This window comes from Miscanthus floridulus, chromosome 14, assembly GCF_019320115.1.
Source record: "Miscanthus floridulus cultivar M001 chromosome 14, ASM1932011v1, whole genome shotgun sequence".
Taxonomy (NCBI): domain Eukaryota; kingdom Viridiplantae; phylum Streptophyta; class Magnoliopsida; order Poales; family Poaceae; genus Miscanthus; species Miscanthus floridulus.
This window is the reverse complement of record NC_089593.1, coordinates 32408358-32478308: the sequence shown is the minus strand read 5'-3', so window position 1 is coordinate 32478308 and position 69951 is coordinate 32408358. Positions and strand designations below refer to the sequence as shown.

Here is a 69951-nt window from a genome sequence, read left to right as displayed (position 1 = left end):
CAGATCAGAGTACGACCATGTCCTCGCTTTACCATTCCTTGTTAAGAAGGATGAACCTAGCGTACCCACAATTGAGTGTACAATTGGACAAAGAATATTCCACAAGACCTTCTGTGACATTGGGTCGGGTGTCAACATAATGTCCAAGGTGACATATGAATACTTATTTGGTGACGAACCTTTGTTCCCTACATATATGCAATTGCAGATGACGAATGAATCAATCCAATTTCTGGAGGGAATAGCAAAAGATGTCATGGTAAGAATACATGATCACTATCCCCTGCTGACTTCATGGTTCTGGACATGGGTGAAGAAGAAGATGATACACCCATCATCGTTGGAAGACTATTCCTTAACACTACCAATGCGATCATCTGCGTCGTATCTGGACAAGTCCACTTCCAATTCCCTAGAGAGAAGGTATGCTCCTATTTCAATAGTTATATCACTTATGAATAGCCAAAGAAGTCCCACTTCAGGAGTAGACATCGATCATCCCAACACCAAAGGAATCAACTCCCTAAGAGTGAATGGGAGGAAAATGAAGAACCTATGAAAGATGAACCTACTCGACCTAATACTAGTCTACAGATGAACTAGGTGTGGAAGGAAAAGGTGACATCATCCAAGTCACCATCACTAGAGGTGCAACCATCAAGGTCTCCATCCCTGAGATTGATAGATGCACCTAGAGAATAAAAGACTATCTCTAGTCATGTCCTGTCTGGAGGACTTAAATTCCAAACCCTCGCCAAGAGGTAACATAGGTAGTCATCCATATTTACTTTTCTGCATTGCATGAGTTATTTTTCACGTTAACATATTTACTTTTATGCATTTACATTGTGCTAATAAAATAAAGATAAAAAGTTTCATGACTACATTTCATCATTGCATTACAAATCCTAAGCCCCATGTGAATAAATCTACGGTGTAAATACCCATGGGAATATTCATTGTGGAGGCATAAAAATTAAAAATACCATGCATACATATTTTTCTGTTCTGCATATCATAAATAAGAAAACCCAAAAAAGTATATATTAGGTAAACATCCTGCTAAAATTCTACCAATAAAAAAATATTTCTAAACTACAAGAATGACTAATCTCAGAATGGCTGACTACTAACCCTTTTATCCTAATTCGTTCCATGAGTTTTGGTATTCATGTTAGTATTTTGTAGGATGATATGATCAAAAGCAAGTTCACCTGGTCCACTGCATCTCACTCCATCCATGGATGAAGAGAAGGGCATCCACTAGCAAATTTGCTTTGAGAAGGATCACTCAACTTCAATATTCGACCACAACAACATCCAACTTGGAGGAAAAGCATCCCCCATGTATCTAGCTAAGTATTTCTTTTCCTTTTTGAGTTTGCTATATACTAGTTAAAAAAAGATGCATAACTAAAAGCAAAATAAAAATTTATCTTTATCTTATATATTTTAGTAAGGTGTGATCTAAAAAAATGAAATAAAAACTAAATAAAAAGTGTGTGTCTAGTTTTCTATTTTAGAGCTAAATAAATGGACTCTGAGGATAATCTCTAGCAATGGAAATGATGAATAGTTGCTCTATCATAATTTCTTTCAAGTACCTAGTTTTTAGCCTTGAATTCTCCTGAGTTTTGGATAAGACTATTTTGATATAATAATTTACTTTGAACTTGAAACTCGTGGGTACCATATGCTTGACCGAAGTCTATGTAATTGACGGATATGATATGAGAAGGTCTGAACTATTGTTTATCATGTTCCAAGTGATACTAAAGTTCTAGAGATTTTTTATGAAAAACATGAAAATGCTACATGATGAGTTCTTGTATGACAGCTTGAATTCCCACTAGAGCCATATATGTTATTTAGAATAGAAAAACCTCCACATATATGCTGATTGTTTTGCATTGAGTTTAGTCAAGCTTTGCTGACCCTTATGAGAGGTTTGTCATGCTCTTAAAATCAAGATCACATACACACCACCCACATATGTACTACTCCTACACTGGGGGTAGGTGCAACAACATGCCATTTTATGTAGATCCACCCAAAAATGTTTTATTCCTATATTTGGAGTGAACACAAAAATATTCTTGATAGGATATCCACCAAATAAATGCTTCAAGTTCTTATTGCTATCTCTCAAAAGTTTTTTTTGCAGAAAAGAAGCATTGGGCTATGCAAAAGTTATTCATAAAAAAAAGAAGAGAGAGATGAAAAAATGGACAAGTGTCCAAGATATTAAAAACAAAGGGTACTCAGATGCCTGCCTGAAAAAAGAGAAAGAGAGATGAATAAGATAGCCCATGTTTTCTTGCAAATTGTTCCAAGTTTTAAAAGAGAGATATGTTTTTAAAGAGCATAGTAGAATCAGGTTGCCACCATATATGTTCACCATACATCCACACACATGCACATCTTGATTTGATTGTATGACTCAACTCACTTTGGATCTAAGGTTTGACTTTACAATATATGTATTACAAGTATGCTCTTTTATGTTTTTCTCACTTCTATGAGCCCCACATAAGACTTAGTTATAGGAAGAGAAAGTCATAACATCACTATTGCCTTAGTAAGGATCCACAAATACCACATATATTGAGAGAGTTGAGAGTGTCATACAAAGGAAGCTCTGAGTTTTATTTTTAAAAACCTATAAAAACTCTAGAATAATGGTTGAACAAAAGAACTTGAGACATTGTGGTTGACTTGATTATTCTATCTTTCAATTACTCAAGACCCAAGTGAAGGCTAAGAAGCCCCATGGTTGAAGGTAATATGGGTAAGTTTAAAAGTCAGATCGGTTCATTCTAATCAAGAGGAGAATTCTTGTTTGAACGCATGTGTACTTTTGAGGAGTGAAAGCATCGATGCAACTCCTGATCCATTTACTGAGTTTAGCTTTGCTAAGGGACTAGCAAAGGTTAAGCTTGGGGGAGTTTGTTGATAGTAGTTAATAACCATTATAAACCATCAATATAACATGTATAAGGGCATAAATATAATCACCAACGAAGGTCTAGGGGTTTAAACTAATAAATTCTATGAGTTTTGGTGTATCTATATTTTCTGTAGGGTTTATCTAGAAAACCATCAAGGTGGACCTAGATGTCAGACTTAATCGTGTTTATCCAAAGCGAAAACAACCCTAGAAGTTTCCAAAAGACTCAAGAGGATACCACACTAAAGCGGAGGGTGAGACACCGCCAGGTAGAGCCGGTCGGCTCCACCTATAGGCCGACCGGCCCTTGGGGCCCACCTGTCTACCCCCATTGGTATGTCGGTTCTTCACTACCTCATAGATTGCATCTACGTCGTTTATTCAAGTCAGTTTGATCCAAAGGCTCAGAATTGATGCCCCGGCCTATATATACCAGCCCCTACCACCCCCTAGAGGCATTCAAGTCAATTGAGAAGATAGAAACCCTAATCATCCTAGGAGCTCCACCATATTCTAGGACATAGCTAGTTATGCTAGGTATAGAGGGAGGCAAGCAGGTTTCACTTGGATTCCTAATCGTGTCAAAAGCGTGGTTTGGTATAATCCTTGTACCTCCTCTCTTCTATATCTCTCATTACTTTTATATGTTTGCTATAATTGTTATGACAACATTATTCATATCGTTTATGTTCCTAGTTATCATGTTGATGGTTTACTTTGATTATATACTTAGTATAGCTAGATTATCCTTATATTTATGCATAAATTCGTATAGCGCTCACTCTAAGGTACCATGGGTGAGTGGTCAACATTATGTAAGTATGGTGCTTATACGTTGTTTACCTGTGGATACACCCTATATTCTTGGTCATGTGGTAGATCGTGGATGTGAAACTCCCTTTGAGTCCTTTATAGTTCACTCCCCAAATATAGGTATACAAGTAGGATCTAGTTACGAAGGAAGACAAGCTCTGTTCTTAATCTTCCTTAGTAATATCCCTTATGTGTAGATATGAAGTTGATCTTAGCCATGACTCAAGGTGGGCATTTGGTTCTCATTTTGGTTCTCTCGGTTATTGATGAAATTCAGTTCCTAGAAAATAGGAACCGATCAGTTCCAAAAAATTTTAGCAACCAAGCATTTTGGTTCTTGGTTATTTCAGTTCGGTTTCGGTTCTAACTGAACTAACCAAATTTTTCAGGAGACCTCAAGACAACAAAAAATATATATGTTCTAAGGCAGATTTATGCAACACAATATTCATTTTTAATAATAATAATCTATAAGAAAACAATAGCAATATAGTAACACAAATATATAGCAGTTTAAATATAAAACACTACACATAAACAAAAACATAATCTTATAAAATACAAGTAAGTGAAGTATAATTCATGTAATTCGGTTCTTTCGGTTAATTTGGTTAACCGAGAGTAGGAACTGATTTTTAATCGGTTATTTCGGTTCCTCAATATCAGGAACCGAATAAGGAACCAAACTTTTCGGTTATGATTCTTTTGGTTTCAGTTCTGGTTCTTTCGGTTCGGTTTTTGGTTCTCGGTTAAATTTGCCCAAGGCTAACCATGACTATTAGGTGTAATTGCACTAATAAATGTATGCTTTGACTTATAATTAAGAAAGACTTAGAAATTGTTCCTCTAATATTCTACTTAACCATGTTAATGCCATAGCAAGGAGTACTCTGAGTGATCAATGATTAGTTACTATGCACTATTCATATGTACATTTACCTCTTGACTCACCCCTGTTATGAGTAGAATATTGGTTATGGTTTACTTCTCCATCAATACCATAAGTTATCAATACATGTCCTTGCTAGACCTTCCCTATGGTAAAAAAATAAATAAATAACGATACCTAGAATACTCCCAAGTGAAGTGCTACAATGGTATATTATCTGTGTGCTTGCAGATCCCTTTCATATATATATATATATTCTTCCTAGTCACATAAAATAATAAAGAGCTACTTAGTATTATTCTAGTAGTAATGCTAAGTAGTACCAACAAGCATCTCTGGCATCATCACTAGGGATGACAACATGGTAAAGTAATGTTAAGATATGTCGACATACATTAGGTGGCTACTAAAACAAGTGACAAGTTAATAAATACCAACAAGGATGATGTGGTCTCTACTTGCTCTTGGACTTGCTTGATTGCTTTTGCTTACTTGTTGAAGTTTGCTTGTTGATCTTGGACTTGCTTGTAGAGCTTTGCTTGCTTGATTTATTAGCTTTGTGATCTTCATGCCATCTAGCTTTGCTTGCAACTCACCAAGCTTCTTCCTCTCATTTGCTTCTTCTCTTTGCATGTCAAAGGTCAAGATCCTCCCAAGTACATCATTTGGTATGAAGTACTCAAACTTCTTCTTGTCTCTAATTAGAGTCACCACGGTCTCATTTCTAGGTGAGTAAGCTTCCACCATAGCCTCTAATCTTGCCAACAATCACCATCAACCTATCAAACATCTCTTGTGGCCCTTCTCCATCTAAGATCACAAACCGGTTAAGCTTGGCCATCAACAACTCAATTCTTGCCTTCCTCACTTTGTCAACCACTTTATGTGCAAGGTGCAAGGTGTCTCATATTTTCTTGGCAACATCAACAACCCATCACTCTATTGTACTCATCACTATCCAAAGCACTAAGCAACACACTTGTGGCTTGACCATTGAGATGAATAATTCACATTTCGTCTAGAGTTGGATTCTTGGGATGAACTGGTGGCTCAAATCCATTACAAACAACCTCCCTAATGTCGTGGTAAAGACCTATAAGATAGGCTCTCATCAACTGCTTCCACTTGCAAAGTTAGTCCCATCGAAATAAGCATAGTTAGTTCCACGAGCACATTGATGAAAGACCTTGATCATGGTTAGTCATAAGCATAGAAGAATAGTTAAAGGATATGGTGGCATATTTGTTGTTGGAGTTGGCTTTGCCCTTTCCTTTCTTCTCCTTCTTGCCCCCCTTGGTCACTTGGTAGGACTCATCATCATCTCTATCTTCGGAACTACTTGATATGTCACTTGATGATGCATTGGTTGCCTTTTCTTCTTCTTCCTTCTTCTTCCTAGCTTCTCTTCTTTTTCTTCTTGCTTCTCTCTTTAGCTTTCTTTCTTCTTTTCTTTGTTTCTTGTCTTCAAGCCTTTGTTGCTCCTTCTTCTTCTTTTCTCTTGCTTCTCTTTTTGCTTTTCTTGCTGCCTTTCTTTTCTCTTTCTTCTTTGTTTTGACCTTTCTCGGCATCGGTCACTTCTAGCTATAGGAGCGTGGTGTTGCTTGCTGTAGATGCGCTGAGCATGCTACTGTTAGTCTTGTGCAAGCCCATGTCCTCTAGATCGACATCCATGGGCTTCACACCACTGGATCCTCCTTCGGGCTCCATACCTCACGCGGTGAAGCGCATACGAGATAACTTGCTCTGATACCACTTGTAGGATCTCTGGTTAACCTATAGAAGGGTAAATAGGTCTGTTAAAACAAAACTTGAGCAAACGTCAAATTCAACCTACGGCACTGCCGCTCTGAGCTCGCAGCACTATCGCCCTGCGGCACTGTCAGGCCAGAACAGCGGCATTGCCACACCTATAGACAATTTTGTGATATAGGCCCCATTTGGCTTACCTTATAATCTGTACTATTTAGCTTATTTTTTCAGCCAGAACAATATTTTTCTCTCACAACAATTCAGCCAGAACAGTGTTTTTAGCCAATTCAGCCAAGTTTCAGCAAGCCGAATGGGGCCATAGTTCAAAATCTAAGAATGGAAACTTAGATCGGAGAAATTACTGAACTTCCTGTAGGGTAGTAGATCATAGATTGATAGCACAAAGTGGTAGCACAAGTGTAAGCAAGTAGATTGACCTCAAACCCTAGAAATCACCTCAACAACAAAAGTGAAATGCAATGGAAGTAAATCAAGCACAAGATGACACAAGTATTTATCCCGTAGTTCAGCTCACCACCAAGGCTTGCCTAAGTCTATGTTGTTGAGGTTAGCCACTAAGGCTTAGGGCTTTGCAACCCTTCCTCGATCTCAAGTCAAGAGAGTTAACTCTTGAGATGAGGGGTGAGTTTACTATCTTCAAGAGATGGTTACAAACCTCCTAGGACTACCACACAAGTTGGCAAGCTCCACGGGCGATGCTCTAGCTAGATAGGAGCAAGCTCCAAGAGTAATAAATGTAACACCTCTGGTGTTTTGACCTAATACTAAAATTTGACATGTCATCATGTGCATTGCAAAGCATTCATTTAGTATAAAGTTTTGAATGCATTCACTAAATAAGGGTTATTTCATAATGTTGTTATTCATGTGATGTGTTTCAAAAACCCCAAATACAGATCATGACCACAGGGGTTAAATTTCATGTGATCATGTGAGGTCATATGTTCTTTGACTCAAATAACCCTAATGGGCCATGTTACTGGTCAAAAATCAAAATCTAAGTAAAAGGAAGCCAAATCAAATTTGAATTCACATTCAAATTATAAAAGTCCTTTTTGCCCCTTTTTACTAATTCAAAATACATGAGGAATTTGGGGTTGAGGTAAAAAGCAAAGTTGGAGATTATTTTATAAGGATCAACTTTGGTATTCAAAGTTTTTCAAGTTTACATACAAAATTTGGAGTAATTTTGGAATGATTCAAATCTTTAAATGTACCCCAAATGTGAAATTCAAAATGGAGGCAGAATTTGAAAATGTTTCTTAAACCAAAGTTGTAGTACTTGAAAAGTTGAGCAACTTTCATTTTTGGAGATTTTCAACTTCTTTAGAAAATTCCTGAGTAATTTGAGATATGAATGCAGTGGCAGTTCTGTAATTATTTCAAAATTTCATCTCCACCTCACTGCTTGCCGCCGGCGCCACGCGGAGTTCACCGCCGTTCGGTTTTCACCGCTTTCACGCACAGTGACACGCCGATGTCACCGTGGCAAGTCCGCCCGTGCGTTGGCGACACCGGACGCCTCCATCCGGGCTATAAATAGCCACCGTCGCCGCCGTCGCTTCCATTTCTTCCCTCTGCTCTGCTCCGCCACCGCGTAGCTCCGCCGCTCGCCGTTGGTCTCGTCAAGCCGCGTCTGTCGTTCTTAGCTACGTCAACACGATCGCATTGTTCTTGCGCTCCTCCTCGACTAGCTCTCGTCGCTGGTGTTGGCCGGAATCGCCCGGCGCAATCCGTCTTCTCCGTGACCGGTCGGAGCCCCGCCGCGACTGCCTTCACCGTGGCCAGGCTACTCCAGGCCATCTCCGACTGCGCCAAGCACATCAGCGTGATCACTGTGAGCTGCTGATCCTTTCTAAGCTTTTTGATTGATCTCAACCGCCCTTGTTTCGCCGGCGTAACATCGCCGTGCCACCGCGTCCGCCATGGACGGCGTAAGCCTAGCTCCGTGTTGTAATTTACCTCCGAAATCCCACTGGTCGACGCGGCTAGTCCTTGTGATTGTTTTGGTACCATGGTCGTCACAGTTGAGCTCACCATCGGTGAGCTAGCGCCGGTCAGCGCCGTCGCAGCCACGGTCAAATCCCGAGGTTAGGGATGACAGGTGGGGGCCGGCTGTCAGTGAGAGCGTGAGTGAGAATAGTGACTTTTATTAATTTCTGATTTTGAATAGTGCAGCAGTTTTGCAATTTTGTAGGAATTTATTTACACATCCAAAAATTCTGAAAATTTTTGTGTAGCTTCTGTACATGTTCTAGTATGATTTAAAATTTTGAAATTTGAAATTTAGTTAAATTTTGAATGTTCAAATATTCAGTCCTTTAATTGAAAAATGCAATTTCCATGATTTTTGTAGGTCACTATATAACTCCAAAAATTATGAAATTTATTTTGGTACACTAATTTATCATGAGGAAGCTTACATAAAAATTTGAACTTAATTGGACAAAGTTTATTTTATACCTAATATAGACTTAAGTATTTAATTAATTATTCATTTAATCAATGTTTAATCAATTAAGATTTGTTTGACTTTAGAATTGATTGTTGACCTTGGGTCATTAACTTATAATGATCCTTAGTACCTTAATTAGTTTTTGAACTAATATCTATTTTGTGATTAGTAAGTCTTAATGACATTTCATGTGATAACCAAGGTCATTAACAAGTTAACTCGTCGAAACCCTAAGTGTTGATTAGTGTTGGATCTTGTTTTGGTCATGTTTTGTGACCAGTAGGGTTTCAAGATCAGTGTGGTCGGAGAGTTCACCATAGTGGTCGGAGAGTTCACCATAGTGGTCGGAGAGTTCACCATAGTGGTCGGAGAGTTCACCATAGTGGTCGGAGAGTTCACCATAGTGGTCGGAGAGTTCACCGAAGTGGTCGGAGAGCTCGCCGAAGTGGTCGGTGCTGGAGTGGTCACATCCGTTACGAATATGGGTTGGTTAGTTTGGCTTGTAACTGTTCCATGGAGGAAAGTTGTATTCAAGGTGTTGTTATGTTTCATGCACCATGAAAGCATCATGTTTACATTATCATCATGTTAAAGCATATGTTATTATTTCGTGTAGAACCCGAGAACGAAACGATTCTAGTTGAGCAAGTTCTGGAAGAATCCCCGGTTGTCACGGGATTTGATAATTGTGGTACTAATCCGGAACCGGAAATCGTCAACGAAGGCAAGCCCCGGTTTATGCATTAAGCCATTACCTTGTTACTTTGAAAAGTTTATCACCTATGTTATTTATTGCATTAAGTTGTTCAATTCAAATATTACCTATTTGATGCATTGCCTACCTTGTTACTTGTTTACCATCCTTGAAGATGTTTTTATTTACAAAGGCGTAGAATGCTTAAGTATGCTTTATGATAGGCTTTCAAAACAAAAGTTTTGATACAATCAAAGATGGCATACTGGCCAAAGAAAGAAAGAAGGTAGAATGAACTAGAGACTAGTCGGGTGACTTATCTTGAACGTTGGGTAATGTTGCCGACTATGTCGCTTAAAGGCCACTCATTGTGGATCTTCTGAACGAGACACTTTGTAGTACTAGTCACATACTCCGGTAAGCCTACTTCGGCTAATCCGATGCTAAGACGAATGCCCGCGCACTGGGAGTGGAGAGATGGCGGGAGTAGCGTGTACCCTCGTGGCTGGAATGTGGCCGGATTTGAGGTGTGCTGTGCTCTCGGGTGGCGTGGAGACGGCTTAGTATAGGAGGATCCGGTGGCGAGGTTGATATATGCAAGATTAAGTTCTACATATGTCGTGTGATAAGGAATCCCCAGCTGGGACTTGAATCAATTCGAATTGCCGGTGCTCCACGGATATGGAGACTCGATTCATTACAGAAGCAATGTAGTACTGGTGAATTACTAAAATATGAGAAAAAGAATGGAATGAGAAGGAATGGAATATGAGAAATGTATAATTAGTTCAGATAATGAACTAAGAGAACTTAGTGGTAAACTTGAAAATAGAATGAAGGATAGTAAGCTTTTGGCAAAGAACTTTTGAATCTTGCTACACCCTTACCTTGTCCCAAACCCCTGCATTTCTACAGTCTTACACCCCGTTACGTCGGGTTAGTCTTGTTGAGTACCTTTGTACTCAGGGTTTGTTAACCCTTGTTGCAGGTGAGTCGCATGCGCAGGCTTGTTTTGGTCCCTGCTGCATGTCAGTGTTTGAAGTCAACAATGATGATGAGGAGTAATGAATGGCCTTTGGACAAGGCACTAGTTTGTTTGATAAATAAAGTTAATGTAATATTATCCCGCTACTATGGTTGTATAACACTTATGGTATTGTAAGTTTGAAAACAACTGGTTTGTAATTATGTTATCTTAAGACTTCCGCTATCTTTTACTCTGGTATATATTTGAATAAACTGTTGTAATCTGCAATGATTGTGATTGGGATCCTGTTTGAAAAGAGAAACGTGGATGATTCGGGTTTCCCGAGGACACCCGACAGACCTGTTGAGTTGTTGGGAACTCGTGTACGCTATCTGAGGTCTGTTAAGACAACGATAGGTGCATGTGGGCCCGATTTCTTAGGAGGTTCTGCCACAATAAACACAAACCATGGGCTCAAACGCGAACCAAGTGCTCTTAGGCTTTGGAAATCAGTGGATCTGCTCTCTAATCGAGTTTTGGAGCCTTTTCTCTCAAGGATTGATGGGGAAATCACAAAAGAATGCTTGGGAGCTCAAGGTCACCAATGGAGAAGAGAGAGAGTGAGCGCTTTTCTGTTCTAATCGGTCTGAATCACTAGAGGTGGAAGAAGAGTCGTTTGAGGGGAGTGTGAGAGGTATAAATACCCCCAACCCCCAACCATCAGTTAAGTCATGGTAGTGCCGCGGCTCAACTGTGATAGTGCCACACTACGACAGTGCCTCTCTTCAAGTGCGGTACTGCCGCACCAGGCAAGACAACAAGGATGAAAATAGTGAAAGTTAGGCTATCTTGGGTGAGCAACTGAGGATGTGTGTGTATAAGATTGGGCACTTGGTTGCACACTTTAGCAAGTTTATTATGTCCCCCTTTATAGTACGGCATTCCTATACTCAAATTTAAAATATAAAAGAATTTAAACCTCCTTTGAGTTTGTTGTCATCACCATTTATAAATTCGGGGCTCTTCCATTTTGTATAACATCCTCGATTGTAAATTCCCTGCTTGTCATCTTGATAAATCTCATTAGTCCTCTAATTGCATGGTCATTATCACCAAAACCCACAATTAGGGCTTGATTGAACTTTCACTAGTTGGATGGAGCCAACAATAGGGGAATTAGGGATGACAATAGGTCAAGTAAGGTGCAGGTAGAGTAAAAAACCCGCCCTTGACAATGCTCACAATACTTGGCTACACCCGCCCTCAATGAGACCCAAGGGTGCAATGTCATACCCGCACCTTGTATCAATTTATCATCACAAGTATCAATTTATCATCACTGTTGAATCATGAAGTTTTCACAACAACTTAAATCTAGTCTCATCCATATTGTATAGACAATATAGTCCGTACAAATCATCGTAAGTTATACATAGGTTTGCGCCAAACACTAGTTATTTACTTGTTCATATCTTGTACTAGTGTTGTTGCTTGCTAGCTTGTTTAGCTCTAGTGCTAGTGCTTACTAGTGCACGTAGCTTGTGCATAGTGTTTGTTTTGCTCACTAGTATGTGCAGGAGCTCCTAGTTGCATGTTTGAGTATAGTTGCATAGGTTTGTGTGACCTTGCTTATTACTAGACTTGTGTAGGTCAGCTCTCACTTAGCTCGGCATGTTAGATATATATACCTTGTGTAGGATCTTACAAAGGCGTTTGTGTTATTATTGGTGTAGTCATGGGTATATAATTAGTTTCATCGGCTAGCCGTAGCGACTAGGTTTAGAAACAACTGTTCACCCCCTCTAGTCGGTCATCTCAACCTTACATCATCAAACTTTAAAACTGGACATCTCAATCTTCAACTCTCAAAAGTATTTAAGTTACCTTCCTGCCATGTATGAAATGTTTCTGAAGGCAATTTCATCAATTTTTATACACCATTTGTCATAAAATCTAAGGTATCCAAGCGATTTAAGACCAAATAAAGACTCTGATCAAAGACTAAATTGTCCATCTCCAATTAGTTAGTTTTGCTCTCAACTTGTTTAGTTTCCTAGTAAGGTATAGTTTAAAAAGACATGCATGCATGCCATTAATTTTGATTACCAAATATAGGCGCCATTTTGGGAAAGATGGTGTTCAAAAGGCATACAAGTTTAGAAGGCAGGCATATATGGATTGGGTTGAGTAATTTAGAATACCTTGTAATTTAGGACAAAATTTAAACCTGCGATACCTTGTATTTCTGGATGGAGGGAGTAGTTAAAAATGAAGTAAATACATGATAAAAATTTTAAACCATGAAAATGTTTCTAAACTTCTAAGAATGTCAAGAAAAATACTAATGATAGACTGGGACATGACAAACCCAAATAAGGTATTTAGAGCTCATGAAAGTATATCTGAAGGCTTTCAAAAATTAGAATTGGCTCTAGAAGTATGAAAAATCGCAAAAAAAAAAGGACATATGTTTTGGATTTTTTTCGTAACAAAAACAACAGATGCAATGAGGATGTTTAAAAATTTTCCACAACAAAAACGTGAGATGCAATTAGCATGAAAGCATAGCATAAATGCATTCAACATTATATGTATCTTTTATGTTGCTGGTTGCATCCCATTTATTATGGACATTTTTTAAAAATGCATTTGGGCATCAGTTAGAATGTTTTGGAAATTTCCAAAAATTTTCAGGATTTTTTAGCATCTTCTTAGAGATAAAACTAATTATTGGAAGCTTCTAGAGATATTGAACAAGGTCGAGATATTTTATTTGGGTTTTCATGTCCCAAATTGTCCTAGAATTTTCTCGAGATTTTTTAGAAGCTTAGAGACATTTTTCATGGTTTAAAACGTCATGGGGTATTTATCCGATTTATTTTTACTATAAAATGAGGAAACTATCTTGAAAAGCACTTCCAAACCAGCGGTGAGGTAATTTAACCGGTTTTGAGAGTCAGGTTGTACGATATCTAGTTTGTAGTCAGAGAAGAAACACTATTCATCAACAACGGTTCAAACAGATAAAATTAAGGGCATGTTCAGTTCCATGGAGCCGTGACCTAGAACGATTCCTACCCAGATTATTTGTCTAATTTGTATAACCTTTAGGGGCCGTTCGGTTGAAGGGGAACGGGTCCCTAGAAATATTTCTGGTTGGATCGTATTCTAATTTGAATAGACGTTGTCAACTAGAATTATTCCTGGCCAGGTTTTAGCTTAACCGAACAGGCCCTTAATGAGCTGGAATCATTCGTGGATGGAATCCTGGCTAACCGAAGAAACTCCTCCGGTATAACTTGTGAGTCGTGACAACATCGTTTTGCATATTGTTCTAAAAAAACATCGTTTTGCATATAATAATAATATACCACCATCTCACTACGAGAAAACACATGCTCATAGAAATGTGGGCCCTGTTTGTTTCGATGAAATTTGGCTTAGGGGGTGTTTGTTCCACGGACTAAATTTTAGTCCATGTCACATCAGACGTTCAGATGTTAATTAGGAGAACTAAATATGAGTTAATTATAAAAACTAATTACATAGATGGAGACTAATTTATGAGGCGAATTTATTAAGCCTAATTAACCCATCATTAGCACATATTTACTGTAGCACCACATTGTCAAATCATAGACTAATTAGGCTTAAAAAATTCGTCTCGCAAATTAGTCGCAATCTGTGTAATTAGTTATTTTTTAGTCTATATTTAATACTCCATACATGTGTCAAACATCCAATGGGACATGGACTAAAATTCAGTCTAAGGAACCAAACAGGCCCTTATACTGGTTTATTATGAGAGAAAAACGATGTTCGTTCGTTGAAAAGTACTGATGAAGTAGTTGAAGTGAACAGGGCCATGGTGTTCACCGGTGCAATCAAACAGGACAAATCGACTTTTTTTTTGGCTTTAAAACAAACCTGAAATATATTAGGATGTCAACACAATCCAGTTGCACACCTATCTTAAGTTTATATATAGCAACTAAAATTATCATGTAAACAATCCCGTTATCCGAGAAATCAGTTCTTAATCCAATCGCACACCTATCTCTTAAGTTCATAGTAACCAAAATTTACACTAATAATATAAGTACAGTATAGTACCCTGTACATTCAGTTCAACAGCTAGCTTTTGTTGAAGAAGAGTGCATCTTTTCCGCCCATGTTCTCGAGGCGCGCGCTTGCTGTAGATTCACTTGGGCTCCACCCTGGCGGACGGCAACCCGCCACTGCTGTAGTCGGCGAAGGGGCTATCACCGCCGTAGGGGTGGCGCGGCGTCCGGCTGGCGTAGCTCATGGAGTTGGACGCGGAGTCGGGCCCCGGGCCGCCGGCCATCTTGAGCACCCGCTCGATCTCGCTGACCACCTCGCCCATGGAGGGCCGGTCGGCGCCGGCCTCCTCGACGCACCGCAGCGCCAGGTCCACGTACTGCTCCAGCCCCGCCAGCGCGGACGGCGCCGCGCCCAGCGCCGGGTCCAGCAGGTCGTGCAGGCCGTACAGGTCCTTGGTCCGGTCCAGCGCCGCCTTCATCTCCCTGACGATGTACCGGCCGCGCTCCAGCGGCTTCCTCGCCGTGGCCACCTCCAGCATGAGCACGCCGAAGCTGTACACGTCGCTCTTCTCCGTCAGCTGCTGCGTCATGTAGTACTCAGGATCAAGGTAGCCCATGGTGCCCTTGACTTGCGTGGTGACCTGTTCCCTGCCGTCATCTCCGAGGGGCTTGGAGAGGCCAAAGTCGGAGACCTTGGCGTTGAGGCGCTCGTCGAGGAGGACGTTGCTGGACTTGATGTCGCGGTGCACGATGGGCGGGTCGGCGAGCTCGTGGAGGTAGGCGACGCCCTTGGCGGCGCCGAGCACGACGCGGAGGCGGCGGCGCCAGTCGAGGCGCACGCCGGACTTGCCCGTGAGGCTCTCCTTGAGCGTGCCGTTGGGGACGTACTCGTAGACGAGGATCTGCTCCGCCTGGTCCAGGCAGAACCCCACGAGGCTGACCACGTTCTTGTGGTGGACACGGGAGAGCAGCTCGATCTCCGTCCGGAACTCCAGGCTCCCCTGCAGGGAACCCTGCTGCGACCTCTTCACCGCCACCAGCTGCCCGCTCGGCATCGTCCCCCTGTACACCTTCCCGTACCCGCCGTTGCCGATGTCGTTCGCCTCCGAGAAGTTGTTGGTGATCTTCCGAAGCTCGTCGAAGTTGAACATCCGCGCACCTCGCAGCTGCGGGATCACGCTACTGCCGCTCGTGCTCTTCATGTCCCAAGAAACTGCAGCAGCAGCCGAGATGGTTATACCTCTGTCAGTAACAACTAACAAGCACAACAGAGAAACTGTACAAACCAAAAGACTGGCTCCTCTCTACGTTCTGCTTTGGTCTCCTCTTCCTCCTTGCGACGAAGATGACAAGCGCAAGAACTCCTGCCACAAGAACCGCTCCACCGGCCGAGACTCCGATGATAAGAGGTAAGTTGTTCGCTTTCGATTTGGATGGTATCAGCAGCTCTACGTTCATGAAAAAACAGTCACATATATAACATGGTGTGCAATCTGAACTTCTGAAGTGTACATTTTTCCTGTTCGTCTTACCATTGCCAAAACTGTACTGCTGCCCAATGAAATAGTAGGGGCCGAAAACAGGGGGTGGCTTATACGTCTGGTTGCTGAGTATGAACCCAATGTCAGAGATATCCTGCTCACCAAACTGGGTCTTGCCGCTCGGGAACACCTCCAGCGCCATCTGCAAGTTGTTCACCGAGTTCACCGACGGGTCATGGAGGGCGACCGAGTCCACGGGGAGGCTGAAGCTCAGGAACTTGGCCTTGATGCCGCTCTCCAGCTGGCCCCAGTACGACCCGTTGCTCAGGTCGGAGAACGACGGCGACCTGAAGAACAAGGTGCCCCTGTAGGGCACGGCGCAGACGCAGCTTGGGCTCAGGAGCTGGTCTGACAGGCATGGCGGTGGCAGCCCCGAGCAGTTCTTCGGAGTGCTGTACGGCGGCGGCGTCGCCTGGTTGGATTGCCCCGGCGGTGTGCAGTATTTCTCGTTGCTCCCCGCGCTGCAGATGGGATTCCCGACTAGTCTGCGTGCGCAAGACAGTAAATGTTTGTGACTTGTGAGGAATGAATGAATCAACAGCCATCAGTGCACTGCAAGTTTGTTGCCTCACAAAATTAGAGCAAAATGTTCAGTTCCTACGCACATGAGCTGTTTGTTGTACTGTGATCCACTGACAGTTATCTGGCTTATTTGGTTGTCTCGCAGATCGATCAGTTGGAGCTGAGTGCTGTAGTCTGATCCAATAGTTAGCGTGCCGTTAAAACGGTTGCCCCGGAGCCTCCTGCGATTGTCAGGAAGTACCCAACCATCAAGAACTGAACTTGAAGCATGAACTCAACTCTATGATTGATCGTTTCTATCCCTATATTTTCCTTGACATGAGCAGTTTGTGCATAGAGTGCTAGTATAAACTTGTGGAGAAGCAAGCACTCACAGTGTCTGAACTGCAGGAAGGCTGAAGAGGTCTTGCGGCAGCTGCCCTGTAACACGCAAGTTTTCAAGGTACCTGCAACCGAGAAACATTCAGACACAAGTTCTGGACTTGAGTAGGACAAGGAAGGAGTGTAGAGAGGGGTTACTTACAATGAGGTCAATGATGGCAGAGTGGTGAACCAGGAAGGAACATCAGATGCATTGAAGCTGTTGTTGCTCATGTCCCTGTCAGAAAGGAAGAACATTCAGAAGTTGGATACTTAAAATTCTTTTATGACTCAAGAAAAGGCGAAACTTGAGCAAGAGTCACTTACACAAAACTGAGTGCACTCATTCCTGTGAGGTCTGGTAGTGGACCAGTCAGCTGGTTGTTTTCTAGGTGGCTAGTGTGAACAGAAAAGAGCCAGAGAGGATAAATGGTTATAGCTTCCTAGTACTATTGTACAACTGATACAGCAGACCAACAAGTGAAAAAAAAAACAGAGTAAGAGACTCACAGCTCTGCAAGTTTTGTGAGGTTGTTGATGTTGCTAGGAACTGGCCCAGTCAACTGGTAGTTGTTATCAAAACGTCTGTGCCGACATAATAATCTCACCATCAGAACAAGTCCATACGTGTCACGGTCAGAAGTACTCCTACTTGCTAGTGAAAAATCTCTAGATTTTCTCTTCTAAGTCATGACATGTAGGTGATGTACTTACAGGACTTCTAGTGTATTAAGAAGGCCCAAAGTAGGAGGAATCCTTCCAGTAAAGTTGTTGTTGTCAAGAAGCCTGGATACATAATACAAGCCATCCACTGTCTGAGCGTCACAACATAAATAAGCAAGTAATTATGAGTTGACAATTTGGGTTTCCTTACTTACAGATGTATCAGCTTCATATGTGAGTTGAAAATCTGGCTCGGTATGGTTCCTGAGAGCTCATTGATCCCGAAGTGGCTGCGAAGAAATGGTCATGAAACCACAACTCGATCAGGGGACTCAAAAGTATCCCAATATCAAGGAATTTAATTCTGGGGATCGGAATTGTACATACAAGTGCTTTGTATTTGTCAGATTATCCAGCCCGGGATTTGTGCCATCGAATACTGGAAGTCCTCCAGAGAGCTTATTGTCAGCCAGATCAAACCAGTATAGCTTCGAGAGTCTTCCGAGTGATGCCGGAATGGAACCACTGAACTTGTTTGAGTTCATAGATCTGCAGGCATGGAATACAATGACCAATCTTTCTTTTTTTTCCCATCATAGTGGCAGTGAAGGAAAAAAATCATATTATACTGAACCTAAATGCAGTAATTTGCTCAGTTGAAAAGTAATACGAACATTTGTTTGCAGTCACTTCTAGAGAATCCAGTAATTTTGTATGTTTGAAATGAACAAAGTAACATTTAGAACGAGTTGGTAGAAGACAAACTAAAGTTGATCCCCAAGTGACAGTTGGATAGATATATAGGTAAAAGCTTTTTGTTGAACAGAAGATACAATCCCACAAATATATCCTTGTTTATGGTAGCTAAAAGATCAAAGTCATAGACATAAGGTATCAGGTTTGATCTCCTTACAAAAATATAAGCTTGGAGAGCTGTCCTAATTCTTTCGGTATTTCTCCAGAAAAGCTGCAACCAACAAGAATTCTGCAAAGGAGTCGGAGAGCAAATAAGTCAAAGAACAATTCATGCATTGAAATCTTGAAATCAGTGAGCAATTCGGACAAACTACCCACAGGTTTTCGAGGTTACTCAAACTTCCAATGGTTGCAGGAAGAGGACCACCCAAGTCCTTGTTGTAGGAGAAGTCCCTGCCAAAAAATAGGTGGCAATCACCTCACAGGCTCACATGCTTGCAACCATGCTAAAATTCCAATTTATGTGCTTGTTTGGGATGCTCAAGTACTAAAAAAAACTAAACTTTAAAGGGCAAGAAATTTCATACAAGGTCTGCAATTCGGACAGAGACTGGATGTCGCCTGAAAGGGACCCTGACAATCCGAAACTTGAGAGTCTTCTGCAAAAACAGCCACCATGAAACAACAACAACTGAGTGAGTGATGAATTGTTCATCTATAAAATGGATAACTAGAAGGAAAGGACCATATGTGATCTCTCTTAGCTGCTGATACTAACATGCCCGTGACCCGGTTTCCGGTGCAGGTTATCCCAATCCATTTATCTCCACATGGGTCAGTGCCCACCCAGTTGGATGGCGGCTTGTTCCAGGAATCTTTAATCCCGTTGAGTCCAGCAGCTGCACAGAAGAGCAACAGAATGAGCAAATGAGCACTGCAACAACAAGGACAAAAGGAAGAAACTGAAACATACTATCTTGTGTATTCGTGTCAGCCAAGATGACAAGAGCCTGCGCAAGAAAACCGAACGAGAACACAAGCCATGGAGAAAGCTTCATCTTTGGAGAGCTTCTTGAGATGTCGCCGAATTGCTCTTAGCTGCTCATCTTCTTCTTCGAGGTCAGAAGCTCTGGCAGAACTGCAGTAGGTCATATTAGTTGGTGTGTAAGGTAGGAAATGAGGCTCCAATTTGTATATTCATTGAACTGGTCAAGATATCGATCCATATAGTTCATCATCTCCTACCCTATATGTATGAATTAAATGAACATGTCGTCCCAGCTCATCCAATAAGTAGCTAGCATACCCAGTCTTTGAATTAGATTTGGGCAAAAGAAATTAGGGGAAGACCAGATGGAGTCAACAGCGTGCAACTTGCAATGGGAAAATGACAGGATTTGCGATATTTTAGATCTTAATTTAGTGGTTGAGTGCTGGGTCGCAATTACTCAATGCGACAAGATTATAATTTAGCTCTTAATTTGCGCAATTTTAGCTCTTAATTTAGTTTCTGATAGGGGTAAGGGTGCAAACGCAAGTGCACTCAAAGTGCTTGGCCCGCAAAAAGAGCAAAATAATTGCAGGCACATGCAAGTATGTTCAGGCGTTCAGCATATAAACTGGTGGAATATTTTAATTTGGATGTTGTAGGTATTCCATGTGTTTTCTCTTGTACGGTGGAATAACATTTCAGATGTTTATGTGACCAACATGAGCTAAACCCTACCATGAAACAGCTCATACACTTTTCAACTGCATGATGTACAGTTCCTATAAATGGTTGCAACTGCTAGTTGATTGATATATAGTACTACTGTAGGCAGCGGGGCATAAGCGGGATCGTACTTAGTTGCATTATCTAATCTGCTCAATCATGGATGGAACATGTCAGTTTCTAACAATTATGTTTGGATCATAGTTGGATTATCATGATCTCTATTCAGTCTCTGTGAGAGTTTTCATCACTAGTACAGAAAAGGTTTATAACAACGGCTCAATTTTTTTTTTGTAGGGATCGCTGGTGATAGAGCCGCCCCCTACAGTAGGCGTGCTCGGGACCCATGAGATCAGTCACTCCTACAAATGGCACAGTGGGGGCGACTGGCGATACAAGCCGCCCCTATAAATAGGTTGATTTGTAGGGGTGACTCACTCACCAGCCGCCCCTACTATTCAATTTGTAGGGACGGCTATGATCAGCCGTCTCTACTGTTGCGATTTTTAGGGGCGGCTCAATCACTAGCCGCTCATACAAATGCTCCACGTATAAATGGTTGCTGCCCTCTTCTTCCTCCTCGGGTCACTCACTCTTACACGAAAAAAGGCTTGGGAGGCCTTGGGCACCTCCCAAAAATTGCTCTACTAAAGAGGAGGTTTTGGTCTCGAATCCTTTGGTGGTTGTAGAAGATAAGAAAATGTTATTCCAAACTTTTTTTTGAAGTTTTAATGGTTGGTTAGTGACTAATTAGAGTTTTGTTTTTCTCTCTCTTCTATAATGCTTGAGCTACTTATAAAGCAAATTAGACCAAAGTTTTGAAGGTACTTAGGGAAATAAGATCATACCCTTATTTAGTTGATGTTTCTTGATTTTAGTGAATAATTTATTTTATGGATGTTTCATGTACATCTAGATATAGATCTAGGGTTTTGTTTTTTATTAATTTTATTTTTATAAATTTATGTTTGATGAAATTGGACTAGAGTTTGCATGAAAGATAGTGGGTAAAATATTAATTGTTGCTAATTATTGTCTTTGAAATTGTTTATTGTAATCAACAAATATATATTTTTAATTATTTATGGATAAATACGCCATTAATTAATTATCCTCTACCATGGTGTGTTCGATATGCTTCATGTAATTATATTTGATTCCTTTATATATATACATATATATATATATATATATATATGAATAAGTAGTCCTTTAATGTATTTTCTTTGGTTGTTGTTGTAAAAGATGGAGTACATGAACTCTTGGATGTATGGTTCGTTAAGGTTCAAGGCAGGTTTCCGTGAAAAGGTGGATAAATTTATTGAAGCCGCAGAGAAGCATGCAGCGACATTGACAGAAAATAAGGATACAATTATTTATCCCTGTAAAGATTGCAAGAACCTTATCGCATGGATAGATGTGACTATCATCAGATCACATTGGATTATGTAAGGATTTGTTAAGGACTACATAACGTGGATTCATCATGGTGAAATGGTTGTTGTTAACGACGACGATGAGGAGGAAGACGACGCTGAAACCCTAGAATCCCTGTACCAATATTTAGCATAGCTTGATGCACGAATGGATCCCGAGTATGGCAATGAACAAGGTGGTGATGCTAGTGGTATGGATGGTAACGACAAAGGTGGCGCCAATAATGATGATGGAGCACGTCTCGGGGATGAAGATGATTATGATGATTTGGAGGAAATGATTCGGATCATTGGACAAAAGATTTTACTAAAGAGCCCAAAAGATCTAGAAAATTTAGAAAGGGTGAAAAGCATCGAAGGAGTCTGTGTATAGTGTTGAAAAGGGTTGTCTAACACACTGGACAGTGCTATGTTTTGTGCTTGAGCTACTCATCCTGAAGACTAAGTACGGCTGGTCAGACTGTAGTTTCAATGATCTATTGCGTCTCCTATCATGGTTGCTGCCATAGCCAAACTCAGTTTCCGCCAACACATACCAAGCGAAGAAGGTTATAAGTCCATTGATAATGAGGGTTGAAAAAAATCCATGTATGCCCCAACTACTATATCTTTTTCGTGGCAACACATTCAAGTCACTAGATAAATGTCTCAGGTGTGGGGCCAGTTGATACAAGAACAATGACCTTTACGATGGGGATGAAGCCTCCATGAGGAACAAGAGAAATAAGGGTGGGAAAAGGTGGTACAAGATTCTCAAGTCCTAGAGGACACTCCATTAGGCAACGATGCAAAGCAGAGAAGAATTCCTACCTTGGTAATGTGGTACCTGCCAGTGGTCGACCGCTTGAGGCGTATGTTCCTAAAACCTAAGGAAGCCGAACTCATGACATGGTGGGATGATGAGCGCAAGGTGGTTGATGATGTGATTGCACACCCAGGCGATGGTAATCAGTGGCAATGCTTCGATGACAAGCACAAAGAATTCAACGCTGACCCAAGAAATATATGATTTGGCTTGAGCACCAATGGAATGAATCCCTTCAATGAGAGGACTAGCAACCACAGCACATGGGCTGTGATCTTGACCATGTATAATATCCCAACGTGGCTATGTCAGAAGAGAAAGTACCTTTGATGCAAGAAATGGAGAGCTATGGAGGCATGGGGAGCCTATGTACTGCGTTTCGAAAGGAGCCATGATCATATGTAGAGCCATGATCTTTGTTACTACCAATGATTACCCCACGTTGTTTGCTTTGTCTAGACAGATCAAAGGGAAGACATGATGCTTAGTCTGCTTGAAGGGTACTACATGGGTGTACCTGGATGCATCCAAGAAGATAGTTTACCTAAGGTACCGACGTTTCTTAAAGACAAATCACACATACCGTAGCAAGATGTACTTCAGATATTATGACAACACCCCGGAGAATGAGCCCCCTCTAAAGAGACATCAAAATGAGCAACACACGTTCGAAATGGTGAAAACATACGTGTCATCCTTGGAAAGAAGAATCCAGATGAGACAAAGAAAGATAGAAGCACACCTCGTGTCGCCGACGTACCTTTCAAGAAATAATCGATCTTTTTTCAGTATCTGCCTTATTGGCCAGACTTGGAGGTCCCCATGCCATTAATGCTATGCACGTGCAGAAGAATATCTTTGAGAGTCTCATTGCTACCTTGATGGACACAGGCAAGACAAAGGATGGTCTGAAATCACAGAAAGATATGGTGCAGCAAAATATGAAGGCAGAACTTCACCCGATACCTGAAGGTAATGGAAAATACACTCTGCCCATGGCTAGCTTCAACCTGACCCAGAAGAGAGGAGGGAGATATGCACTTTCCTTAGGAGATCAAAGTTTCAACTAGGTTTTCATCGAATGTGAAGAGGCTAGTGTCGATGAAGGACTTGTCAATAGAAAACTGCAAGGCTCACGATTGTCATGTGATGCTGACAGTGTTCTTACCCATTGCAATCAGAGCTATAAAGCCAGAGTTCTTGAAAATAGCCATCACCCGCATGTGCTATTTCTTTTCGAAGATCTCACAGAAGATGATTGGCAAGAAAGAGCTGAGTGACCTACATGATTTTATGGTGGAGACCCAAAACCAACTAGAGATGTGTTTACCTCTCGCTTTTTTTATATAATGTCACATCTCATGATTCACATGGTTCATCAGATAGAGGCCCTAGGCCCTTGCTACTTGCATGAAATGTGGTCCTACGAGCAGTTCATGTCGGTTCTAAGCCGATACGTGCATAATCGAGCATACCTAGAGGGCTCCATGATATAGGGTTACAGTACTGAAGAAGTCATCGAGTGTTGTCAAGAGTACCTAAAAGCACAGAGAGGGATTAGTAAACCTTCTTCTTGTCACAAGGGTAGGATGGCTGGGAAGGGCACCAATGGGAGAAAAGTGTTCATCGACCATGGTTACAAAGAAATAAGTCGGGCGCATTACAGTGTCGTGCAGAGTATAGAACTGATGTAACCATACATTGATGAACACTTGGCTATCATTAGTGAGGAAAGAAATGGCCGTACAGACGAGTGGGTGATGAAACAACACAACTAACAATTAACTACATGGTTGAAAGACCAAAACATATCGATTAGAGAAACCGTGGATGATATTACCATCAGTAGGTTGGCGGCGGAGCCATCGAGACAACTGACATCTTAGAAAGGTTACAAGATCAATGGGTACACGTACTATACCCACGCACAGGATAGTACATGTGTGAACCAAAACAACGGTGTTCGAATAGAAGCTCTCGATGGAGTGGAGCGAAAGATCCAATTCTTTGGCATCATTGAACATATATGGAAACTTGGCTATGGATATGTCCACTGTTTTTTTATATGCTCACTGTTTTTATATATGTTCACTATGTTTATAGATGCTCACTATTTTAATATATGCTCACTATGTTTACATATGCTCACTGTTTTTACATATGCTCACTGTTTTTACATATGCTCACTGTTTTTATAGACGCTCACTATTTTTTATAGATGCTCACGGTTTTTACATATGCTCACTATCTTTAGATATGCTCACTGTCTTTAGATATGCTCACTATTTTTATATATGCTCACTGTTTTTATATATGCTCACTGTTTTTATATATGCTCACTATTTTTACTTATGCTCACTATTTTTATAGATGCTCACTGTGTTCATAGATGCTCACTGTTTTTACATATGCTCACTATGTTTACATATGCTCCCAGTTTTTACATATGCTCACTGTTTTTATATATGCTCACCGTGTTTATAGATGATCACTGTGTTCATAGATGCTCACTAAGTTATGACATACTAAACCCCAACTTGTTTTATTGTAGTGGCAAGAAGAGAAAGAAATGAGAGCTGACCCACACAAAGATGACAACCTCTAGGAGCTCATCGGCGACCTTTGCGCCTTCATATTGGACCAGATTATACACGTAAGAGGCACTTATCATGACCAAAAATCCGAGTTAGGAAGGCATCATCAGTGCTAACACCTTCGTGAGATGGAAAGGCTTGATAACAATGTGTATGGAATGTGACATTGGTCTTACCTTGTATAACGGTTTGGACTTGTGAATTATGTCTATGTAACGATGAATTATATATGTTCTTGTGAAATTTACTTGTAATGTTAGTTTATATAATATTCTTGTGTCTGTGGATATAATATTTGAATTATATATGCATATATGTATATATGTTCTGGTCAGATTTGAATTTTGAATTTTAAAAAAAATTGTGAAAAAATGTACTATAGGGGCGGTTTTAGATTGAACCGCCTCTACAAATGTAAATTATAGGGGTGGCTGGTGTTATAGCCGCCCCTACAAATCATTTTTGTAGAGGTGGTTGGTGTTACCAGCCGCCCCTATAAATCGATTTGTAGGGACGGTTTAGGAACCGCCCCTACAAACCCTTGATTTGTAAAGACGGTGTGGTAGAGGCAGCTGACAAAACCGCCTCTATAAACCATTGCCAGCCGCCCTTACAAACCCTTAGTGTAGTAGTGCATATTAGTTTCATATGCATTTAATAGTCTACCACATAAATGTTTTTTAATGACATGACAAAGCTCTTAAAAAGAAGAGTTTTTTTTTATTGGTAGCATTACAATTTTGAAAGTTTTGACAAATACCATTACTGTCCACCAATTTTGTATCTTACAACTACAATTCTTTGATTCCATGAAACATGCCATGGTCTACGCTTGGGAAGTACTTAGGCCCCCACCTGCAGACGTATATAGAGTCATCGTATTTTTGTACGGACAAAGCTGCCCTTCCATCTTCCTCTCTCTATATGTCACTAACGTGTGGACCCCACTCCTTCCTGCTTCATGGCTCCCTCTCCTAAATCCATCTCCCATTGGCCTGACCGTCGCTGCCTAGATCCGAGACGTGGCCACAGCAGCCGATGGCTTGTGGGGGCGCTTCCTCCTGCTCCGCTAGAGTGCGAGTCCAGGAGGTCCTCACCATCCCACGCCGCCTCGTGAGAGTTCGAGTTCTGGAAGCTGGGCAGGAACTTGTTCTTGGAGCTGCTCACTGCCGACGAGCCCTTCTTTGACGGCGGCATGTTCCCGCTCCACACCCACCAGGCGCCGGCTAACCTGGACGACGATGGTACTCTTGCCCCTCAGCACAAGGTGGCCCGACGCAGTACTCGCGTGCTTGCCGGGCGGCAGCGAGGCGGCCCGCTCGCACGTGCTCGCCGGCCATGGCGTGGCCGATAGCTCGTCTGGTGTGGTGGAGCAACAGTGTGCATGCGCCAGCCCAACGACGGTTTGACTGGCCCGACATGGCAGCCATGGAGGGTGGCCGAGGTTGGTGAGGGCACGGAGGGTGGCAGCCATAGAGAAGGACGATGTGTCGCTGGGGAGGAAGAAAAAGACGCATGAAGACGAGGGCAACATCGACCATACACAAACACTTGGTGGCCATGTACGCCTACAGGTGGGCCTAAGTCCTTCCCAAGCGTACACCGTGGCATATTTCAAGGAATCAAATCGTAACACTAAGATTTAAAATAGACGAATAGTAATGGTATTTGTCAGGTTCATCTCTTTTGGCTTAATTACAAACTCTATATAAGTCATGAAATTAAATGTCTATCAAGTAATAGGATGAAACTATGCATTGAGGTAGATGTTTTATTCTTATTTCATTTCATTTTATATGATACCATTGTTTTAAAAACAACGCTATAAAACTCTCCAACCTCGGATCCCTAGATTGATACGATGGATTATTGTAGTTCAGCTGTTAAATTCAAGTTCTACTCTTAACTTTGGTGCCAGTCCTTGTCGTTGGACGTTTCCTGTGTGCGCTTGGCCACTAGCAATGCATTAGGCGCGAAACTTTGGATTTTGCTCTTGCCGATGTCCTCACAGGAATCGGTGGAAGGGGTAGTAGGATTGGAATCGGTGGAAAGGGTAGATGGGATATGGGGGAGGCGGCGGATCTCTAGTGGAGGCGCTGTTTAGTTCGACTGATGGAGAAACGAAACTACATGTGTGACGGTGGTGACGGACTAGTAGGTTGGAAGTAGATTATATTATTATTAAAATCTAATAATGCCTGATTATAATAATCTAAACTATAATCTAGCATGTTTGGATCATAATTGGATTATTTTATCTTATTTATTGTAACCCAACTATGATCAAAAGGCCTTAGTGTCTATAATCTCCAATTAGTAGGTTCAAGGTGGATTACATAATTATTATAATATAAGGCTTGGATTATAATAATCTAACCTATAATCTAGCTTTGCTTGATCACAATTAGATTATTTTAACTAATTATTATTATTATTATCATCATCAACATCATCGTCATCATCTAATTGTGATTAAAACATACTCTAAGTTATAGGAAGGACAAAGACATGCCTAGGCCCTGTTTGAAACACGGAAATTTTTTTCTCTATATTCCTACATTTTTTTGGTGAAATTAAACTAATTTATGTGAAATTAAACTAATTTCTGTCAAATTTTTGTATGAATCATACGAAATTCCTGCGTTCCGAATAGCCCTTGCGATGGAACTCAAAACCTCGAGGGCAAGGCATCTGAAAATTAATGATTTTTTCTTCGGTTAACCATAGACATCAATTTCTTAATCAGACGATTGTGTTTGGAGTAATTTCTTTTCTTTATCAAATGCGCGTGGAAAAACCATCTTGACAATAGTCTGTCTAAATATAATGATGTTTTATCGACATTTTTTTGTTAGACTCAGTTTGTTATCAGCTTTTCCTTCCCCATGTTCAACCTTCTTTTATGATCATCTTAGATAATACGATAATGATACAATTAAGACGTCCGGATGGACGGACGCCTCTCTTCGCTGACTCCCACACGTGTCGCTCGCCCAATGACCCTATCCGCTCGTCCCGTCCGCGCACTCCGACACTCACTGCGCCTTTTCCTCACTGCATTGTCGTGCCTATCTGCCCACCCTACTCCGCCTCGCCGCCTCCAGTCCTCCACAGCGCCACACCCCATCCCCTGTGGCCTCCTCTACGCTACCTCCTCCTCGCCGCATTACCCATCGGGCCCAGTCTGCCTCGCCCGCCTCCACCGTGCTACCTCCTCGCCGCGGCCAGCCCGCTCGCCACGACCGTCTCCACCGAGCCTCCACGATGGATGCTCCAGCAAGCAAGCGAGTGGCACAAGATTTTTGTGACACCGCGCCCGTCGACGAGTTGCCCGTGCCGCTGCCGCACAACGAGCTCCATGCGCCGCCGTCGACCTCCGCGCCGGCGTGCCTCCATTCGTCTAGGCAAAGCCTATGTTGCTAGAGTATGTTTCCATTGTTTCATGTTTCATTTGGATGTTGTAAGTGTTTCATCTTGATGTTGCATAAGTAGATCAGAATATTGTACATGTTCCCGTGGCTATACATATATGTTTCATAGTGTATGTTCCAAAAGTTTCATCTTGTTTTCCAGACATATGTTTGCAAGTATTTCATCTGGATGTTGCATATGTTTTCACACATATGTTGCAATTGTTTTATTTGGATGTTGCGTATATTTACAAATGGTTTCAAGTGTTTTCAGATGTTTTTTGCAATTCTTTCATACGCATGTTTCGAGTGTTTCAGCTGTTTCGTACGTAGATGTTTCAATAGTAGATCTAGTGTTGCAGCTAATGTTTTAGATGTATGTTTCATGTGTTTTATCTATCTTTATACGTATGTTGCAAGTGTTGCATTCAGATGTTTCAAAAGTAGATCCAGTGTTGCATCTCTGTCCTCGTTTTTCTGTTGCCTGACCTTCGCCACCCGCTGTGTAGCTGCTGGCCGTGTGCATGCGCGTGAGAAGCGGAGGGGGCACGAGCGGGGACTCCCCACGCGCAGTCGGGTGGCGTGGGCCCTAGATAGGTGGGTGCGGGATGCATGTGCGCGGGGGAGACGGAGTGCAGCACGGGCGTCCGGACGCAGACATCCAGGCACTGGCACTGCCGTAGATAATATGGAAAGATAGCTCTAGACTTTTGTATCCTCTGATGCATACAGCCCCATTTAGTATCATTTTGCCAAGGCTGTCCATGCACCTTGTTCTTAGAAAAGATGCAATCTCGTATTCTTGTTCTAGCATCCGACCGCTACTTGTTTAAATCTTTCATGTGATGTAGTACGAAAGTCGATACATTGTATTTGCGTCATCCCCACAATGTCACTGGAATAAGAAATTGCTCCAGGATTGACACTTAAGCCTCCACCACTAGGACAGGACATGCCACATGGAGGTGGTTATGTGATCTGAAGTCTTGACCAAGTTCAAGGGACTATCTTATTCACTGCTAAAAATTGTCATAGGCACTGAATTAAGATATGCCGTGTCCCTTTCGGATTAAATGGCTTTTGTGACGTTATTTTTACTGCCCAGTGGTTCAGTAGATAACTTTTAATGTGGTGTATGATGTATCCTCATTTTTGTACTTTGTTAGTGTTATTGAACTAGTCTTGTTATACTTTTGAGGTAATTGTCCAGCAAATCAGATAACTTCTTGGAAGTTCAATGCTTGAAGTTTTCTACTGAACTAATTCTGTATTTTTTATGCGGTAAACAGAGAACTTTTCCCAGTGTCCAATGCCTTTTCCTCTTGTTTTGGAGTAGTTTGGAAATTTCGGAGGTGAAGTCAGCCTAAACAAGTGGCTGTCAAATCAGATTGGGTACGATGTCGCGATAAGAAATGGCCTACCTGTGACAGGAACGGACGTGGTCCATGACTGACAAAATGGATAGCCATATGGTCCATGACAAATTGCACGTTTGTCATCGGACTCTGCTTGGGCTCTTCATTATAACAAGGTTGCGGTTGTGTGTGATCGTTGAGGTATAATTTGGCACGAGTTTTTTTTTTCTAGATAATGAAAAAGTCCGATTTCAGACTTCTTCAAAAAACAAACATAATACCAAAGTTCTTACCAATGTTGCAAATAGCCAGATATAGCTTCTGCTATATCTAGATTTAGCAGCTTGGCAGGGGTAACGACAGGAGAGTTGCCATTTAACACCCAGTGATTGTGACCGCTAGTAGCAGTGATTAGAGCACTAAACACGCTAAACGACTTGCTAAGTAGTTCCTAGACGATTGGTGGACCGAAATGAAAGCGAGCTTCTTCAGTTTTTCATGACGCAGTGGTCCAAAATGTCAACGGCGGCCCAAAATGTCACCCTAACCCTAGCCATTCCCTAATCCCCACTCACCCTGTTGACCTGCTCTCTGAAAAGAGCTACAACGGTGACATTGGTGTCCCCTTAGGAAGACGGAGAACTATAGCTATCGGCAGTTCAAAGCCCTAAGTTTGGTTTTGCTAATCGAATGACAACTAGCAAGTGGACTAATGCTTTCAATTTAGTTGTGATTGAGTTAGGGTCCACACCAAGCTAGTGGGCATGGCTTGAAGATGGTTGAGAGGTGATCAATCCACATGGAGCAAGCTCACACTTGGAGAGGAGAAGAGGAGGTGAAAACAAGTCCAAATGCAAATCTATATGCTAGTTTTTTTTTTTATTTTGCCGGCCGAGACACAATAGAGTGTGTGGTGGAGTTTAGGATAGATAACCGTACTATTAAGAGAGGAACTCTAAAGAAAAACTGTTATCTAAGAGCTCCTAGGCGTGACATAACTTTGCCTCCGGCAGACAAAACATGTTTACTCTTAAGAATTCGCTGGACAGATCAAACATGTTTTCATTTTGCCTCTAACAGGGCGCCCCAAACATGTCTCTGTGCGAATCTTCTTGCACATTCCAGCATCCTTTTTATGACATCCGATAAATACTTCAAAATTGTACTTGGGCCAAATTTGAGTGACTAACAACTCCTGCTAGCGTTGCATGTTTCCTATGTACAATATTAGATAAATTTGGATATTGAAGTTTCAGAGCTTCACGGCAACCATTTATCCTCCTAAAATCTTATTTGTGTTCAAACATTAAGTTGGAACTTCCCAGACTAGGGAATTGGTCCTTTACCCTCATGAAACCCATCCAAAAGTGTGATACACGAACACTTTTCTGGACTCAAAATTTTTGTTCTAAGGTATTGGTTTCTCAACAAGTTCTGACACATTCCTTCTTCATTACAAAGCTTGAAAATACATTTACTCAATAAGCACTTGATTTGTAGAACCAAATTTTGTATACTTAAGCCCTCTTTTTCTTTGGTTCAGATAAAATGTACCACTTAGCTAGCCTAAATTTATTTTACTGATTGTTTTGCTAGAAAAATCTCAATATATAATAGTCCATCTTTTTAAGAACTTTTAGAATTTCAAAGAAATTAAAGACAACATCAACATGGTAACGTCGACAATGCTGAATTTATCAACACGTCTACCACCGTAGATTTTTACCCCTCCATCCACATGATTTCCTCTCAATTCTATCCTTAATCATTTTCTGTTATGGTGGCTGCCGGGGCTGCTAAGATTGCGAGGCGGAGAGAGGGGCCGGCCGGGGGCCTTGTCCACGGCCGAGCAGGAGGGAAGGTTTTTCTTCTTAATTCTTGCTTATGTCTATCCGAGATTATTGCAGCCATTAAATAGGTATCTTGGCTAGTCTTGCGCATGCATGACCATCCCCTTTGCCCAGTCCTCCCCCGCACATCCCCTTTGCCCAATCCTCCACCGTGCCCTCTAACGCATGCCTGGTCTTCTCCTCCTAAATTTAGGCCATGCGCGGTCTTCTCTTAGCTAGTCTCACATGGTGAGGGCGCTCCACCGCATGCCATCACACACCTCTAACATTTTCCAACCATTATTGTTCAATTTTCTAAAAATCTTGGGAATCCCCAAATAACGAAAGGGGCATGAACCCATTTTACAACCAAAGAGTTGTGAGTATTGTTCCTCACACACCTTTCCTTGTCCAAACCAAAGAGCTCGCTTTTGTGAAAGCTATTTTAAGACTTGATAATAATTGTTTGAAGGCATAAAGTAATAGTTTCATGTTTTTTGCATGCTCAATATCGTCGTCCATAAAAATAACAATTCCATCTGCATGTTGTAGAATGCTCAGACAATTTTCAACCCAATGTAGGATTAGCCCCTTTTTTATTGAACCTTCCTCCTTTGGTTCTACACAAGATGATAGCCAAAATGTCCACCACAATATTGAATAAGATTGGTGGAAGAGAATCACCCTACCTAAGACCTTTCCTAGTTTGGAAGTAAGACACTATTTGCTCATTCAATTTAATATTGCTTCCTTGGACAAATGCTTTCACCAGATGACACCACAAAGGATCAAACACCCTTAGTCTCTTAATGTTAGTTGTAAAAAAATCCCAATTAACCTTATCATAAGCTTTCTCAAAATTAATCTTGAAAATGATTCCATTTTGTTTTTTTTTTTGGTTGTGTAGCTCATGTATATTCTCATGCAAAATCACTGTACTTTCCATAATATTCAGAATGAGAAGCACTCAGAGTTCATATATACAAAGTATGGGCATCGTTAGGGAAAGAGCAAAGTGTCAATCATTTACTCTTGAGCCATGACAGAAGGGTAAGCTAGATTATAACCCAGAGTACTGCAGGATGGAGGAAGCGGTGGCTCCCTATCCAAATTATTACAAAAGTACATTCAAATTATTGAGACAATCTTGATTTTTATGATGAAGGTGCGTCTGGCTGATTTTTAGGAAGCGCAGCTTCGAATGCGGGAATTTGCATGTATGCTTCATGGAGCCTCTCCAAGATAGGGTACTTCGACTGCAAGAAAACAAGAACTTATTGAAGCTAGTTTCTGAATAAGTAGGGTGGCCGTGGTCCACACTATCCATTTTGTTTTACATGGAATAGCATATGAAACATTAGGTACCATATCGATTTGGAAGCGATTTATACCAGCATGTATCTGTGGTTCAAGAAACACATCTCCCTGTCCATGCATGAACACAAAATATGCAAACATCAGATTAGTTCAGATCACTTACTAGAGCAAACACAAATTATGCCAAATTGTTTTACAGTGCATTAATTCCTACTAAAATTCAAGTAAGATGACACTTTCTCAAAGTTGGATGTCAAAAGACTAAACTGAATGAGAATTTTGTTGAAATGTAATTTGGAGAAAAAAAATATGCGACCATTTCTAAGTGATTGATCAAAGCAAAACAATGTGTATTATTAAAAGGATGGGTAGCAAAGCAAACCAATTGGACATCATCTCCAGTAGCATATTTACTCTCACATCCTTCCAAGAGCTTTTCGATTGCTGACAAAAATAATTGAATCAAAATTACCATTGTAAGTAATATTGGAAGAATGAACCTGACACAAAGTACATTTTTGCTTATTTGGGATTAAAGGTGCATTATAGCACTACTACACAAACGATTAACCGCGACACCCCCCCGATGGCCTCCGAGGCGGGCGTCCATTTTAGCCCGCCACGGTTAATCCCGCGATTTACCGAGGCGGGCATTTTTTATTTACCGTGACAGGCTCTTTTGTCCGTCACAGTAAATTAATTTACCGTGGCGGGCGTCTTAAGATGCCCGCCACGAAAAATACCCTATTAACCGTGGCGGGCGTCTTAAGAAGCCCGCCACGGTAAATCGATTTACCGTGGCGGGCATTTTATAAAGCCCGCTTTAAAAAATAAGGCCCAAACTCTCAGCCCAGAAGAAGCCCATCTCAGCTTTTCTACTGGGCTCGTATATAAGTGACACTTCACTTGTGAACCCTAGCCTCACTCCACATCCCCAGCCGCCTCACTCCACATCCCCAGCCGCCTCCCTCTCTCATCCCCGACTCATGCGACCGCACGCCTCCTCCTCTCTTCCCTCCGCCGTGCGCCACCCCGCGACGGCGGCTCCCGGGTGCTCGCGCGGCGGTGGCCCTCCGAGCTCGCACGCGGTGGCGTCCCTCGGAGCTCAGACGCTCCCTCCTTCTCTTCCTCTCTCCCTCCCTCGTCAGCGGGGGAGGCCCCCACGGCGCGGATCCACGACGGGGGAAACGCAAGGAGGCGGTCATGGCGTGGTTTCACGGCTGCGCAAGAAGGTGGTGCCAGCCCGGATCCACGGTGGTTTCCGGCGCAAGGTGGCGGCGGCTTCTCTCCTTCGAGGTTCGTAGACAGAGGTCTAGATCCGGAGGTCGAGGAGGTCCAGATCCCCGGCCGTCTCCCTCTTCCTCTCTTCAATCTCCCTCACTCGTCCCTCTCTCCTCTTTGCAGATCGGGCCACGGCGGGTCCAGATCCGGCGGCGTCGCTCCTCCTGGTGGCGGATCCAGGGGTGGATCGACCGGATCCGGTGGTGGATCGTCCGGCAGGGGCGACGACGGCGCTGCAGCCCTGGATGGGCTCGACGAGCCTGTGGATGGGCTCGGCGGGCCCGTCCAGGGTTTTTTCTCTTTTTTTTGTTTTTTCGGAATGATTTACCGTGGCGGACATTCTTAGTTGCCCGCCGTGGTAAAACGATTAACCGCGGCGGGCAAAGGTGCCCGCCGCGGCAAGGCCACGATTTACCGTGACCTTCTCGCCGCGGCGGACGCCTTTGCCCGCCGCGGAAAAGCAAAAATGACCGCCGCGCAAAAGCATTCTGTAGTAGTGTAGTGCTCAATGTTCAACAGGTAGCTTAATTTCCAACACAGCTGCATTGCTAGATTTGAAAACACAACTTGAGTATCTATGTATTGGAAAAAGAAGAGACAGCTTTACTTTGCAAACATTAAGTTGCAGGAAATCACACCTCTGAATCCCTTGTCAATATAAGTTTGAACAATATGAAGGCCCTCATCTGGGCTCATCCTACCCTCGTGCAGACCCTGTAAATAGATCTTGTACATGTGCAAAATCTCATCAGCTGTAGCTAGGTACTGGTAATACCCACAATAACAGCATAGCCTTGAAGAGGTTGAATGCTTGAACAAACAATGTTTGCAATCTGTACCAAGAAAGTGAAAGACTCATTTGAAAGGTGATGCCAAATGATGATAAGAGTGTTGACCTCTTCAATTGACAACATCATCAATATAGCAAGTATATGTGATACCATACTGAAAAGGTAAATGTGAGATACTACAAATATAGTTCCCCACATACAAATTGTTGGTCAGATTTTTATTTTACTTCTGTGCACAAGATACAACGAGACTTTGATCTGGACATGACCTGAAGATTAAGAGCTTTCCTCTTCAGATCTTTAGGCAGGAGATGATGTTCAGGATATTTATCTTCCAAATACTGCTCAATACGATAGGTTGTTAGTGACTAACAAATGCATTTATTGGCATGACAAAAGAACATATACATAATTGCACAATGAAAATCTGCTGAAGCAGCATTTGTAACTCACCAATGAGATAGCGAGAGAATCGGAAACGACTATGTCCCCATCTACTAATGCTGGAATATATTTGATTGGGTTGATTTTTTCATAATCTATGAAAGGGAAGACATAGTGATGGAATTTCCATTAAACCACGAACTTTCCACAGAAAGTAACATCAAAGTTTCTAGAACACACATTTGTGTCCCCGTTGGTTGTAAACGCAAGAATGAGATGTCAACTACAATGCACGAATTGTGTCAAGGTGTGTTGCAGTTACCTGGATCTGTCCTAGGGTTTACGGACTTGTACTCGTAATCCACACCTTCATCATTAAAAAAGCCACGAAGTTAGCTTTCAGATTTTAGAATAATATAAATCATTTATTTAATATGTCATAGATTGAATTTGTTAGTTCTGGAACGAGCTTTGCACAAATTAACATAGCATCAGGTTCGTTATAAAAAGTCAAGCACCACTGACAAGATAAATGTGTTGCATAGAGCCATCCTTGTTCTGTCAATAGACAAGTAGTGCTCAAGTACTTGAAAATAAAATATTCTTGGGGTTATCGAACAACTAACTAGTCAGTTTTACAGTTACTAGTACTATACCAGAATACAGAATTGCTAAAATCGGTAGTCATTCCTAATCCCTATTCCCTAACTGAAAAAAAAAACTTCAGAATTTGTCAAAAAAAAAAACCCGAGTCAGGATCTGATTCTAGCGAAACTTGAGGTATATCTTAGGCTGAAAAAAGAGGATAAACGCTCGAGGTCATAGCATCAAAAAGCCGGCTCCCTTGTTTTTGCCGTATGCTTTGCTGAATTATTCTGTAAGATCAAGCTCTATTATGCCGAACAACTAACCAAAAGAGCAATCTAACCAGTTCCATAGTCTGGATTTTCGAGAAGTATTCGAGTCACCTTTGAGGTTGAGTGCGATGCGAACACGGTGGGAGCAGGAGCTGATCCAGGCGTTGTACAGGATGGGCTTCGCGGTCGCCATGGCCGTCGTCTCCTCCTCAGTCAGCAACTACCAGGTGCAGGTGAAGCCAAGGTAATGTAGACTCTTGAGTAGCAGGTGAGCGCCCCCCCCCCCCCCCCCCCCCCCCCAGGTCTCCAGCCTGCTCCTAATCACTTGAGCAGAGTAGCCTTATTTTTTACTATTTAATCCTTTTTTTCGAAGAAAATTTACATTTGGCCTTCTGGGAGACTTAAACTCATTTTTGAACCCGGGGTCGACGCCATAAGTCCTGGCGCCGAGGTAACACGTCTCGGCGCCACAGATCTTGGCGCCGAAGTGCCTGGCCGAGATCCTAGATGGCGCTGACGTGGCCGGTACCTCAGTACCTCGGCGCCAAGATCTGTGGCGCCAAGCATGGACGTCTGCAGGACGATGGGACGTGACGAGTACGGCCGCTGATGTACATTGCCTTGCTGCTATGCTGTGCACAGGCTCGCTGCTGTGATGTGCAATGGCTCACGGTAGTACTAGCTATTGTACGCCACTGTAGACACAACTTTGCATTTGCAAGCGAGGGCTTGCCAAATCTATCTATATTTAATTACTTTCCCTCTTTGTATTTGCAAAAGGGATAACTTTTTTCTCCTTTCATTTGGTTTCACGCTCACGTGTTCTATAGCCCTCGCTTGCTGCTTCTTGCGTGAACCATAGTTGATGTCATTTGTCTTCCATGGCTCAGCCTCCCAATCCCAAGAGAAGGTCTCTACCTCTCCCTGATTGGAGATCTGGCCTGCCAGAGGATCTCCTCGAGTCCATCGGGCAGCGTCTCGCGTCAGGCCACGACGCGGCGTCCTTCCAATCCGCTTGCTCCCCATGGCGCGCCGCCGTCCCGTTCGCGACCTTCGGGCTGCTCCTGCTGCTCCCGTTCGACCACGACTCGGACCGCGTCGGCTTCTACTGCGTCCTAGAGAAGAAGGTCTTGTCCAAGACGCTGCATGACGTGCGCGGCAAGGTGGCATGTGGCTCCTCATGTGGGTGGCTGGCGCTCATGGACGAGGCAACATCTATGATGCTGCTGAATCCATTTGCCGGTGCCCGTGCACCCCCGCGTTGAGCTCCCGCCAGTAGACGAACACGTCGCGGCGGCGACCTCATCGGAACACGTGTCTAGGGTCCACGGGCGGTGGGTCCTCCATCCCACCAACGGCTACGGGGACGCGAATGCCGTAGGTAGAGCCATCAAGCTAGAAGACACGAGGGACGTGTTCTTCCATGAGATCGTGTTCTCGGCACCGCCTGACGCCGCCGACCACGAGTGCGTGGCCATGTCCATGCTTGGGTGCTCCATGGAGGTCGCATTCTACCGGGTTGGAGTCGACATGGAGGTCGCATTCTACCAGGTTGGAGTCGACAGCGCATGGACGCTGCTCGACACCAAACTGGAGTTCTCCGTAGGGTCCATCGTCCACTGTCAAGACAAGTTCTTGGCGATCGACTGCACTAGAGAAATCTCCGTTTGCAGCAGCAACGCCGGCGGCGCTACTCCAATCGCGACACTACTGCCATCGCTGTCGTCACCTGCGGGGCTCTACCACCGCAGCTACCTGGAATCAAACGGTGAGCTGCACATTGTGGGTGCCATGGTGAGCACGTTCCACGACACACAGAACTTCACCTACAGCAGTGCGATCTACAAGTGCAACCTCCACGACCGTACGCCGGAGTAGTCCAGGGTGAGGGACATCGGTGATCAGACACTGTTCGTGTCTAAACATTTCAATGAAAGCTTCAGTGGAACAAGTGTATCCAAGTACAAGGAGAACAAAATCTATATGTCTGAGCCATTGTATGGGGATCCATACGACTTGGTCCATCGACTGGAGATCGTTGATATTGGTACCGGCGCATCCGAAGTGAAGCCCGTCCAGGAAAAGATGCAGGGTTCCGAGGCTGTAGGTTAGATTCGACCCAATCTCTGGAAGTTTTAGAGTTTGTGATCCTGCGACGCCGCGCACTCCGTGACTGTGTTAAATTCATAAACTTTGCCTTTTGGATTAAATGTCAATTTAACGTTGGTATTTAATTTAACAGTATTGTTATCTTATCGTACGATCCGTGTGTTTTTAGTATAAATTGTTAGTTATCCCGTAGCAACGCAAGGACACGCTACCTAGTCTAATAAAAACGTATTGTCCACATGCAGGTTTTTGGGTGTCTTATCTGCACAAACAGAGAGCAACCTGATGATACTGGTGTTGTTAATCGAAAGAAGATTTTTCCCTATGCTGCTTTATGTAGTAATTGTTTTTTTATAGGAGGACCTCTAATTGTTGGAAGCAGCAGGTGCAGCTCTAATCATTCCGCAGTGGTGCTGCATTTGAAAATCGAAATTGGTTGTGAAGTCAAAAGCCCATGGGCCGGGAACGGGAGGCCTCTGGAATCTGGATGCTGCACGCACGCTCGCACCCAAACCCTACGGAGCTTCAGCCAGCCGTGGTGTTTTCCCTTTCCGCGCCCCCAATCAACTCACCGGCCGGCGGCCATGGAGACTCTGGCGGCGGCTCGCCGTGCCAAGAGAAGGAAGCTGGAGGCAGCCGAGAGCCCGGAACAGGAGAGCGAAGCAAACATCTTGCCGCTACTAGCGACGAGTGCGCCTGATTCCAGTCCTCCTGCAACCTTGGGAGACGAACCCGGAGCCGGCGTAGAGGAAGAAGATGGGGTCGACCGAATCAGCCGCCTCCCGGACGCCATTCTCGGTGAGGTCATCTCTCTCCTCCCCACCAAGGATGCCGCCCGCACCCAAATCCTCGCCACCCGGTGGCGCCATCTCTGGCGCTCCGCCCCTCTCAACCTCGACGGCGGTGACCTCCTCGTCACCATCAATGTCGTCTCCCGCATCGTCTCTGCCCACCGTGGCCCCGGCCGCCGCTTTCGCTTCCCCGCACAACACCTACAGGACCACCCCGCCACTGTGGATGCTTGGCTCCGATCCCCCGCCCTCGACAGCCTCCAGGAGATTGACTGCTTTGCGACGGATGGGTTGAAACTGCCACCTCCGCCGGCATCTACCTTCCGGTTCTCGTCGCCACTTTCAGCCATTGCCACCTCTCTGACGACATCACCCAGTCGCTTCAGTTCCCCCGGCTCAAGAAGCTCGCACTTCAACGGGTCATCATTTCGGAGGATTCCCTGCATAGCATCATTGCTGCTTCTCCCGTCCTCGAGGGCTTGCTGCTTCGCAGAATCTTTGGCTGCCGCTGTGTCAGGATCAACTCAGCTAGCCTTACAAGCATTGGGGTGAGTGCTGTGTATGACGGAACAATGACCATCTTAGAAGAATTCATTGTCGAGGATGCCCCTTGCCTTAAAAGGATTCTGTATCATCGATCACCACGAACGGGCACGGGACTACGAGTATCAGTTATTTCAGCACCTAATCTGGAGACCTTGGGTTGCCTGAGTTATGCTGATGGGGGCTCTTCCAGGCTCGCTTTGGGCTCAACGATTATTGAGGTACCTCTTGGTTTTCTACCTCTTGCCTACAGGTTCTGAGTTGCTTTTCTGTGTGCAGAAAAAACTTGAAAATATCGAATTTTATAAATGTGCCGACGCATGTTTCGTGCAGCCATGCCGCATAAAGGAATTCTGGATCATTAACTCGACAATGCCGGCATGTACTATCAAGATTTTAGCAGTCTATATTTCTAATCTTAGCCTGGATGTGATTATTAACTTAATGAGATGCTTCCCATGCTTGGAGAAGTTGTATATCCAGGTATACATACTAAACTAGTAAATTCATTGTGTTCATATATTCTTTGGATCTGGTTTACTATTGTGTCAATTCTTCTTGAATTGGTTGTGTTTGTATACTGTTTTTTTCCTTTTAAGTCATGCCAGGATGGAGACAAGAATTTATGGCGCCGTAAACATTGTAATCTTATCAAAGGCCTTGACATCCATCTCAAGACAGTTGTGTTGAATAAGTATTATCGAGGCATAAAGTCACAAGTTAACTTTGCAACATTCTTTGTACTGAACGCAAAGATGCTGGAGTCAATCAGCCTGTTCGCTTGTTGGTTTCAGCCAGCCCAAACCAGCCAGCCAACAGTGTTTTCCTCTCACAACAAACCAGCACCAGCCAGCCCAAACCAGCCCAGAATCCAACCAGCGAACAGGCCGAATGACATTTCAATGTGAAAGGTACACTGTGACTGCTAGATTTCTTGCAGAGCAGCTCCAGCTGGAGAAAAGGGCTTCAAGATGCGCTCGGTTTTATTTTACTAAAAGGTGTCGCCATGAGTTTTTGCATATCAATCATGCCCATGATTTGTCTATAAGCGATCCCTTCGAATGTGTTGAAGCAGGGGGTGGTGCATGCCTATCCTTTGATTAGTTACTGCCTGACTCTGTACTCCTGTTTGTTGTTAAAGTTGATGAGGTCTATTCTTTTTTCTAGTGTTGAAATAGGGGGTTGCTAAATGAACTGTGTGTATTGTAAGATTTGTGTAATTGTGGCAGTCTGACAGAGCCACAGTTTGACTTACTAATCTATAATCCACTAAATCTTCATGCAGAAGTTATTGGCAATGTTTGAGTTTGCTGGTTGCATGTAATATTGTTATAGTCTTGGTTAATAAAGTAGAGCTAGTGTCGAAATATCACTTTGTTTAAAATGTTCTTTTATTTGACCTTCTTTATTAATTGTGCTCAGTAGTGCAACAGGCCACTCAATTACCAATTTGGTCTTAAATTTAGCTTATGGCATAAACTAGAGCCCAAAATTTCGTTTGGTTGTTTGTTGGGCTCGTCGATGAATCACGGCTCAGCCTATTGGACTAAGGTGCATTTTAACGCGATGGCGCAAGCTCAAAGCCTGAGCCGGTGGGGCGGCTTAGCGCGAGCTAAAACGATGGATTGAAAGGCCAGGCTGAAGGGACGAATCCACCAAAGCATATTTGGAGCTTCAAATATTTTGAGCGAGTTTAAGAATTTTCTAGTACAGCACGATTCCAAAATATCTCTAGTTCCTTTTTGTAACACGCCTCCACACTAGGTGGACGAAGCAACAACTTCATTTACTTCAAACGTCCTAATTATTTTGAATCTCTACAGGCATAATTATTTTGAATCTGTACAGGCATCTTTCTGAACATGGCTGCAGATTTTTTTTTTCAAGAGTGTGTCCTTATAACACGTATTTCATTAAGCAGAAAATTTTTTTTGACTAGTTACAATATCCCCAAGTAATCCATAGATTACCGTGGAATGATGGTGACCCAAGTAAATTATTTTGAATCTATACAGGCATCTATCTGAACATGGCTGCAGATTTCATTTCAGTATGGGGACGCAGGCGCATCTGGCTGTTTTTCAGGAGCCGCTACTTGAAATGCTGGGATCTCCATATAGACTTTGTAGAACCTCTCCAAAAGAGGGTAGTTTGACTGCACAAAGCAACCGCTTCTATGCATTAGTTTTCTGGCTTCTGAGCATTGCTCAGGAGAAATGATTTTACATCTAGATAGAGGTGATGTCAGGTTTCATATCGTACCATATCAATTCGGAAGCGTGTCACGCCTGCATGGATCTGGGGCGCAAGAAACACATCTGCCTGTTCAAGAGCACAAAACACACAGCAGCAGATATTTGGTAACATCCAATGTGAAACAATGCAATAATTGAAGTACCAAGGTTCATATTAAATTGATCATCAAGTAAATAAATTCAGGAAGTACTCTAGAGCAAATGGACAGAACCAGTGCAACAGGAACCTTTTAGGCACAAGGAAGATGATTACAGGACTAGTCTAAAGCACTAACCAGTTGGACTTCGTCTCCAGTAGCATATTTACTGTCACAACCTTCCAGAAGTTTTTCAATTGCTGAGCAAATCCAGGGGAAAAGTCATAGTGCGTACACACAAAATATATGCAACAAAAAGTAAGGACAAGAGAGTATGAAAGAAACTGACAAAGGCCAAGTTTATTAGGTGTTACAAGGAAATGCCATCTGTAATGGTACACCATATTTCTACCCAATTTTCAGAGGTGTACTCAAGGAAGAGCGATATGCAATGACCAAAAAACAATTCAATTACAGAGTGCAACAAATCACACCTTTAAATCCCTTGTCGGTGTAATTCCGAACAATCTGAAGGCTCTCATCTGAGTCTAACTTGCCATCAAGCAGACCCTGCCATGGGAATAGCATAAACCATAGATCATTACATCAATACTGATAAAGGAAACACAATATTTCATTAACAGTCATTGGTTGTAATGAACCCACAATTACTGCATAACATTGAAGAGGTTGAATGCTCGAACACACTATATTTGCAATCTGCAGAGAAGTAAGAAACATCCATCATCCATATGGCATTGGTGATTTACAATGTTAGGTGTGTACACTTGAGATGATCCTGGGACCCCGTTGGTCCTTTTGTTCCTTTATTTGTTATTTAAAAGTGAGTATTACTTGCAAAATACAGGCTCTCAAAAAAAAGTTGCAAAATAAAGCATGGATATCTTATTAAATACTTGAATACCCTGTAGTCTTGTAATTTCAAAAACCTTAAGAAAACCTTAGTTTTCATACCATAAAACCTATCGAGTATTTGGGTACCTGCAGATTTATAGCTTTCTTTTTGAGATCTTGAGGCAGAAGAGGGTGTTGAGGATATTTGTCTTCAAGATACTAAACAGAAAGCAAGAAGTTTGTCAATAATACTGAAGTGGCAATTTAAAGATCAAGAAATTAAAGAAGAATATAGCTCACCAATATGATTGCCAGGGAGTCACAAACAACAAAATCTCCATCAACCAATGCTGGGACATACTTGATTGGATTGATCTTTTCATAATCTACAATGGGGTCACAATTATCGGAACAAGTATAGTTAATGTTAACAACTTAATAGTTACATTTCTTTCCCTCCATGTATCACACCTTTCAGACATAAAGTTGATGTATGTATGTAATACAAGATTATTTGTATTGCTAACCTAGATCGGTCCGTGTCACAGCCCTGTACTCATAATCCACACCTTCATCACAGAGAAATTGGAACAATTAGTTCACAGAAAAAGTAATGATTAAATGACAAGCAATAGAACAAGATGCTTTAATCTTGCGTGCTTCAACTTGCAGTCAAACTTGAGTAGTCTACCGTCGGAGCATTTACAGAACTTTATTACTAAGTTGGATTCACACATACTTCTTTTCTGTCCATCGATTAATTAGAACATTACCATATATGATATATATAATGCATTTCTCACGAGCTACATAGTCAAAAGACAGGTGAAGATCTGCACAATCAACTTGTTTTTATCTCATGTAACTAGCCACCGATTTCCCCAAAAATCTATCGAACTGATTAATAGATCAAGAAAAGGACACATTGTCCCGAACTCCCCATCTCCCGGTAACGAGACTCCTGTTTTGGGCAAGATTCGCGCGTCGTCTGTGGAGCAGGAAACCAGAGCCAGCGGTTTGATCCAGTTACCTTTGAGGTTGAGGGCGATCCGGACTCGGAAGGAGCAGGAGCTGATCCACGCGCTGTACAGGATGGGCTTCGACGCCGCCATGACCGCAACGCCTCCTTCTGAGACACGGCAGCAGTGGCAGCTGATTATTGCTGAGTGAGTGAGGCCAACAGTGGACGAAGGATGCTTGCCTTGGAGTTATCAAAGGAGGCAAGCCGTGATGGGAGAAAGGACAAGAACGGGCGGCTGACAAAGGAGGCCAGCCGGCCGGCAATGCGATGCGCGAGAGCCGAGATGTTACCCATACCCATAGCAACGATGTTTGTCTCTCTTTTTTCTCAATCTTCCATGTCAACAAATATTCTTATTAGCCACACTATTCAGTCTCCGTGAAACAGTTTGATGGCACATGTGCAACATTGAGTTGCGATTATTGAAACATCAAGTAGAAGTCATAAATCACTGTAAAAAGGATGAATTATCATCAAAATATTGGCCGATTCTGAATATATGAGAAATTGTTTTTTAGATGGAGGAAATAAATGCACATATACTAATCGAAATCACAAGCCTCGCTAGGAAATGATTTTTTACTATGAAAAAAAACAAAGAGGTGGAATTATTTCACCTGAGTGTAAAAACCAAATTTTCAATTTTCATTTTTTAATCTATATTAAATAATCAAAGTCAGCAGAACTTTCCAATTTTTTCAGAACCCCCCCCCCCCCCAATATGAAACATTTTTTATCTTTGTAATCAAATTCAATCATCTCAGCATTATTATTTCATAGAAGGAAGTCGAAATTACTGAAATACTACTTTTTTGCGGAGATAAAATACTACCTTGTTTGCCCTCCCACAAGTGTCCCAACTATTTAGCTCTAACCTCCTAAGTTCACCCACTATTTAGCTCAGCCCCCTCTATCCATTATCACAAACACTTCCCAGAAATTTGCAAAAGACATGAGGGTTTCACCAGAAATTGCATCAGGCGAGGGTAAAATCATCCCCCGTCTTGTGAAAAAGATGGCATTGAAGCGGCTCCGCCGTATGAGAGCATCACTTCACCTCGACGCCATCTCGCACGTGAGCGACATGAGGCGTGGCGTGGGCGGTGGCGATGGAGCTCCGCCACCTCCACCGCCACCCCCAACTCCAGCCTCCACGTCTACGGTCTACGCTTCCACTAGGACGGTGTGCACCTCCAGCTCCACGTCTACGGTCATGCCTCTACTAGGACGGTGTGCACCTCATTCACGGGAGCCGCACTTCGTAAGTTCTTATGATTGATTTCATGGCTGTTCCGGGTAATTTAGGGAATATGTTTCTTGTTTTTGAAAGAAGGGTCTTGCAATTTTGGGAACTAAGTTGCACTCCTGTTCGGTTCTTTTTTGTTCTTGGCGATTTTGAAAACTATGTTGAACTTCTATTCCGTTCGTTCTTTGCCCCAAGATTAGTTCCGGGTGATTTGGTTTTTGTTCATTTTGGTAATGGAGGTATTTGTTGAGAAAAAAAGTTCGAAAGAAGGTTTTCGGTTGATGTTGATTTGATTGCAATCCTCAGGTGAGGATAAGAGGCCCCCTCCTACAACCCTTTGGAGAAGGGTAATGCAAGATTTGCCAGATGACTCTGAACCATGCCTCGTTTCTTATGGCGTGAAGGGCGCCAGTTCGCATTTCTTATGGCGCGAAGGGCGCCAGTTCGCGCTCTCTGCTGGTGCTCAGTTACCTGGTAAAATCATCTCTTTCCTTCTCTTTCCTTTCCCGTTACGTCTCGTGTCGTTGTGGTAGGCATAAAATCATCTCTTTCCTTTCCGGTTACATCCCATGCCGTTGTAATGTCGTTGTGGTAGGCATAGTACTGGGTTTTCTCAGGCATGGAGATCGGACTATGTGGTTTAGGGGATATGCTCTGCCTAGTGTACTAGCTATTTTAGTTATACACTCTGGTGGTATGTTTAGTTTTTTACATTTTGCTTATTTAAATCTAATGCAAAATCCTCTCAAATTTAGTGCTTTAAATCTAATGCAAAGTCCTCTTAAATTTAGTGCTGAATGTACCCCTATATTAAGCAAGATCTTAGGTTTGATCAGCCTTTGTTGCCATTGATTGAAAAGCAAGTTTTTCATTTTAACATTAGCTTATCAAATTTGTCAATTGAATTTCATTTTATGGATCTTAGTCAAATTCAACAAACAGAGCATGATTTAGACAAGAATACATGATGTTAGGGGGATAGGGTAAAGTGCCAAAAGATTAGGGTTATGGGAAAATCAGGAGAGCCCCTTTGCCCTTGCCCCTTGGCTTCTATTTATAAGGGAGGTGGGAGGAGGCAATCTTCCTCCCTACCCCGTTTGGTTCACAAATTTACATATAGGTCCTCAGATCTATTGGACACTAGGCCTTTTTACATGGAGGGGTAGGCACAACCGCCCCTACCCTAACAAACTATGCCCGGTCCACAAAAGAGGCCGACGAGGTGTCCAAAGAAGTGAGCTTGTTGATTCACATATTTCATAATTGCAGATATATTTTGTTTGTTGTTTCTTGGTTATCTATCCATTTCATGTTAGATTTTACGACGAGGTTGACCCTATAATGGTTCATGTGTGTTTTCACTATCTAATGCTTACTGGTTAGTCGCTTTAGTTTTTCTAAAGCCAATCGGTTTATGCCAGGGAGAACTTTTGTTGATTCCTTATTCTCATGATCTCATAATTTTTGGATGTTTTAATTCTATTTTGTACTTTTCTATCCTTTTATCCTTATACTGGAATACATTAAAGTATTATCATTCATAATCTTCCGTTCTTTGTGAGTAAGAATGACATCATTATGGTGAATTAGCATTGTTGTTCACGAGAAAATGCAACTTCAGAACAATTGCACATTTCAGAAGTCAACCCAACTGCAATTTAAAATCTAATTATACATTCATATTTTCATTTATTTCATTGACACTTCGTAAACTTTTTTACAAACTAGTAGATAGTAATAGTAACGATAATAATTAGCAAGAAATAGAAATATATTTGTCTAATGTGGTTGATTGAACCATATTTATAGCAAATTTGTTTATTTAAAAGGAAATGTAGTTATTTTAGATCACTTTGAAAGTTCGCCACGGTTAGCACAGCAGTTCAATTGAATTTTGAATATTGAGATCTACCTATAAATATAAAAATTATAGCATACAAAATTCCATATGGTTTTCTTTTCCTAGATTCAATTGGTTAATTTCAATGATATTTTTCCAAATACAAGCATCCGGTGGTCAAGCTTTTCCCTTTAGGGCAGATGTCTCTAATGAGGATGATAGGAAATCTATGATGAGAGCAGTAAGTGCAGTTTGTTTATGTAATGGAACTGAACTTATAAATTGATTTTTACATCAATTCTTCACTATAACCTCACTTATGATTACTTTGGGAATCTACTAGGTGGTTGATAAGTGGGGCACAATAGATGCTCTCGTGAACAGTGCAGATTGGGCTCCATTGTAGTTTGTGTTTTTTTATATTTTTGAGCTTAAAGCAACATGCTGTTATCAGGCATTAAAAGAGATGCTTTGTTGACAAGAATGAAGAAAACTGAATGGCAGGAAGTGATAGATTTGAATCTTACTGGCGCTTTCCTCTGTACCCAAGTAAGTTTCTGTTGCCCTTCTCTTTGTTCGGTTACTTGAATGAACTTTATTCATCCTAATCTACACATTCTTGTAGACTGCTACAAAGATCATGATGAAGAAGAAAAAGTATTTTTTAGAGGTATAGAATGTTTTTGCTATTTCTGGAGTTAACTTCTGATAGCACATATGAAATATAGAAACAGATACCTTTTATGATAGAAATACCATTGTAATAGCAAAGTTAATTTTACAACTGCTTACTCTCAATGACTTTAATTGGATTTCAAAATAGAATGTACTGTATTTGTTTTGTGTTCTGACTTTAAGAAGTCATGTTAAAAAATAGCTTGCTATTCATATTTATGTTACCATGAGTAATGCTTGCTTTATGGAATGCAGGGAAAAGTCATCAACATAGCATCAGTTGCTAGTATTGCTAGTAATACCATGCAATCGAACTATTGTGCTTTTAAAGCTGAGCTCATCGGCTTTACAAAGTCAATAGCTAAGGAATACGGAAATGAGAACATCAAGGTCTGACCTTCATCCTTTTGTTAGCTCATATAAAACTTTAGGGTAGCCCGACTTCTCAAACAGATTTGAATATATGCAGGTGAATGCTAGTGCACCTATACACATTGCTGAAATTGGAGAGAACATTGATAGGAGAAAACTGTCAGCCCCTTGGTATGTGCATTATGTTGTAGCCCTTTTCCCCCCCTTGAATTAAGCTATGTACACCTTGGCCAAGTACAATTATTATATTATACACGAATTCTATAAGTAACTAAAAAAAACTCTTTCAGTGAAAAACAATGAAGTGATATAGGAACCAAATCCCTTGAACAAGTTCATCCACACCTAGACTGAGGTGTGGATGAAGTTATATAGGACTAGGGCTCTGTTCAGCAGGACTTATTGCTGTTGCGTCTGATTTGTTGTGAGAGAAAAATACTGTTCCATAGCTGAAAAAGTAGGGCTGATTCTGACTTATAAGCTCAAGCGAACAGAGCCTAGACTTTTGGATTATTTTCAGTCACATCCCCTGCACAGTTCATTATTTTCAGTCACCACTAAATATTGATTAAATACTGATGATTGATGTGACTTGCAGGACGGTACGGTACAGCCGAGGAATGCAGGGTTAATTGAGTTTTTGGTCCTAAATCCTACAGGAAACTACATGACAGGACAGGTGCGTGTCATTCCTAATGCACATGGCAACCTTGGGTTCTGCAAAAGGATTCTTCATTGAACTAACTATTTGCCATTTTGGCCATTTTGTGCAGGTTCTCAAGATTGATGGAGGTTTGCTGATGCAGGCCATATGCTTGGAAATGCCTTTATGAGTTCAGCATTTACTCAGCAGAAAATGGTGCTTGTAAATGATTTTCTACTGAAGGATTAGGCTCTATGGGGTCCTAGTCTGTATTGGTGAATTTCCTTATGTAAAATACAGCACAAGTATGATGATGTAAATATTGGTCTGACATGCTTTGTTGTGCTTTTTGAGGGGGTACTTGTCTGTTTTGGTGAATTTCCCTGTGTAAAATACAGCACAAGTATGGTGATGTAAATATTGGTCTGACATGCTTTGTTGTGCTTTTTTGAGGGGGTCCTTGTCTGTTTTGGTGAATTTCCATGTGTAAAATACAACATAAGTATGATGATGTAAATATTGGTCTGACATGCTTTGGTGGCGTTCAGATTTTGTTCATGCATTTTTCCGATGAATCTGCATTGATGGATGCTATTAGCGGAGCTACTAGCAGAAGTGGAGTGTGTAACATGCATGGAACTAAGGTTCTCTGTTTGTGCTGTATGATTTGCTGGAATGGATGATGGGCCACCATTAATTATGTTGAACATTTGTTGAAACCATGTCTTAGGTGAAAACTTGGAACTGGCCATTATTTAAGCCATGTGTTTTCAATTTTGATGATGTCAGATGGAATGGCCAGCAGCATGAAGGCAATGGTTTAGACTACAAAATCTATAAAGTTAGAACACATATTTGGGGCACTAAACAACTTCAAATAAAAACTTTTCAACTACAAAATTATAGATTGTATTGAGAACTATAGCTTTAGTATACGCCATGTCAACATCCGAGATTTTTTAATAATTTTAAATTTCAAATTTTAAAATCTGTAAACTTATAATAATATTTTGGGACCCTAAACAATTTCAATTCAAAAACTTTTCAACTATAAAGTTGTAGATCCTATCGAGGGCTACAACTTTGTTATAAGTTTGTCTTAATCTAACCTCATATGAAAAAGTAATAAATTGTTTTTTTAAAAGTCAGCGTGCCACATCAGAAAAAAATAAAAATAAACAGAAATATAACCAACTGACATGTGGGCCCTACATGTAGGAGCCACGCCAGCGCACCGCGTCATCATCCAGAGCGAGTTTGACCTGGATAGCACCCGAAGCCAAGTTCATTAGGGACCTAGATGACAGCCCTTGTCAACTTGAAGGACCGGTCGTGAATTTTCATGTTTATATTTGATTATTTGCCACTCAACTTTTGATGTACTTTTTTTATCTTCACCCCACCCACACGTCATTGGCTGCCGGTGACCTCCATCCACATGTCCTTTTATGCCCTTGGCACGAATATAGATATATATCTACAGTATTAATCGGATTTGGATTTAGGAACCGATATTGTCAGCTGTGTCAGATAACATATGAATGGTTTTTGACATCATATATATATATATATATATATATATATATATATATCCAAATTTGAATCTCTTGCTAGAAGCTTATGTGTAATTCTTTCAATTTTCTTTGTAACCGTTTTTGTCTCCTGATTTTGTTTTAGGGAACCTTTTTGTACCTTTTCTTTTAAAATATAAAGCTCAGTAGGGGGTAAAACCCCTCATGTTTCACTAAAAAAATTGAAGATCTTGATACAGATATGCAACGGATACTGAAGCCCTTTGTTCGGACTGAATGTCAAGAAATATTAGTACTATTTACACCCCTAATTCTAATACCGGTCATCATTTTTCCGTGGGAATTGCAAGATGGTCTAACACTGTGGGAAAGATATTTAGAATCATCTTCTCAAAGCTATCGCTTTAACACTATGGTTCATTCTCTTTTTGTATACTTTTTTATAATTCTTATAACATGTTTTGACTGTTTAATAACTTATGTTGCCCTTGCTAGCTTATTTGGCCGCTTGGGATTTGACGCTCATGGCGGCACCACTGTGATATTCTGATCCATGCAAGTATGCAACAACCCCTGTGAATATTTTCTTCTTTGAGCAAGTGGTCTAGGTACTGCTACCGTGACCCAGCTTATATGTGTCTATGAGAGTGAGTCGTTAGGAGGTGAAATCATACTCACAACTGGAGTGTTCTTTTGGCTGCTTTTGCTGGTGCAAATGAGTTGGGAGTACTCCTTTAATACATCCTATTTAGGAACAATTTCTTAAGGTTTCTAAAATGTTTATATAATTCTGATTTGTGATATTAGAAGTTACACAGGTTCCTACTTATATTATATTAAAGTTCATTCACCAGCAAGTTCATGATTTGATTGAATTTTTTTTCTCTCTCTCTTTCTTATTACACGCCGGCAGATCCCTTTTTACATATGATGGGCCAAATGCAGGGCTGAAAGATCCATATTTACAATGCTCATGTGGAGTCAGGCACTGCTGAATGGTTCAGACGCTGGAGGGTTTTCCCCAGGGAAAATTTTTCTTGCCCCCTCTCAGCTCTCACTGCTTCAGTTCTATCAGAATACTTGAGTGGCGATGAAAAGCCAAATTTTACTCCAAATAAAATCATCCGTAAACAATCCCTAGTTTTGAGCTCTGATAGTGTTGTGCAGGCACTCTGCTGTCTAAAGAGGAAACCTGCTGTTGCATTTGCCTACTCTAAAGATACCAAGAGTATTGGGTTTCGTCATGACTTTTCAACCTATTCAGAGATCATGCACATTTTATCCCATTCATGCCAGGAGAAGATGTTGGTATCCTTGTTCTGTGATATTGTTTTGCCAACTGGTAGGGGTGGTCCTGAAATCGTAGCACTCATGAATCACCTCAGAAAAAAACATGTGACATGTCTCAGGCATTCTCATTTGCAAACAATTGCTTAATCAAGGCTTACAGGATATACCATGATGCACAAGCGACAGTCGAGATGCTTGGTCACCTTTTCAGGCTTGGATATGTTCCATCAGCTTGGGCTTGAAATTTTGTTCTCAAATTTGTAGCACAGAGCAGTGAAGCAGAGATGGTTGTTGCAGCTTATGAACAAATGAAATACTCTCAATTAAATCTGAATGCTGATTCATTAAAAATAGTCATTATGTCTCTTTTAAAAGCAAAGAAAACAGACATAGCATTCCAGTTGTGGGTTAAGATGATTAAAATGGGAGTGAAACCAGATGCACATGGATACTCGTCATTTGTGATTGGTCTTTGCAGTTGTGGAATGTATGATCTAGCTTATGCTGCTCTTCAAGGGGACACCAGGGAGAGGGTTTCAATTGGGACTTGCTAGCGTCCGGACGTCCGGTCCGGGGCGCTAGCATCGGACAATACCGGCTCAGCGAGCGAGCGACCCGGACATCGCCCACGCCACCTCAGACGTCACCTGCGCTGCCCAGATGTTGTCCGCGCCGTCGGCCACTTCCTACGCACATCTCATGTGCAAACCCGATCTACTTTCGAAACATCCAGATGCAACAGTCAAAGAAGATAAATGAAACACTTGAAACATGCGTCTGAAACACTTGCAAAAACACCTGAAAAACACTTGAAAACCATTGCAAACATATGAAACATCCAGACAAAACACTTGCAAAACACCTGAAACCACTTGAAAAATACTCTTGCAACATGCATGTATATGTAACATCCAGATCTACTTTGCAACATACGCCTGATAAAGATGAAACATTTGGAACATGTGCAACATCCCGATCCACTTTTGCAATATCCCGATCTACTTTTGCAACACCGATATGAAACACTTGCAACATAAATATATGTTTGCAACATGTGCGTTCAGTGCAACATCTCCTTGCTACTTGGAAATGGAGGTCTCCTTGCTGCTTGGGAATGGAAGCTCGTCGATGTGTGCAGTTCATCAGTGTAGAACTCGCCGCTCCGGTGGAGAAGGCCACGGCGGGTCACTGCGGTGGAGAAGACGGACCGTGGTGGGCGGCCATGGTGGGCAGGAGGCGCCATGGAGAGGGAGAAAGACGGGCAGCCGCGCTAGGATGCGGTGGAGATGCCGGACGACATGAAGAATGCCGAGGCGGCACGACGGAGCAGTGGAGAGCCTTCTGGAGAGGATGAGTGGACGAGAGGCTTGTGGAGAGGACGAGTGGACAAGAGAATATGGTGTTGGGCCGTTGGGCTGGGTGTAAGCATTTTCATTTTTTTATTTGTATGGAGCTGTCCGATTCTAGCTGAGGCGTCAGATGCCTTAAGCCTAGCATTTCCGTTTCGATTGAGGCCATAGCTTATAATATGGTAATAGATGGACTGTGCAAAGAAATTAAATTGGAAGAGGCTAAAAAGGTCTTGGAATTAAAGAACAAACAGGAATGTGCCCGTGATGTATATGGTTACAGCCATCTCATTCGCAGTTACTGCAAAATGGGAAACACAATGAGGGCAGTTGATCATTGTGAAGCCATGGTATCCCACGGTATAGAGATAAATTGTCACATTGTTGGTTATCTTCTATAATGCTTTAGGAAGTTAGGTAAAACATCTGAAATTATTGTGCACTTTCAGAAATTTAAGGATTCAGGGGTCCATCTTGATGGAGCTGTATATAACATTGCTGTGGATGCTTATTGCAAGCTTGGGAATATGGATGAGGCAGTTAAACTACTGATTCAAATGATGGCTAGGGGTTTGGCACCTGACACAATCCACTATACATGCCTGATAAATGGTTACTGTCTGAAGGGAGAAATACAAAGTGCTCTACAGGTATTCGAGAGGATGCTGAAGGAAAATATAAAACCAGATCTAGTTACATATAATGTATTGATCAGTGGATTTTTCCAGAGAGGCCTTGTTACCGTGGTAGATGACCTTCTAGACCACATGATAGATCAAGGGTTGGAGAACTCACTAACCTATGGACTGGCAATTGATGGTTTTTGTAGGGGAGGCCACCTGAGCAAAGCAGAGGAAATATTTAGTAAAGTAGGGAAAAGATTAGATAATACTGAAGTTCTGTACAATGCTTATGGTTCGTGGCTATTTGCATTCAGGTTCCACTGACGATGCTTACAAGCTGTTTCGTAGGGTTGCTCAACAAGGAAATATTTTGTAGAGATGACAATGTCAAAAGAGCTTCAACTGTATTTAACATGATGTTGGAAAAGAAAGTTGTTCCTGAAGTAATTTCGTATGGTGAACTCATATCAGTTTACTGTCAGAAAAGGAGATATGTACAATGCTCATTTATGGTTCCGTAATATGGTCTAGCAAGGGCACTCTCCTGATGTCACTTTATGCACTGTGCTGATGAATGGTTACTGCAGGGCTGGTAGCTTCCAAGAAGCACGTAAACTATTTTATCGAATGATAAAGTCAGACATTAACCCTGATGTAGTTGCATATACAGTCCTATTGGATGGTTTCCTGTAGGAAACCCTTCGGCAAGGATGGGAGGGTCTTTCAAAGGAGAGGAGAAGCTTTCTTCTCAGAGAAAAGCATAGGAAGTTGCTGAGCGAAATGAAAGACATGAAAATTAAACCTGATGTACAGTGTTACACAGTGCAAAGCAGAATCTCTAGAGGACGCTAAGGGACTATTTCGTGAGATGTTGCAGGAAGGACTTAAATCTGATGTTTGTGCATACACAGTCCTTGTAAATGGGGGTATCAGCGCCAGAGGCAAAGGCTAAAGGTTTTTTACAAGAAAAATGAAAAGTAAGTTGCTTCAGAAAAGAATACAAAAATAAGATCTTGAAGCTAGATGTACTTAACCTTTTCAAGGTTACAACAAAAAAAAAAAGCATTGAAATCTCAGAGGGGGCAGCTGTCTTACTTGAATGTGTCATCTAATATGATGTTGTTATTCTCCTGTGCAGTGTCGTGTCATGTCCCGAAATCCTACCGGATGAGTTTCTTTGTGCTGGTGATCACCATTCACCAGGCTCATGCTTGTGCGTGCAGCAGGCTGCGTGCCATTTGCCATGCATTGAGCATGTGAAGGTCAGCCCTCTCAGAAACTCAGAAAGGCACTGGATCCTCATGGAGCAGAGCAACGCACAGGGTGCGTTCAGTGCCAAAACTGACAATAGAGGGGTGCACACGCCATCTGGTCTAACAATGGAGGGGCGCACACGCTATCCTGGTGAAGCCTGCTATGGCAGCAGTGGCAACTTCAAGTTCTGAACCATGTTGTGCCTTTTGGCTGGCGGCAGTGATGTATTCCTAGATAGTCCTCTATTTCAAATTATAAGTCGTTTTAGTTTTGTCCTAAGTTAAACTTGTATAACTTTGACCAAGTTTATAGAAATATGTACTAGCATCTATACAATATCAAATAAATGCACAATTAGAATATATTTCATGGTTAATCTAATGCTTGTTTGATTTTGTAGATGTCTGTGCATTTTTCTGCAGACTTGGTCAAATCTGGAGAGGTTTGACTTAGAAAAAGCTAAGACTACTCACAATTTGGAAGGGAGAGAGTAAGAAATAGCAAAAAGAGAAAAAAAGACGGAGAAAAGATCACTGGGCTCCCAAAATACATGGTGCTCTCACCAGTCCTGAGTCCATGCTGTTGCAAATCTTCATATGGGAAGGTGTTTGTCACAGTTTTCGGATATAGTGACTCATAATCTTGTACTACCTCCGTCCCACAAAGAATGCAACTATGGGTTATGTGCCACGTAAAATGGTTCATGTTTGACCAAGTTTCTAGCAAATAGTATTCACATTTATTACTCCAAATTAATTTATTAAAATACATTTCGTAATTAATCTAATGACATTTATTTGATATTATAAATATTTATACTTTTTTATCTATAATTGGTCAAAGTTGATATACTAACACGTGACACTGTTTTAGAATTACATTCTTTTGGGGACTGAGAGAGTATGTAATAATTTTTGCTTTGATGATATTTTATATCCAATTTGGTATAATTGCTAACTCTTTTTTCTTAATCTTGACAGGAAACACACCTATTACCATTGGGATTGAGTAGTGACTGAGTTCTTGCGGTTATCTTAGTGCCTGAAGCCACAACCTCTCTCGCAGAAAGCCAGAAACACATAAGTTTCTATGTGCACTTGCAGGTTATGTCCTGATAAATTGCCACTTACCAACTGATTATTTAATTTGAACCCTGATCGTTCTTACCACCAAAAATCACAACACAAGTTAAATTTTACTCCCTCCATCCCAATTTATACGTTGTTTTGGTATTTTTAGATACATATATCTAGTTACATAGCAAAAACTAGTATGTATCTAGGAAAAAAACCTATAACTTAGGATATAGGACAGTAACCCGTCGGAGAGTACCAAGCCTTGCGAGAGAAGCTAGGTAGTGCACACACACATCATCATACTCGTATATTAGATACGGACAGTCATACATGGATGGTGGAAAAGATTAACTGACTTGCTTCTCCTTTTGCAAAATCCGTCAACTGGTCAACATATCCTTGCGTGGCTTGGCCGACTTGCATTGGGTGACTCAAGTCTTAGTGGGTAGGCTGAGACGGTGAGAATTCCAACACACACACACTGACACACAACCGCCGGGCGCCGGCTTTGTCGTCGACGTCACCATTCCCTTACTACATAGACACATAGTACATACACGCCGGAGCCGGCAGCTCATCTGTATTTAAACGCGCTCCATCCGGGCCAGTTACTGTATCATCTATCGTCCACCTAGCTCCCACTGGCCACTCCCACACCCGCAGCAATGGCCCGCGGCGGCTCTACCGCTGCCCCTCCAGCCTTCCCGCTGCCGCTGCTGCTGCTGCTGTCCTCCGCCTTTTTCGCCTGCTGCTGCCTCGCCGCGCCGCCGGGTGCCCTGGTGACGAACGTCCCGGGGTTCGCGGGCGGCAAGCTGCCGTCCAAGCACTACGCCGGGTACGTGACGGTGGACGAGGCGCACGGCAGGCGGCTCTTCTACTACCTGGTGGAGTCGGAGCGCGACCCGGCCAAGGACCCCGTCGTGCTCTGGCTCAACGGCGGGCCCGGCTGCTCCAGCTTCGACGGCTTCGTCTACGAGCACGGTGCGTAATTGCGTCCCTCGTCGACGACGACCTCCTTCTCTGCCCGGCGTCTCCTTTCTTTCTTTTCTTCTGGTCGTCGTGTGCGTGTCGTCACGAGTTTTCTTTGCCCAATCATCGTCGTTGGTTGTGTGTGGCCTGTCCCTGTTGTGGACGGAATCGAGAAAAGCTAGGCGAGGAAGAAGGTAACGGTGGGGTCCGGTTGGCAGCTGGTTGCTTTCTAGTAGAAGAACACTAGGCATCGGCATCGCACAAAGTTGCCGGACGCGTATATCACGTCGCTGTCTTCTGGGGAAGCTAAACTAGTATCATGATATTCCCCAGCTATATTTGTCATCTCTCCATCGCATTTTTCTTTCCTGCTTTCCTCTCACCATCTTTTCCAACCAACTCGTTAGAGTAAGGGATCTGCAGATAAGGATGCTGTAGAATAATTGAGCATTTTTGGGATCCAAAACTTTCATGGATGGGTGGTGAGCTGGGCTGCGTAGTGGACGAGATCAAATTTGCCTGACGTGCAGAGTTACATAAATACGGACGTGGGGTAAGTCCGTGGATTTTAGGTTCTTGCGGTTTTAGGGATCTTGGAATAAATGTTGGTTCAACAGTGAAGGCGATTGGCGGATGTGTAGTGCAGCACCAGGAGCCAAGGTAGGGGTTTGGTATTATGCATGTTTTGGGGTTGATGCCTTTTTGGGAGGAAATGTTGGACCACTAGTGGAGGTTGTTAGTGGATGGTGTGGTGACGCTCTAGGGGTTGCTAATAGGGTGGTGAAGGACGACGGCTGGTGGGTCGAGTCGGGATGAAGGCATCAATCATCTTGAGAGTAGTTAGCTTAGCGAATCACAAATCCGGTGGCCGGAGCCACAAGACGGGAGGACAATGGGGTTATGGCAATAGATATTTCTAGACGCTAGTGATGAACAAAGGTAGAAAAGGACCACCAGATGGAATATGGAGAGAACCAATGCAAACTCCATAATTTATTAGACATAATTCGGGCCAAAAAATTCCTTTTCCAAAGCATAGAGAAAAGCTTGGGTGCTTAATTTGATACACTTCATCTTATTTTTTTAGTGTTCCTTTGATATATATGATCAATATTTGTATTCTTATCTTTGCTCTTTTTTCATCACAATATTGATTGACAACTTGGTATTTCCTTTAGAATATTAGATGTAGCTTTGTAAAGAATTTAGCGGTCTTATTAGTAACATATGAGCGGGACCCAAGAGGGGAGTAGTAAATTGGATCACTAATAAAAAAATTTAACCTAGGGCTCCAACACGATTCTACGCTAGATAATAACTACTAACTGACAAGAAGTCGGCCTAGAGATTATCTAGTGTCTCTACCTACCCACTCACATGGAGTTTTGCAACCTATAACCAACCGTATCAACTATCCTAAGTTAATCGAGAAAGGTAGAAGACACACAAACAGATGAAACATAAGCGACATAAGTAAAAATCAAGTGAGGAAAGACCAAACTTCCAAGAAGCGTTGTTATATATCCTGTGCTACTGGTTGCTGAAAAGAAACCCCTAGCCCATGTTAGAGCTCCTTAATATGCTCCCAGCCATGAAACCCTCACCTTTGAGATGCCCTACTCTCCCAGTCACATTGATGCAGTCCACTATGGCACTTCGTCACCAAAGGGTTTCCTTGTCCCCTGTGCATGATGTCACTGCTGCTCTACACGAAGTTCCAAGGGTCGTTGACAGGGCCAGTGAGCCAATAAGGCTACAGCATGCAGAGATTATAAGAGCACACAACTCTACCTCTCATACTAAGTACTATACAGGCCCCTGGATCAAGCAATAAGTGTGAGCCTAAGCCTAAAGATATATTCTAACATTTCGCAACATTCATAATGGGGATGCTGCAGACAAGCCTCAGGTTGTAACTCGAAGAGTTATCACCCCTTGCAATCATAACAATCCATGCATCCTGGATGTTGGATGGAGTGAAGCTAAAAAGTTACTCAAGAGGGGCGATATCATGATAGGTCTTTGTGCATATGTTGATATTGTCGAGGATGGCGTGTGTATGATAGTTGTGGTCAACAGAGATGTCAAAACTTCCAAAGATGAGTTAGCCACACAAGAAGCCTCGGATACCCAAGGTGTTTCCATGGGGATGGTGGTTCATAGGAGATGTCATCATGAATGAATATGATGCATTGAGGCAGCCGTTGAGGGAGAGTTGATGCCAAGGATGCAGTTGATGTCACCAAGGATGAGGTATGCACTGGGTTTACCATGCCTAGGATTGTGTTAGGGATAAAGACACCATTGGTGTTGCCAATACTAGACGTACTAGAGGGAGGTTCTCAACCATGCATCAACATCTAAAGTACTAGCAGAGAAAGCCTTCGGGATTAGTATAGTGCACAAAATGGTAGGGTAGAAGATACCAATGCAGCCCACTGTTGTTGGAGTAGACGAAATAGGTGAGGAAGATATGGAGAAGCTAGCGAGGAGCTTGTACTGGACAAAGTGAGGAGGTAGGTCTAGGTGATCTGGTGCAAGGCCTGGTGATTTGGATGCCATCATGATGGCGATGCTTGATATGAAGAACATGAACATCCTACCAAACACTTTGCACGTGATGTGGACAATGTCATAGCCACATAAGTAGTTTGTGTCAATTAAGATGCAATTGCAAAGAATACCATGAGTGGAGATGATGTGGCATGGCAATAAGATGTAGTAGCATTTGGAGGGAGGAGGCATGTAGTACCTGATGACAATGGAGGCAATGATGAGCTAGCATTGAGTGACGTGCGAGGTGGCCAATGTAATTGAGGCCGATGAGGGTATAGCCAATGTAGTTGAGGCCGGTGTCAATGTAGAGGCACGCGCAAAGATGAGGGCTGCAGGGGAATTAAAATGATGTTAGATCAGGAAAACAATAAGGAACCTTGATCAATGACTAGTGAGTGAGAAAACCCTAATTATCCGATCAAGAAAAGATTCTCTCTAGGGGTGATCGTTCAACGCGCATTTGGTGGCGACAGGCTAGGTATGGTGGACCTGTCATCCATGGCGGAGATTATCATGGGTGATCTTGGGTTGGTGGGTGGGTGTTGGTGGGAGGGGCGCTATTGCGCAGCGGAGGATGGACAATTAGTGGCACGAGCATAAGGGCATAGGTAGAGCAAAAGACTATGGATTATGACCAAGAACCTGAATCTCAACTTATGATACCAAGTAAAGGAACTAACCCAAACTAGAGATGCCTAATACACTCTTACATCTTTCATCTCAATTAATGTGTGTTTTTTGGGGTCCAGGGCCATTCAACTTTGAGGCAGGAGGGTCAGCTGGAAGCTTGCCAAAGCTTCATCTCAACCCTTATAGCTGGTCTAAGGTTGGACATTTCCGTTGGTCCCAAGGATAAATTATCTGGTGTGTTCAAGCTGAACTGAGACAGACTAGTGATGTTTCGCTTGCATTGTAGGTGTCTAGTGTGATATACTTGGACTCCCCTGCTGGTGTTGGGCTGTCTTACTCCAAGAATGTTTCAGATTATGAAACTGGTGATCTTAAGACTGCTGCTGATTCGCATACTTTTCTTCTCAAGGTAAATATATACGTTCTTTTGTGCTGGTGCATTAGTAAGTTTATCATTTATAATCTTTTTGTAGAACAAAAGCTGATCAGTTCCCTCCCGTTCCTTTTAACCAGTGGTTCCAGCTCTACCCTGAGTTCTTGACAAATCCATTTTATATAGCTGGAGAGTCATATGCTGGAGTTTATGTCCCTACCCTTTCACATGAAGTTGTCAAAGGTTATGGCTTTGGGATAGTAATGATCCTTAAACTGCTAGTTGTTTTGATATTATTACTGATGAATTATTTTACAGGAATCCAAAAAGGAGATAAGCCAATTATAAACTTTAAGGTTAGTAATTTTAATTATATTGTTGCTGCCTCCATGAGAATGGCAAACATGGTTACCAAGGAAATATATATAATAATGCTTAAAGTTTTGTTCTGTACTCTCATGTTAGGGCTACATGGTTGGCAATGGTGTATGCGACACCGTCTTTGATGGTAACGCTCTTGTGCCATTTGCACACGGAATGGCTCTAATTTCAGAGAGTATATACAAGGTACATTAGTATAACTGTACCACGACTGATATCCTCACCCTAAAATAATTTCTTTAATTACACCATGAAGTTTTATTGATGGTATTGGAACACTTCCTTCATATCCTTTGAATACACAAAATACTTCTAAAACTTTGTGTGTCCGTTGAAACATACTGTTATGACCGGAGTCCAGTATGCAAGGAGGCCCACGGGTGGCTGACCTGGGCGCCTGGTGCATGGGCTTAGGGCCCATGATAATTATCTATATTAGAATTATTGGCTATTGCCAAATCAGTTTCCTATTTTTAGAAGAACTATATATAGATGAATTGTAAAACGATTGGAGATCAAGCAGAAACATATTATTGTTTCCGGCTTCCTCAGGGAGCCGGGAGAAACCCTAGCCGCCTCTACTGTTCACGCGTGAACAGTGCCGCCGCTACTGTAGCCGCGTGAAAGTTAGGGCTACAGCAGCAGCCGCCCATCCTCCACCACGGCGTCCAGCCGCCGGCAGCGAGGTTCCCAGCCTGCTCCACCTCCCTCTCATCCCTACAGACTCCGTGATCTACGCGGTAGGATCCGTAATCCTATCAATCTGGTATCAGCTTCCCAGGCTACGATGTCGCTTCCCTTGCCTACAGCCACCACGCAGCCGCCCGTCACCCCCACCGCGCCGCTGTCCTCCGTGAATTCTGGGATCTCCGATGCAACGGCTTCTTCCGGGGCCCCCCTCACGTTGCATGCGTTGGCCTCCGTCGTCCTCGACATCCAGCGCGAGATGCGGGAGATGAGGGCTGCCTGGAACGGCCTCGTCCAGCAACCGCAGCCGCCGCCGTTCCCGGCTCCTCCGCCGACGACCGCATCTTCCACACCAACGCCGTCTGCTCCGGCGGTGTCCTACCCCTACGGCATGCCGCACTCGGGGCCCAGCGTTCCCCTCCATCAGCTGCAGTGGCCAAGCTCGCCGTCGCCGTTGCCCACCTGGCTGCAGACCCAGATGGCGGCCTCCGCGCCGCTCTACTCGACAGCCGTCTCCTCTACGCCAGCGCCTTCGGCTCCGTCATCGACGATCGCCGCCTCTTCCCTGCCCCCCGCCGGCGACATCTTCTATGGGGGGGTAGATGGACCGCTGTTCCAGGGAGCACCTCCACCCTCGGCCGGCCAGTACACAGGGGTGGTCGACCCCGGCCTTGCTGCGGCGTTCGCTTTGGGTGGCGCCCAAGCCGGGCCCAAATTCTACAAGCTGGAGTTCCCGACATTCGATGGCTCGGTGGACCCCCTCAACTGGTTGAACCAGTGCGAGCAGTTCTTCAGGGGACAACAGACGCCGGTCTCGTCTAGGACTTGGCTCGCGTCCTACCACTTGCGCGGTGCAGCGCAGACATGGTATTATGCCCTGGAGCAAGACGAGGGGATGCCACCATGGGAGCGCTTTCGGGCCCTCTACTCACTCCGTTTTGGACCGCCGGTTATGGGCACCCGTTTGGCAGAGCTCACCCGTCTCCCCTTCGTCTCTACTGTGCAGGACTACTCAGAGCGCTACAATGCCGTGCTCTGCCATGCCCGCGACCTCTCCGCTCGCCAAAAGGCGGAGTTGTACGTGGGCGGCCTCCCGGACCACATCAGGAAGCAGGTACAGATGCGTGCGCCGCCGGATCTCCAGTCCGCCATGTACCTAGCGCGGGCCTTTGAGGACTGCGCGTATACGCCGGCGCCTCCACCACCAGCGCGCGGCGTCCGACCACCACAGCGGTCGGCCTGGGCACAACAGCAGCAGCGCCCCCCTAACGTCGCCCCGGCCGTGGCAGGGGCCGTGCCCCCACCGGTCCAGGGGGCCGTCGCAGCCCCGCCCGTGCGCCAATTTCGTCGCCTGTCTCCTGCCGAGCAGCAGGAACGTCGCCGTCAGGGGTTGTGCTTCAACTGCGATGAGCCCTACGTTCGCGGCCATGTGTGCCAGCGGCTCTTCTACCTAGAGGGCGACGACTACCTCGACGACGAGCTGGCAGCCGCCACCCAGGATGGCTTGCCGGTCGACCAGGACGCCCACGCGCCGCCCGCCGCTAACGCCCTCGTGGTTTCTCTTCAGGCTGTTGCAGGGATTCGGGCGGCTAATTCCATGCTGCTGCCCGTCACCATCAAGGGGGAACGCTTCCTCGCCCTCCTCGATACCGGGTCGACGCACAACTTCGTGGCCGGGGAGACCATGCGTCGCCTCGGCCTAGTTCCGGCCGGTGGTGACCACCTGCGGATCACGGTGGCCAATGGTGACCGCATGCCCTGCGAGGGTATTGCTCGCAACGTGCCCATTCGCATCTACGACGAGGACTTCGCCGTCACCTGCGTTGGCCTCAACTTGGGCGGTTTTGACTTCATCATCGGTTTCGACTTCATCCGGACCTTGGGACCCATCCTATGGGACTGCGAGGCCCTCACGCTATCGTTCTGGAGGAACGGCAGCCGCATCACCTGGCAGGGGGTGGCCGGCGCGTCTGCACCCCAACCGGCCGCCTCTGCCCAGCTGCTCGCCGCGATGGTACCGGACTCCCGGATGCCCTTGCTGGACGCCCTTCTTCAGCAGCACGCCGCCGTCTTCACGGAACCCACGGGGCTCCCTCCGGCGCGTCCCTATGACCACCACATCCACCTGCTGCCCGGTACCGCCCCTGTGGCGGTGCGCCCCTACCGCTACCCCCAGCTGCAGAAGGACGAGCTGGAACGGCAGTGCGCAGTTATGCTGGCGCAGGGCATCATCCGGCCCAGCACGTCGCCGTTCTCCGCGCCCGTTCTCTTGGTGCGGAAGGCGGATCAGTCTTGGCGTTTCTGCATCGACTACCGTGCTCTCAACGCGAAGACCTTCAAGGACAAGTTCCCGATCCCGGTGGTCGACGAACTCCTGGATGAGTTGCACGGGGCGAGGTTCTTCACCAAACTTGACCTCCGCTCCGGGTACCATCAGGTGCGGATGTACCCCGACGACATCGCCAAGACGGCGTTCCGCACCCACCATGGCCACTTCGAGTTCCTTGTCATGCCGTTTGGGCTCTCCAATGCCCCGGCCACTTTCCAGGCCTTGATGAACGACGTCCTCCGCCCCTACCTCCGGAGGTTTGTGCTGGTATTTTTCGATGACATACTTATCTACAGCTCGTCGTGGGCCGAGCACTTGCAGCATGTCAACATCGTCCTCAACGCCCTGCAAGCGCACCAACTACATCTGAAGCGCTCCAAGTGCTCCTTTGGGGCGCCGTCCGTGGCTTATCTGGGCCATGTCATAGCCGAGGGCGGTGTCGCCATGGACGCCGACAAGGTCGCCGCCGTGGCTGCATGGCCGCTTCCCCGCTCCGCCCGGGCCCTCCGTGGCTTCTTGGGCCTGGCGGGATACTACCGGAAATTCATCAAGGACTTCGGCATCATCGCTGCCCCGCTGACGCGTCTCTTGCGGCGAGACGCGTTCCTGTGGGACGACGAAGCGACTACAGCTTTCGAGGCGCTCAAGCGCGCCTTGACCACAGGGCCCGTCCTGCAGATGCCGAACTTCGACGAGACCTTTGTGGTCGATTGCGACGCGTCGGGTGCGGGGTTCGGCGCCGTCCTCCACCAGGGCGCAGGACCCCTCGCCTACTTCAGCCGGCCCTTTGCAGTTCGACATCTCAAGCTCGCCGCCTACGAACGCGAGCTGATCGGATTGGTGCAGGCGGTGCGCCATTGGCGCCCTTATCTATGGGGGCGGCCCTTCCTGGTTCGCACTGATCATTATAGTCTCAAATTTTTGCTTGACCAGCGTTTGTCCACCGTTCCTCAGCACCAGTGGATCAGTAAACTTTTCGGCTTCGACTTCACGGTGGAGTACCGCCCGGGACGCCTGAATGTCGTGGCAGACGCCTTGTCCCGCCGCGATGTTGCGGACGACGCGGCTGCTTCAGCCCCCGGGGCAGCTATGGCCGTGTCAGGGCCCTCGTTCTCCCTCCTGGAGGACATTCGGCGCGCGACGTCATTAGCGCCGGACGGCCAACGGCTGCTGCAGCAGCTGCAGGCCGGCGAGCTCGGCGAGTCGTGGCGTCTCGACCACGGGCTCCTCCTCCATGGCTCTCGCGTTTATGTGCCGGACCATGAGGATCTCCGCCACCAGGTGCTCCTGCTGGCCCATGCGGCCGGCCATGAGGGCATCCAGAAGACGCTGCATCGCCTCCGCGCCGACTTCTACGTTCCGCGGGACAAGGTGCTGGTTCAGGACTTGGTGCGTTCCTGTACCACGTGCCAGCGCAACAAGACGGAGACGCTGCAGCCGGCGGGACTGCTGCAGCCCCTCGACGTGCCCTCCCAAGTGTGGGCAGATATCTCCATGGACTTCATCGAGGGGCTGCCGAAGGTGGCGGGCAAGTCAGTCATCCTCACCGTCGTCGACCGTTTCTCCAAGTACGCGCATTTTATTGCACTCGGTCACCCCTACACCGCCACATCGGTCGCTCGTGCCTTCTTCGACGGTATTGTGCGCCTGCACGGGTTCCCCCTCTCCATCGTCAGCGACCGGGACCCCGTGTTCACTGGCCATGTGTGGCGGGACCTTTTCAGGATGGCGGGCGTGCAGCTCCGCATGAGTACCGCCTTTCATCCTCAGACGGACGGCCAGTCCGAGGTGGTCAACAAGGTGATTGCTATGTATTTGCGCTGTGTGACAGGTGACCGGCCTCGGGCGTGGGTGGACTGGCTGTCGTGGGCGGAGTATTGCTATAATACTTCCTTCCATACCGCCCTCCGCGCTACGCCCTTCGAGGTCGTCTACGGCCGCTCTCCACCGCCCATTCTGCCCTACAGGCCGGGGACGGCCCGCACGGAGGCCGCCGATACTCTCCTCCGCAGCCGTGACGAGATGCTTGCCGAGGTTCGTCAGCGGCTCCTTCAAGCTCAGCAGCTGTCCAAGAAGTACTACGACGCCAACCACAGGGACGTGGAGTTCGAGGTGGGCTCGTGGGTCTGGCTGCGCCTTCTCCACCGCACCACGTAGTCCCTCGACCCGCGTGCCAAGCGCAAGTTGGGGCCCCGTTGGGCCAGGCCGTTCTGCGTCCTCGAACGCATCGGTCGAGTCGCCTACCGTCTACAGCTGCCGGAGGGCGCTCGCATCCACGACGTCTTCCATGTTGGCCTCCTGAAGCAGCATCGCGGCGACTCTCCACCAACTCCAGGCGACCTTCCTCTAGTACACGACGGTCGGGTGCTGCCGGCTCCGGAGCGTGCCTTGCGCGTCCAGCAGCGCCGCGGGGTCTGGCGCGTTTTGATCAAGTGGAATGGCCTTCCTGAAGATGACGCGACGTGGGAGATCCTCGACGACTTTCGTGCTGACTACCCCGACTTCCAGCTCGAGGACGAGCTGTTTTTGCAGGCGGGGAGAGATGTTATGACCGGAGTCCAGTATGCAAGGAGGCCCACGGGTGGCTGACCTGGGCGCCTGGTGCATGGGCTTAGGGCCCATGATAATTATCTATATTAGAATTATTGGCTATTGCCAAATCAGTTTCCTATTTTTAGAAGAACTATATATAGATGAATTGTAAAACGATTGGAGATCAAGCAGAAACATATTATTGTTTCCGGCTTCCTCAGGGAGCCGGGAGAAACCCTAGCCGCCTCTACTGTTCACGCGTGAACAGTGCCGCCGCTACTGTAGCCGCGTGAAAGTTAGGGCTACAGCAGCAGCCGCCCATCCTCCACCACGGCGTCCAGCCGCCGACAGCGAGGTTCCCAGCCTGCTCCACCTCCCTCTCATCCCTACAGACTCCGTGATCTACGCGGTAGGATCCGTAATCCTATCACATACATATGTTCTTTCGATTTACCACAATTTCTATACAAAATGTAGGAAGCCAACACTGCATGTCAAGAAAATTACTGGAATGCTAGCAGTGCAACATGCGACGAAGCGCTGTCAAAAGTCGATGCGGTAAACCAGTGACACTATCCGGTAAAAATAAATAAATATTATTCTCATATTAAATAATATGTTTTTGTGTAGGTACTTGGCGGATTAAATATTTATGACATTCTTGAGCCATGCTACCATGGCACAAATACCAAAGAAGTGATCCCACAAAACAACAAACTGCCACCAAGTTTCAAAGATCTTGGTGTAACTAGCAAGCCCCTTCCAGTAAGAACAAGAATGCATGGACGGGCCTGGCCTTTGAGAGCTCCTGTAAGAGATGGGCGTGTTCCATCATGGCAGGAGCTAGCTGCATCAGTTCCCCGTGGAGTTCCGTGTATGGTGAGCACAAGCACACTAACCATCCCTACTATAACTCTATTATCTGTCATAACATTAATGTTCTGCTCCAGAGGTTGCTCTTCATGTCTTTTTGTACTCTCTCATTTTCTTTGCAGAAGTCATTGTTGGTTGCTTCCATCCTCTTTACTTACAAATTTGACCACTAGTTTCTATCACAATATTGAAAGATACAAATAAAAAATATATTCATGAAGCAAATCTAGATATGCTTAGTCAATGTGTAAAACATCCCACTATAGATCGCCATATATGTATGTGAGCTTATGTAGTAATACACTGATACTAATATGTGCAATTCCACACACTTGTTTAGTTCATTTATCTTTATCTTCTCCGATTATAATGTGTAAGGCAGGAACATCTTCCAGCTTTATCTTCTCTGAAATATAGAGGAGTAATTTTTTTCTCCCAAGTGAAGCATGATTCGTTTTGTCCCATTTTCTTATGTACCCTCCCTGTCTTGTTTCCTTAATCTTCAGAGTGATGAAGTTGCAACGGCATGGCTAAACAATGATAACGTCAGATCTGCAATTCACGCCGAACCAGTATGATAGTCATACACTAAATAACCACCTTGTACTTATTGATGGATCGATTCTAAAGCGTTCCACCTTCTAACCATAGTTTATCATGCACATATATTAGGTCAGTTCAATTGGACCCTGGGAATTATGCACAAATAAATTGGATTTTGATCATGATGCTGGGAGTATGATCATTTATCACAAGAATCTTACAAGCCAGGGTTATCGTGCTTTCATTTACAGGTACTTTAAGAACCTATAAAATTATAATATGATTTGGGCTCTTACATTTTTAGACTCAGAAAAGCTGCTATTATCATTGTTATATTTCTTTTGCATTTGTTTCAGCGGTGACCACGATATGTGTGTACCTCACACTGGGACAGAAGCATGGACTGCATCCTTAGGCTACGGCATCATTGATTCGTGGCGACAATGGATTGTCAATGACCAAGTTGCTGGGTATTTGAACAAACATTCACTTTTTTCTCCTAGGATCTTTGAACCGTTTTATCCTAGAGGTTGAATAATTATTCTTGGATATGAATTCACTATAATCAACAAAAGTTAACATTTGTTTCATAAGGGAAATCTTCAGTTAAGTGGTTTATTTATTTTCCATTGTTTCAGTCAAATGTTTGTATGTTCTCAAGGACATAAATTAAGGACATGTTGCTTGCTCACATATTTTTGCTTGCTATACTACTCAGGTACACCCAAGGATATGAAAACGGCCTCACTTTCGCCACTATTAAGGTGTGGTACAGTTCAAATCAAACTTTGTCTATTAATCCATGGATCTGCAAATATGATACTAGCCTGCCAAATAAAAAACAAATTGCATCTAATGACCACACATTTTTGAAACACAAAAAATACTAAGTTGCCTTTTTTTATCTATCCTGTTTGTTCCTTTCGCAGGGTGCTGGGCACACAGTTCCTGAGTATAAACCACAGGAATCATTGGCTTTCTACAGCCGTTGGCTCAATGGTACTAAGCTGTGAAACTCATGAAGGAGCTCCTGACGATGGGAGGCCTATTTCTGTGCAAGGCCATGTAGTACTAAATCAAACAGAGCACGATGTGGAGAAATTGGATAAATCATACAGCAATAAGGCAGCCAAAGGATCAAAGTACCTAGTGCCAACTACAATGTTTCATTGATTTGTGCAAATATTATATGAAAGTACCTTACATGCATTTTTCATGAGTTCACTGTGACCAAACATTTGTGAAAATTGTCCGAGATATTTTTTTGAATCATAGTATAAACATAGAGGCTCATATACACGAGCATACACACTGCACTCTACTTCTATGACCACCTTCGAGCCTAATTGGTAACCTAGACATGCCTCTAGCCAGACTTATAGGCTGCAACTGTCTCTGCTTGGTAGGTTGTATGGTGTTTTAATTTGGCATGAGATGTTCTGGGTGCAAAAAAAAAAGGGCCCTGAGATTGCACCGCAAGGAACAAAATTTCCTTGCCGTGTAGGTATGAGCAAGCTGATTTTGGAGGCAAGGCATAAGATGGTAGAGTTGGTGCACGCCATTGGTGCCACCCAAAATTGGTCTAGCTAGGATTACTTACCCTCCTGTTATATATGCAAGGCGCTGGTGGTTTCCTCCCTTTCCACTCGTTTTTTCTCGTCTCTGGCTAGATAGTTGATTTTTTCCGGCTAATTTTTGGTATAATTGCCATTTTCTGTTGGACCTTCCAATGGTTGCCCCAATCAACGGGAATCTTCCATTCCGGCTAATGGCATTCTTGGAAAGGCTTCGAGTGCCACGCTGGCCCCTAGCCCATGTTCCAAATGTTTCTCCTTGTCCCATACCAGGCCTTTCTGCCCAAACCCCATCCATTGCCGCAACTGTCATCACTCAGGACACACCTATCGAATTGTCGTTTCCCACCTCAATCTCCGTGCCCTTCCATGGGGAGACTCAATCGCAGCTCTTCCGCTTCTCGCCGCTGCCCAGGCTGTTTCACCAACTGCTGGGGCCAAAAGATAACTAGGGACATTTGCTTCCTTTGGAGAATACTATTTTTTACTCACTGGCATTACTCCGCCTCCCTCTTCTCTCATTCGTTGGTCTCGGCCCTGGAGTATCATGGTGCCAGAGTTCAATGACAAAACCTTGGAGAGTTCAACGACGTCCTCGCCGGTGATCACGTCTATTGTATCCCCTCTGCCAGTCTACTAGTTGTTCAATGAGTTCGCTTCCCTTGTTCAGGGTTCTCCTGCCCCTTACCGCACATTTCTTGGGTTGAGAAAACCCCAGCTACATTAACATCTCCCGTTCTTCCGCAGCGGTCAATGGCTTTCCGTATGGTTGATCCCACCCCATTTGTGCCACACTATGGGT

General features: G+C 43.8%; 5 protein-coding genes and 2 pseudogenes across 7 annotated transcripts; 4 read left to right on the top strand and 3 right to left on the bottom strand.

Moving 5' to 3' along the window:
* Window positions 1–14465: 14465 nt before the first annotated feature.
* Window positions 14466–19755, bottom strand: LOC136504844 (leucine-rich repeat receptor protein kinase HPCA1-like). The gene is made up of 17 exons (XM_066499872.1): window positions 19624–19755; window positions 19352–19516; window positions 19157–19277; window positions 18966–19037; window positions 18757–18831; window positions 18596–18667; window positions 18070–18231; window positions 17898–17972; window positions 17734–17805; window positions 17530–17604; window positions 17347–17415; window positions 17183–17257; window positions 17034–17105; window positions 16743–16880; window positions 16129–16622; window positions 15883–16044; window positions 14466–15809 (listed from the first exon to the last, which is right to left on the bottom strand). Exons 2-17 carry the CDS (start codon window positions 19434–19436, stop codon window positions 14737–14739), a joined length of 2892 nt encoding a protein of 963 aa, XP_066355969.1. The 5' UTR covers window positions 19437–19516; window positions 19624–19755; the 3' UTR covers window positions 14466–14736.
* Window positions 19756–32477: 12722 nt separating this feature from the next.
* On the bottom strand, window positions 32478–36414 carry LOC136505398 (glutathione S-transferase-like). Of its 2 annotated transcripts, none has more exons than XM_066500549.1 (9): window positions 36263–36414; window positions 35617–35661; window positions 35364–35449; window positions 35180–35251; window positions 34899–34952; window positions 34758–34833; window positions 33221–33282; window positions 32887–32946; window positions 32478–32777 (listed from the first exon to the last, which is right to left on the bottom strand). In XM_066500549.1, exons 1-9 carry the CDS (start codon window positions 36342–36344, stop codon window positions 32676–32678), a joined length of 639 nt encoding a protein of 212 aa, XP_066356646.1. In that variant the 5' UTR covers window positions 36345–36414; the 3' UTR covers window positions 32478–32675. The 2 variants fall into 2 exon arrangements, with proteins under 2 accessions (XP_066356646.1, XP_066356647.1); XM_066500550.1 differs by having other exon boundaries at window positions 32913–32946.
* A 2349-nt stretch (window positions 36415–38763) lies between these two features.
* LOC136505399 (F-box/FBD/LRR-repeat protein At5g53840-like) lies at window positions 38764–40873 on the top strand (annotated as a pseudogene).
* A 588-nt stretch (window positions 40874–41461) lies between these two features.
* On the bottom strand, window positions 41462–44005 carry LOC136505001 (glutathione S-transferase-like). The gene is made up of 9 exons (XM_066500056.1): window positions 43812–44005; window positions 43309–43350; window positions 43082–43167; window positions 42929–43000; window positions 42593–42646; window positions 42421–42496; window positions 42125–42186; window positions 41857–41916; window positions 41462–41749 (listed from the first exon to the last, which is right to left on the bottom strand). The coding sequence occupies exons 1-9, from the start codon at window positions 43891–43893 to the stop codon at window positions 41642–41644; spliced, it is 642 nt and encodes a 213-aa protein (XP_066356153.1). The 5' UTR covers window positions 43894–44005; the 3' UTR covers window positions 41462–41641.
* Window positions 44006–44754: 749 nt separating this feature from the next.
* LOC136503317 (3-oxoacyl-[acyl-carrier-protein] reductase 4-like) lies at window positions 44755–48768 on the top strand. The gene is made up of 10 exons (XM_066498438.1): window positions 44755–44985; window positions 45453–45522; window positions 46215–46280; window positions 47047–47129; window positions 47232–47274; window positions 47340–47437; window positions 47514–47558; window positions 47819–47953; window positions 48534–48614; window positions 48709–48768. Exons 1-10 carry the CDS (start codon window positions 44755–44757, stop codon window positions 48766–48768), a joined length of 912 nt encoding a protein of 303 aa, XP_066354535.1.
* A 1866-nt stretch (window positions 48769–50634) lies between these two features.
* On the top strand, window positions 50635–54324 carry LOC136503316 (pentatricopeptide repeat-containing protein At2g26790, mitochondrial-like; annotated as a pseudogene).
* Window positions 54325–56162: 1838 nt separating this feature from the next.
* Window positions 56163–68784, top strand: LOC136504513 (serine carboxypeptidase 1-like). Of its 2 annotated transcripts, XM_066499449.1 has the most exons (13): window positions 56164–56683; window positions 59977–60053; window positions 60144–60266; window positions 60371–60473; window positions 60549–60586; window positions 60696–60797; window positions 66637–66717; window positions 66790–67038; window positions 67539–67604; window positions 67705–67826; window positions 67932–68045; window positions 68294–68339; window positions 68505–68784. In XM_066499449.1, exons 1-13 carry the CDS (start codon window positions 56368–56370, stop codon window positions 68586–68588), a joined length of 1521 nt encoding a protein of 506 aa, XP_066355546.1. In that variant the 5' UTR covers window positions 56164–56367; the 3' UTR covers window positions 68589–68784. The 2 variants fall into 2 exon arrangements, with proteins under 2 accessions (XP_066355547.1, XP_066355546.1); XM_066499450.1 differs by lacking the exon at window positions 66637–66717 and having other exon boundaries at window positions 56163–56683.
* Window positions 68785–69951: the final 1167 nt, after the last annotated feature.

Excerpts from the sequence above, each read along its gene's own strand:
- LOC136504844 (XM_066499872.1), bottom strand. The coding sequence starts at position 19,436 with ATGAAGCTTTCTCCATGGCTTGTGTTCTCGTTCGGTTTTCTTGCGCAG. Across the intron at positions 19,038-19,156 it reads GGAAACCGGGTCACGGGCAT|AAGACTCTCAAGTTTCGGAT; the intron begins GTTAGTATCAGC and ends CTGTTTTTGCAG. Across the intron at positions 18,668-18,756 it reads TTGAGTAACCTCGAAAACCT|AATTCTTGTTGGTTGCAGCT; the intron begins GTGGGTAGTTTG and ends ACTCCTTTGCAG.
- LOC136505398 (XM_066500549.1), bottom strand. The coding sequence starts at position 36,344 with ATGGCGACCGCGAAGCCCATCCTGTACAACGCCTGGATCAGCTCCTGC. Across the intron at positions 35,662-36,262 it reads CATCGCACTCAACCTCAAAG|GTGTGGATTACGAGTACAAG; the intron begins GTGACTCGAATA and ends TTAATGATGAAG. Across the intron at positions 35,252-35,363 it reads ATTCTCTCGCTATCTCATTG|TATTTGGAAGATAAATATCC; the intron begins GTGAGTTACAAA and ends CGTATTGAGCAG.
- LOC136505001 (XM_066500056.1), bottom strand. The coding sequence starts at position 43,893 with ATGGCGGCGTCGAAGCCCATCCTGTACAGCGCGTGGATCAGCTCCTGC. Across the intron at positions 43,351-43,811 it reads GATCGCCCTCAACCTCAAAG|GTGTGGATTATGAGTACAGG; the intron begins GTAACTGGATCA and ends TCTGTGATGAAG. Across the intron at positions 41,917-42,124 it reads CTGGAGACGAAGTCCAACTG|GCAGATGTGTTTCTTGCGCC; the intron begins GTTAGTGCTTTA and ends GCTCTTGAACAG.
- LOC136503317 (XM_066498438.1), top strand. The coding sequence starts at position 44,755 with ATGAGGGTTTCACCAGAAATTGCATCAGGCGAGGGTAAAATCATCCCC. Across the intron at positions 47,130-47,231 it reads GGAAATCTATGATGAGAGCA|GTGGTTGATAAGTGGGGCAC; the intron begins GTAAGTGCAGTT and ends GGAATCTACTAG. Across the intron at positions 47,438-47,513 it reads GCGCTTTCCTCTGTACCCAA|ACTGCTACAAAGATCATGAT; the intron begins GTAAGTTTCTGT and ends ACATTCTTGTAG.
- LOC136504513 (XM_066499449.1), top strand. The coding sequence starts at position 56,368 with ATGGCCCGCGGCGGCTCTACCGCTGCCCCTCCAGCCTTCCCGCTGCCG. Across the intron at positions 60,474-60,548 it reads TTCACATGAAGTTGTCAAAG|GAATCCAAAAAGGAGATAAG; the intron begins GTTATGGCTTTG and ends ATTATTTTACAG. Across the intron at positions 68,046-68,293 it reads GTCAATGACCAAGTTGCTGG|GTACACCCAAGGATATGAAA; the intron begins GTATTTGAACAA and ends TATACTACTCAG.